The following is a 72,089-nucleotide window of genomic DNA, read 5'->3' as shown; positions in this document are numbered from 1 at the left end:
AGTGGATGGCAAAGTAATGGAAAAAAAAAAAGATTCCTTTAGATTCTCCCCAAAGAACATCGACAAGATCATAAGAAGCTAACTATGAATGTTGTGGAATCACAAAATTTATAACTTCACCATAACATCACTTGTGAAACAAATGTTACAAAATAATTATGACAATGAATCTCAGGAACTTTTGACGCTGATATCAAATTGGATGAGAACCCTGCTGAATTGAAGGTTACCAAAGCTTTAAAATGAATTATAAGATATCCTTTTATGTGGTTAAAACACTCAAGAAATTTGGCCTTGTGGATGGAGAAGAGGAGGCATAAAATGGCAATCTAACCAGGCTTGAACAACACCAACCCAAGAGCAAATTTTTTCAAGTTTGAGAATTTTGTTATGGGATCTATGTGTTGAACTTGTTGCTAAAAACTTTTGTAGTTGATAGAGGGGAATGTCTAAATAAAATTTGAAGTTTATAAGATTTTTAAGGACTTTTAAGTGGATAATAATAAGGAAAATCAAGACTTGATCACCCTTGGCCTAGTTTAGCCGATTTTGAAGCGAGTAATAATAAGCATATCTTCCTTTTCTTTCTAGTAAAAAGGATAACATTCTACCATGGAATGTTAATGAAGATGTATATGAATAGCTACACAACAAAAGAGGATTAGGTGTCTTTTTCAAACAATAAGCACTTTAAATTTTCATATAAAGCATCATCAATCCTCACAATATTCATAGATGTTTTATAATACTTGAATTTAAAAATAAGAAAAAAGAAGAATCTCCGACGAACGAAAGAGTTAGGGTCTAACAACTTGAGTTGAGTTGTGAAGAACTAATTATGCAACTTTTGTAAAAATGTTACTACCACTTTCAATGAAGAGTCCAATCATAAATAGTCAGAAATAAATTCTTATTTTATTTTTTAACTATCAATTCTATTTAAATTTTGTTTAACATTCCCTCCATATAATCTCTTCACAATTCAAATTTTAAAAATTCAAAATTGCAAACATTTGGATTTTAATTTTTCATATTTTAGTAATGTCTAAAATAGAAAAATTACTCACATGTGCCTTTTAAAATAATCATGATAAAATATATATATATATATATATATATATTATATATTATAAGTCTTCAATTGATACATTGCCCTAGGTTTTTATTCAGCTTCACTTTATTTATTCACTTGGGCTTCTATGACTGATACAATGTCATCACTTTGTGCTTCTCGTACTACATTAAGGCTTAGTTTGGAATGGCTTTTTTACTGCTTTTTAAAACGGAGTTTTAGTACAAATTTTTTTATTTTTATACTAAAACTCCGTTTTAGAAAGCAATAAAAAAACCGTCCCAAACGAAGCCTAAGTTTAATTACAACACTCAAATTCTCCTTTGATATGATCGAAGGGTTAACTTTAAGGCTTCGTTTAAGATTATTTTTTTACTGCTTCATAAAATAACTTTCTATAAAAAATTAAAATTTTTATGCTGAAAAACTGCTTTAAGAAGTCGAAAGAAAGTCGTCCCAAGTAATACCTAAGCTTGGAAAGTGAAGATATTATTATATATAATGTATGAAAATTTGTATTAAAAAATTTAACCAATTGAAGACACAATTATACATAATTGATGATTCGAGCTTTTTTTATAAAAATTTTTATTACTTTGTTTTTCATATAACATCATAATTTTTGTTTGATTATTATTCTTCAATATCAAGAAAATTGCCCTAAAAAGTTGCTTTCTATAACAGCTTTTAGAAAAATTACTTTCTTCACAATAATTTTACAGACACTTTGAGAAAAAACTGCAACATCCCAAACGGACCCTTATGCTTCATTTGGAATGGCTTTCTTATTACTTTGAGGTGCTATTGTGCTAATGATGGACAAGCAGTCAAGTTTCAATAAATTACACACAAACAAACAGAAACTAGCAAGTTTTTTTCAACAATCAACTTAGCAAAATTAACACCAGGAAGCCTTTAAAAAGCAAAATAACACTAGACAAATATTAGTTCCCACTTACAGAAAGACAAAATCAAAGCTTCACAGTAGATCAGAAAACAATTTTAACACCACTACCAGATCAAAAGTAGGTTAGAAGGACAAAACACACAGAGATGCCAGGTCGGTTGCCATCACTTAGCCAATGACCAGTTTAAGCAACGAAAACAATTAGCAACCTTCTCTTAAAAGAAAAAGAAAAATGATTTACAAGATTCAACTTAAATGTATCCTGGCTGTTCAAACCAAAGGGCAGCAAGAGAAATTGGATTCATCCACCTCGATTGAAGGCTTAAGCTTGTCCGAGTCAATACGAGATCTTCAGAAACAAGTCCATGATGATATATGTACACAATATTCCTGCGGCTCCTGTATTATGAAACAGGACAAAGCAAAGTGAGATGGCAACTGCAAGTGTTTGTCTTAGGTTTTGTATGGGACGGCTTTCTTATTGTTTTTTAGAGTAGATTTTTGGTATAAAAATTTCTTAAATTAAAAATTTGTATACTAAAAAGTTGTTTTAGAAAGCAGTGAGAAAGCTGTCACAAACGAAGCCTTAGCTTTACATGTTGATTCACCGCGTATTGATGAATCTCGGTCTCCATTCTGATCTTCTAATGATTGTGGGATTATCGTCATCAACATCATTACTCTTATCCAAATTATTTCAGTTGGCTTTATGCATACTAATTCTCATTCATGCATGTTTAGCGCAATGAGATGCTGAATTTATTCTTAGATGTTTGTCCCTCTTTTTTTTTTTTTTTTTCAAACTACTTGATATGTAAGGTTTGGTCTATTATTATTTTTTAATCCTGCTAAATTAATTTTAACTAGTTTTATTCTTGCATCTTCTTCCTTTTATTATAGAAGCCCAAGCTACCTAAATCTATTTTTCACCATCTTATATTCAATAAATTCTGCTCCCACCATATCTTTAGTATAGTCATATCTCAATTTATCATTCCTAGTTACCAGCTAATTGCTCTTTTTTTATATAACTAACTTTTATCTTCAAGTTCCTTGGCATTCTCTTATCCAAAGTATTACTGAAACATTTCTCTATTAATCACTCAGTCTTAACTCTAAAATTATATCTTGAGGAATATCATCATTATTCTACATAATAAAATCAAGAGACTGTTACGCCGGCCCAGGAGGGGCCGGCTGGACCGGTCCGGGTCTACACCCGGCGGAAGAAAACAAGGAGGGGGTGGGGGAGGGGGGAATCCTAGGGGGGCCACGTGGGCTGAACGCAAGGGTGGGAGGGAAAATTTTTGAATGCAAGGGTTGTTTAGGTATTTTGTATTTCTCCATTATTGTTAATTAGGGGATCAGGAGGGAAGAGGGGAGTATCTTGAATTTGAATGAGATTTGAGATCTAGGATTTGGGTTCTTGGGCTCTAGGCTTTGGCTAGAGATTTTGGAGAGATTCATTCCTCTCGAATTGAAGGAAAATTGTATCTTGCTTTGTGTTCGTGTTTGTCATTTGAATCGAAGCTTTCTTTGGTGTTTTCTTCCTCATCCTTATTGTTTAGTGCGTTGAGTTCTTGCTGAATTTTATTAAAGTCAGCCCTTTGCTCACTGTTTTTACTGATTCTTGGTAGGATTGCTTGCGAACTCAAGTATTACCCTTGTGGTTACTTGCGAACTCAAGTATTTCCTATAAAATTGGTATCAGAGCGTTGTCTTGGGACCATCCGCGGCTAAAATTCAGAAATTTCAGCAAGGAACCTTCTTCCGCAAGAGAACTTCTCGGCAACCTTGGGAGAAAAGATGGCCGGAAGAAAAGTAGAAGTTCTGGAGGATGAAATCGGCCAACTGAAGATCGATTTGGAAGAAAGAACTGCTGAATTTCAAAATCAATTTGCGTCCATCCATGAAAAGATGGATGGGAGGTTCACTGCATTAGAAGAAATGATGAAGAAGATGTTAGAGGGCAAACAAAATCCGACGACATCGAAAGCAAGGGAAGCCACCGGTGACATTGGGAGATGCGGGAACCAGAACCCATTGAGGGGGAGGGAGACTACGGAAGTGGAGATCCTTGATGGGAATGACGGAATGCCTCCGCTAGGACCGCTTTCTAGGAAGGAGATGAGCATGTGCTATGAGAGAAGGGGTGCTGAATTTTTTGGGAGAAGGGATGAGTTCTACCGGCGAGGTGCTGAGGAGGAGAGGAGAAGGGAAGAGTATGAGGAAGGGCATGGGTACGATCGGCGGAGGGAAGGTCGTGACCACTGGGGAGCTTTCCCCCCTCGAGGAATGGGAGGTTATGGAGGAGTTAGGGGAAACGGGGGAGATCCGAGGGTGAGGAAATTGAAGATGCTCATCTTTGAGGGCAAGGATGCACATGGTTGGATCTACAAGGTGGAGCGGTACTTTGCGATCAATGGGTTGACAGAGGAGGAGAAATTGACATTTGCAGGATTGTGTTTGGAAGGGAAAACATTAGCGTGGTACCAATGGCGGGACATGAGGAGGCCCATTCGAAGCTGGAGGGAGTTCGAGGACTGTCTACTGAAGCGTTTTCGAACCAATAAGGGAGGAGATTTCTAGCAATTCTTTGCCCTGACACAGGAGGGGACCGTAGCAGATTCTTGTGACAGGTTTGAGTACCTCGCGGGCAGATTGGATCATCTTTCTGAGACCGTGCTGGAGGGGAACTTCATGAAGGGACTTAAACCGGAGATCAAAGCAACCGTCAGGGTGATGAGACCACGCAACTTGGGGGAGGCCATGGAGTTGGCACAGCTGGTGGAGGACCAAAAGCACCTGGAGAGGGGAGCTCATGGCAGTAGCTCTGGGGTATCCTATAGGATGATGACTACCTTCCTAGTCCCCAAAGGAGCTGCACAGGGAGTACCACGAGAAGCACCAAAGGAGAGGGCAGAAGGAGGGGTGCCTGGAGGAATTTTAAGAAGCTGACGGAGAAGGAGATCCAGGAGAAACGGGTTAAGGGGTTGTGCTTCAGGTGCGACGAGAAGTACATGCCAAGGAATAGGTGTAAGGACCAAACTCTTCAGGTTCTCACCGTTTGTGATGACGAGAAAACTGAAGAGGGAGGTGAGAGCGGGATAGTGGAGGAAGAAGAAGAGAAGCTACATCTGAACATAGCTGAGGTTTCTCTAAACTCTGTGGTGGGATTCACATCAAATCACATCATTAAGGTGAGGGGAGAAATAGGGGATCAGGAGATGGTGGTGTCGATCAATAGTGTGGCCACACATAATTTCATCTCTAACAAGATTGTACATCTGTTAGGAGTGAAATTAGTGGACATGGGAGGATATGGAGTGATGATGGGCATGGGGTAGGTGGAGATGGGGAGAGAAATTTGCAGGGGAGTGGTACTATCCATTCAAGGGATCCGGGTGAGGGAGGATTTTCTTCCCTTAGAGTTGGGGAGTAGCGATGTCATCATGGGGATGAAATGACTTCAGACTTTGGGGAAGACCAAAGTTAATTGGGGCGCTCTGAGGATGGAACTGAAGGTGGAAGGACAGAAGATGATGATCCAGGGTGATGTGGGGCTATCTAGGACAGGAGTATCTCTCAAATTCATGATCAGATCCATACAGGAGGTGGTAGGTGGATATTTAGTGGAGCTGCAATGCTTGGAGAGGGTCAGTGTGGGGGAAGAGGGAGACATTCCACCGATGGTGCAACCACTCATACAGTAGTTCAAAGAGGTGTTCCAGCCACCACAAGGCTTGCCACCCCCAGAGAGCAGGAGCACACCATCCTTTTGAAGGACGGGGTGTCACCGATTAGTGTTCGACCTTACCGCTACCCCCAGATTCAGAAAGATGAAATTGAGAGGCTGATCAGGGAGATGTTGGAGGCGGGGTTTGTCAGACCCAGTGTGAGTCCTTTCTTCAGTTTTGTCTTACTCGTCAAAAAGAATGATGGGAGCTGGAGGTTTTGCATGGATTACAGGGCACTAAACAAGGAGACAGCACCAGATAAATTCCCCATTCTGGTGATCGATGAGTTACTAGATGAATTAAACGGAGCCGTAGTATTTTCCAAGATGGACCTGAAGTCTAGCTACCACCAAATCAAAATGAAGGAGGACGACATACAGAAGACGACATTCATAATGCATAAGGGGAACTACGAGTTTTGGTGATGCCGTTTGGGCTCACTAACGCTCCGGCTGCCCTTCAGTCCTTGATGAATAGAGCATTCCGTCAGCATCTGGGGAAGTTTGTGTCAGTCTTCTTTGATGACATCTTAGTGTACAGCCGGACGGAGGAGGAACACTTGGAGCACTTGAAGGAGGTTCTTAAGATCCTACAACCTAAAGAAGTGCAGTTTCGCCCAGTCCATGGTGGAATATTTGGGGCATGTGGTATCTAAAGAGGGAGTGGCGGCCGACCAGTCAAAGATTGAGTCAATGCAGAAATGGACTCTACCTAAGAACATAAGGGAATTGAGGGGTTTCCTATGATTGATTGGCTACTATAGGAGGTTTGTGAAGGGATACAGCACCATCGTCTAGCCCTTTACTGAAAAACCGAAGAAGGACAACCTTCTGTGGGGAGAGGCGGCAACAACCCAAGCTTTTGAGAGGTTGAAAAAAGCTATGACGACAGTCCTAATGTTAGCTCTTCCATATTTTAGTCAGATCTTCATAGTGGAGACCGACGCGTCAGGATATGGCTTAGGAGCAATGTTGATGCAGAATAATAGGCGGACAGGCCTATATCCTATTTCAATCAGGTGCTATCGGCCAGAGCTAGATTGAAGTCAATATATGAGAGAGAACTGATGGTCATAGTCTTGGCCATTCAGAAATGGCGCCCTTTCTATTGGGTAGGCATTTAATTGTTCGTACAGATTAGAGGAGTCTGAAATACTTGTTGGAGCAAAGGATGATGATCGAGGAACATTAGAGGTGGCTGTCAAAGCTATTAGGTTATGACTTTGAGATCCAGTATCATCCTAGGGTGGAAAACAAGGCAGCTGACGCCTTATCCAGGTGTGTAGAGGAACTTCAGGAGGTGGCAGTTTCAGTACCACTGATGGTTTACTGGGGGGCCATCAAGGAGGAGAGCATGCAGAACGAAGAGTTGAAGAAGATCAGGGAAAGTTTGAAGAAGGACAGTAGCAGCCATTCAACTATATGGAGGGAGAGAGGCTATTATACCATGGAAGGTTTGTAATGCCACAAACATCCGTACACATTCCTCACCTATTGCAGGAATTCCATGGCAGTGCAGTTGGAGGACATTTAGGAGTACACAAGACATATAGGAGGTTGGCATTGAAGCTCTACTGGAAGGGGATGTATAAGGATGTTGAGGAGATGGTGGCAAGGTGTGAGGTGTGCCAGAGAAATAAGTACATGGCAATGGCGTCAGGAGGGTTACTTCAACCATTAGCACTTTCAAACAGAGTATGGGAGGAAGTGTCTATGAACTTCATCGACGGCCTACCTCGCTTAGAAAGATTCACAGTCATCTTAGTCGTGATAGATCGACTCAGTAAGTATACACATTTCATCCTTCTACGACACGCTTACACGGCAGTATCAGTGGCGGCAGCATTTATCAGGGAAGTGGTTAGATTACACGGGATTCCAGAGTCGATTGTGTCAAATAGAGACAAAATGTTCCTCAGTCAGTTTTGGAGAGAACTTTTCAGAATTCATGGCACAATTCTCAAGAGAAGCACCACGTACCATCCACAAACATGCGGACAAACAGAAGTGGTTAATCGGAACTTGGAAACATATTTGAGGTGTTTTGCTTCTGAAACATCACGGAAGTGGGCTAAATGGTTGTCCTGGGCGGAGTACTGGTATAACACTTCGTATCATTCGGCGTCCCAAATGACTCCTTTCAAGGTGTGCTCTATGGAAGAGACCCCCACACTTAGTACATTATGGGAAGGGAAATACACCCGTCTCTTTAGTCGAACAGTACTTAGAGGAGAGGGACCGGGCGTTGGAAGAGTTAAAGAAACATCTAGAGAGGGCACAACAAATAATGAAGAAGCGAGCGGATACACACGGAAGAGACATACAATATGAAGTGGGGGAGAAAGTGTTCTTGAAGCTAAGGCCCTAAAGGCTGAAATCAATGGCTAGCAGGAGGAACGAGAAACTGGCCCCGAGGTACTTTGGTCCCTATGAGATCTTGGGGAAGATTGGAGAAGTGGTGTATCGTCTGAAGTTACCCCCCTCCGCTACTATACATCCGATGTTCCATGTGTCACAACTGAGGAGAGCTTTAGGCAAGCATGCAGTTAGCGCCGAGTTACCAGCATCAATGACGGAGGATTGGGAAGTGATTTTAGAACCCCTGGAGCTTATGGGGGTATAATCCGATCAAGAAGGCAATAAGGAAGTACTAATTCAATGGAAGGACCTCCCTGATTTCGACGCGACTTGGGATCCGTTTGAAAGAGTGAAAGAGCAATTTCCCTCCTTTCACCTTGAGGACAAGATGAGTTTTTGGGAGGGGAGTAATGTTATGCCGGCACAGGAGAGGCCGGCTGGACCGATCCAGCCTGGACCGGTTCGGGTCTACACCCAACGGAAGAAAACCTGAGCGGGGGGGGCAGAAATCCTAGGGGGCCCACGTGGGCTGAATGCAAGGGTGGGAGGAAAAATTTTTTAATGCAAGGGTTGTTTAGGTATTTTGTATTTCTCCATTATTGTTAATTAGGGGATTAGGAGGGAAGAGGGGAGTTGAATTTGAATGAGATTTGAGATCTAAGGTTTGGGTTCTTGGGCTCTAGGCTTTGGTTAGAGATTTTGGAGAGATTTCCTTCCTCTCGAATTGAAGGAAAATTGTATCTTGCTTTGTGTTCGTGTTTGTCATTTGAATCGAAGCTTTCTCTGGTGTTTTCTTCCTCATCCTTATTGATTCGTGCATTGAGTTCTTGCTGAATTTTATTGAAATCAGCCCTTTGCTCATTGTTTTTACCGATTCCTGGTAGGATTGCTTGTGAACTCAAGTATTACCCTTGTGGTTACTTGCGAACTCAAGTATTTCCTATCAGAGACTTAAACCTATCACATCAAAGTTTACCCAATCTTTCCATAATATTGACTGGTAAAATAACTCCCACTAAAATTACATATGAACTAGTCTAAGCCTCATCTTCTAAATGTTTCCTATTGTGCTCATCCAGCGAATACTTCTTCAGACTATAAACAAGAACTTGATAATATCAACGGTAATGTTTTGCTGGTTGCAAGATACATACTAGGGGTGTCTTACATATGAACTAGTCTAAGCCTCATCTTCTAAATGTTTCCTATTGTGCTCATCCAGCGAATACTTCTTCAGACTATAAACAAGAACTTGATAATATCAACGGTAATCCGAATTGACACCCCTAATACATACATGGGGTTGTCATTGGGGAAAAAGAGATCAGGAAGAAAAAACAAGAAGATGGTGGTGGGGATTGTTTTTAGCTGAGAAGAAAAATCAACAACAAATTAAAAGAATGCTCAAATACAAATAGCATGTCGAAAAAAATTTGAAAAAACAGAAATATGTGGCAAGATAATCAACGTAGGCTTCGTTTGGGATGACTTTCTCGCTGCTTCTTGACGCAGCTTTTTAGGAAAAAAAATTAATTTTTTATCAGAAAGCTGCTTTAAGAAGCATCAAGAAAGCCGTCCCAAACGAAGCCTTAATTCCATGGCTTATTTTAAAAGCAAGCTAAAACAGGAGGATTAGCAGGATCAATAAATTAATAATAAGAGTAGAGATTGAACACCCTCTTTTGTTGATCTCAAGAAAGCAACTAACCTTTTGTGGCAAGAATTATTCAGCAGTAAGAAATCCTCATGAATCATATATCCTGATGGAAGAATAGGCGGTTTGCCTACATACAGGGCATTTAGGTGACACACTGTGCTGCACATACATGGCACACTGGACACAACAGACAAGATGACCACAGGGGACGAAGGCAGATCTCTTTCGCCTCATTAAACAAACCACACAAAGTTGCCCTTCTGGCACATCCCCTTCATCTGATCCATTTTCTAATTCATCAGTAACAGCACTTTCGACATCAGTCATCCGATGTCGATCTCGGCTTCGACTTCTCCGTCTCCATTCTTTCCATCTTCTCCAGTTTCTGCGATGTCGTTTCTTGAGTCAGATAAATATCGACTAAGCTTATAAAAAGTGACCATGCAAGCAACTATGTTTCACTCTGGATAACAAATTCATCCCAATTGCTTGGCTTTTTGTCGGATAAAATTGAATCAGGAGTGCAAGACAAATATGAAAGCCATTTGATCTATGACCACGTAATTTTGTCATGCAACAAATAATGAATTTGAGTTTTATTGTCGTATTTATAAATATATAATGTTTTGGAACATCTAACTTATAATTTGGCTCATTCGTTTTGCACTTCAGTCTTAAAAATGAGTCAATAGCTCCTGACAATTTTTCTTCTTTTTCTTATCATTAATAAATCAATACGAAGGTGAAGAAGAGTCAACCACATAGTGGACCATGGTAAAGAGGCAATAAACAGGAATATTAAGATATATGTTGCATTAAAAAGCGATTGGAATAATATCAGCTTTCAACCATGTATTGGAAGAGTACCAGACTTCAAACAATGTAATAATCCAAAGCCGGCATATACATTTTTAGAAATTTGGTTCAAAATTATTTACTATGATCCACTGTTTAGGTACAAAAATAGATGGATTTTGGTGGTGTACCTTGGCTAAAGGATATACTAACCCTTTTTTTGCCTTCTTTCACTTTATCTACCCAAAAAGAGGCACAGTAGCAGCTTACTGCTTAGTAAGAATGAATGGGAAAAAAGAACTTGTATTTTTGTAGCAAAAACAAGAATAATTTGTATAAAACCACCTATGATTTGATATTTTTCCAATAAAAGGGTAATATGTTTAAAATTTTGTAAATGAAGGTAAAAGTTTATCCTATTTTATAAATAAGGACAGCTATACCTGACATATATGCCAAGGTTTTCTTGATACCATAGGATGCATGGGTAATTTCTTGAAACATTTATATTACAACTAAACTGTATAATGAACCTTTGCATTACTACAAAAGTATCATCCAATTTGCAAGTGAGGCATAGTCGAAATATTGCCAAGTATGCCAAGGTTAACTGTCCTAGTTTACAAAATAGGATAAATTATTATTTCTGCTAATAAAGTTCTAAACTATTATCCATTTCACAAAAGAACTAAACTATAGGGAGTTTTATGCAAATTTCTCTAAAAATAATAATGAAACTTCAAAAACATAGGAACGCTTAGACCCTTATCCACCCGGGCAAGTAACCATTTAAAACAGTAAATAGCAAGATGTCTCCTATATGGCTAGAATAAATAGGATTAATTATTATGTGCGGACGCCAAACACCACAGGAGACCAACCAGAATGCGCCACGTAACCCCTTCGCTCGGTACCGCGGCTCGGTACTGCTAGGTACCGCTGGGTACCACTGACATGGCTCATTCTGATTGGTCTCCGGACTGCATTCTGCGTTCGGCCTCCGCACAGAATAATTTCTCCAAGTCAGATCCGTAAGTTAGATATCATCTAAGAAATCAAATAAAACTGCTTAAGTTAAAAAAAAAATAAATAAAACTGCTTAAGTTCAGCATGATCCTTCTTTACACAACCTTAAGATATAAAATAGGTAATATATCATGAATTTCAATTCCAAAGCATTAAACAATAAACACTTAATGCCATGTTCAGTTTTGGTTATAGCAACTATGGCAACCACTGGTGTGGAATTCCTTGAGCCATCAGCTCTGGAATTAATAAAAGTATAATATGACCATTTTCATATCTTTTATGAAGTGAAATATTTGGAACAACTAACAGTAATAACTAAAAAATAAGATGTTTGCATTACGAATCAATAGGCCGAATTATCATCATTAGCCTTATTTGAACCATTTGGGGAATCAATAAGCTGAATCAAAATACAAAATATAGCACAACTGAGAAAATTTACCTAAAAATGGTAAAACTCAGTAAACCAATGGAAAATGCTCCAAGTATAACACCACTCCAAAACAAGATCCTGCTGTTTGCAGCAAGACGTGCTTCAATTTCATCCTTCGTCATATCAGACCTACAAAATAGAACCAATTACATTCATGGTTGCACTCGAGTTACTAGCAAATCACTAGGGAAAATAATTTGAATGGAGCCTTACAAAAAGTATGGAAGATCTGGACAGGATTTCAACTCAAGAGCTCCATTTTGTGATCTGCATTTGCCAATTGCAGTCATCTCCTTGCCTATTGCAAGAATCTTTTCTTCATCCAATAATGCCACCTTAAAATACCAAAAAATAAATTAAAAAAATAATCCACAAATAAAAAACATATCTTAAAAGGAAAATGCCAGTTTCCGCTGGCGAACTCAGAAGAACAACTTACTGGATAACCATTCCCAAACATGGCCTGGAAGAAGGTGTAAGGTGTAGGCTGAATAGGCCGCAACTGATGATAAACAGTTGTGAGAGGAAGTGGATGGGGTGAACCATCAAGATTAATATGAACATACCCAGAATTAGGCCATTGACCACCTTCCACAAGAATAAATGGAACCTAGTAGGACATGAAATAACAGTTCACTACTTTTATGCATGAGGAAATACGTCAAAGCAAGGCTGCAAAGAGACCAGTTGTGCTTTTTGCTTACCGATCTCAGAGAGCTTGACCGCTGCTCTCTCCAAGATTTTGCAAAAAGAGCATGGAGATCAATACTCCATCCAAAGATACCTTTCCACTCATTGTAGAGGCACTGAATAAAAACAAAACCACGGATTTTGCATCAATATACAGCAGGAACAGCAAAAGCAAGGTTTCAATCACTAATTCACCATAGAAACAAAATAAATAAAACAATTTTAGTTAAATTTAGTTTAAATGACTGCGGCAAATCCAAACTTCAAATTTTTTTCCTAATCAATTGCTTTGACGAAAATAAACCATAGGATTCTACAACAACAAAAAGCTTTTTTACCACTACGTGGGGTCAGCTAAATGAATATCATAGGATCCTAATGATGCTAAACTTAAGATGGTCACACACCATATTCCCATAGTTCCAATATACTATATACAAAAAATAAGTGAAAATTTAGTGAAAAGTTGCAACAATTGAGTATATGTTTAAAAGAAAATGCATAAGATTTATAGAGCAAAGATTAAGTATATGATATGCAATTTTAGTAAATATAGTATTACCAACAATCAGTCAATATTACTAGATAATGAAGCAATACCTACATGTGTTATGTTTATGTATTATGGATCTATAATACAAAAGAATGAGAATATAGACTCTAATGCTAAGGCTAAGTGATTGTAATGTAGTCTTTTCAGAGTATTATATTATAAGAGGATATTACTGAGACTTAAATGTGAACTTTTCAAAGTTACAATTAGCTCGGCTATGTTGTATGGCCTAAGTGTTGGTAACAAAAAAGTTATTGATAGTCATAATGAGGGGGAAAAAAAGCTGGAACAAATGAAGTTGTAAAGTTCCTAATGACCTAGAGAGAGAATTTAACTATCTCAGTGAATTTAGTCCTGCCACATCTAAATAGAATGCAAGCTTTAGCCCATACATAGATCATATACATAGAGACCACAAAAATATCCCCAAGTATCATAATTGTTTTTTTGAACTAGAACATCTGCAACTATGCAACAACTATTCGAAGCTATCCTGACAATGAAGGAGAACATCTCCTCCAACTCAACACCATCGCACCACATATTGAACAAAATCTTACTTCCATCTCCGAGACTAAAATCTGAGCCAACTCGAATAATATCAGTAGCTTGCAACATGCCTCTCTCTCCTATAGTACTTCTTGTAAAACCCAAAATTTTCCGGTAAATTTATAGAATTTTATTTAATTAAATTATGCTGAAATATAAATTTATATGAAAATTTTCAATAAGTTATATTTCCTTTAAAGTTTAAGTATAATTACTTTTAAAATTAATTTTAAAACAGTTAAATTTTGTTAAGTAAATAGTAACATTAATACTAAAGTAATAGATTAAATAAAATTAAGTATTTTCTATTCCCTGAATAGTTGCTTGCAACGGCCGTGAGGTTGGGAGTTCAGCTATCCGGTGGGCCCTTTTTTTCTATCATTTGATGTTCACGCAAGCAGGAAACAAGGAAAGGGAAACAAATATTTTTCCACCCCAATTGATTTAAATTGAGGAGTTGAGGATCTTATTTTCATTATGATATTTCCTATTTTTCAAATATTTTTCTTCTACTTAATTTTCCTTTTAATAAGGCTTTCTTTTGCATTGTTTTGAAAGGATTGTCATTAGTTTCTTTCAGCTCTAGGACACAATGGAGAAAAAGGATTCATGTAGCCGACCCCACGTAGTGGGATAAAAGCTTGTTGTTGTTGTTGTTGGTGTTGTTGTAGCTCTAGTTTGTATTTGTTTTTATCTTTTAATGCAAATTGCATCTTCTCAAAAAAAAAGAAGGAAAGGGAATCAAGGGGCATTGTGTGCGGGTCTAGTGCGGAGCAGAAAGCTTCTAGAGCGGAAGTTTGAGTCTGGAATTGCTAGGAGCAGCAGGTGTTGGAGCGGGTAATGAATAGAGCAGAGGTTTTGGTTTTGCCATGTGATGGAGTTGGTTGATATTGAAGTGAGTTTTTGCCTTAAGTGTAGGGACTATATTCGGTAGAGGAAATAGCATAGGAAGGTAGAAGAAAATAAAAAGATAAATTGAAGGAAGAAGGAAATACAAAAGGCAAGAATGTTGAATGTAATATAGATTTTCATTTTGATGTAGAACGGGTAGGAGGCTTTGCTAGGGAGAGGATCTCTTCTCCAAAATCTGACAGCAAGTTCTGATTTCTTTGCCCAAAACCTGAGAAGAATCTCAGATTTTCTCTTGAGAGAGGAGGGGAAGTGAAAAGAAAAGCTGAGAAGAATGGTGGACAGCAGTTCCAGCACTTGGAAATTCTGGGCAGCAACTTGTAATGCTTGGGACGTTCTGGACAGCAGCTACCATGGATTCCAACCTTAGGATTGTGGGTGGGATCAATCCAAAAATCTGGCCAGCATGCAGGAGGCGGAATTTCCAGGGATTTCTCCCTAATGAGCGCCTGAGATATTGGAGGATGGAGTGGAGAATCTCGTGGACAGCTGTGGGGAACCTCAGGAGTTGATTTCAAATGCTTAGGTGGCAAATTGAATCAAAATCAAATTAAGGGGAGAGAGGAGAACTAGGGGGCAGCGGGTAAGAGAAAAGGGAAAGAAGGGAATTGATTTCCTAAGTCAACGATTTGATTTAAGAAATAATTGAATGCATTGGGGAATTTGGGAGATTCGGCCCGGTGGGAGTTACGGGAATGAAGAGGTGAATTACAGAATTAATTCCTAATTCCCATCTACAGAATTTGGAAAGTGAATAAAGGCTTAGAATTTTCGGTCAAACAAAATTCTCAGATTTTGAAATATTTCCAAAGAGAATAAATGGGTTTTAAAGAAGATTTTTAAATCCTAATCAAATAGAAATTGATTTGAATGAGGTGTTAAGACTTTCCTAAAATAGACTTTGTATATTAGGCAATATTTTGAATTTCGAATAATTTGAATTTGAATTCAAATATACTCCTAAATATATTAAGCCATATTAGGAAATAAATAAAAGAGGGGGAAATCAAAAAGGGGGGAAAAGGGGGAAGGTGGCCGACGGCTATGGGGAAAATTTGTGGAGCTTGGTATGGAGGTTTGGCCGAGGGGTTGAGAGGGGAGGAGGAAGAAAATGACTATTAGGAGCAATAAGAAGGAACAAAACAAAAACAAAAGATAGAAAATAAAAACCGCGAGCCTTAGACTCTTCCGAAGACTGACGGGTGATGCTTTGCCCTTCTCCAATGGACTTCAAGTCACGAGCCCGGACCCATCATGCGGCTGGTGAAAACTCTGATTCCTTCCCATAGGAATCTCGCTATCGTCCTCTCAAAAGAACACAAGTGTTGAACACAAATTTTAATATCAATAATCCATCCCTATTACAATAGCTTAAGACCCTATATATAGGCCACAACATAAGAAAACTCAAAATACAAAATTGCCCCTTGGGCCACAATCTCACATAAACCAACCTAGGGGTAAAACATGAAATACATCAAATAAGAACTAAAATTCCGAAAAATAACTCATAATTGAAGATTTAAATTATAGCCGTCGATTTACGACGCCTCTTGTGAAAGATGCGCCAAATCTTCGTACCGATGTCCGCATCACATTTATTGGTAAAAGTTTCTAAAGAAGATTATACTCAATTGTGTTAGGATTCAACTAGTATATGCAGAGGGAAGGTTTCGAAGTAATTTACAAAAGAAAAAGGGTGTGGAGGTGTCGGAATTAAGGATACAACTCATCAAAGAGATAAGAAATACACTTTTAAATTGAAAAAAACAAATGTTATTACTTTTAGATACGTATAATTATATTTGACTTAATTGAAGGGATAAAAGTATTAAGCTTATTAAATTTATTGAATATGAGTATACATTTAAGTATTCATGTATGAGCAACCACATGCACATTTGAATAATTGGAATTTAAAATAAGATGTAGTATGATTGTTTAATTTTTTTCTTAGATTGTAATATTTGGAAAGAAACTCATTATATTATGGGTTGCATACACATTCTTTTTATGCAAGAAGTATAGTAGATATATTTCTTTTTATGAAAGCATGAAACATAACAAAGCAAGTATGAGATCATAATTTTGAACTCTAATGAATATCAAATTAGGAAATATTGGCTATAAAAAGAGATAATATCTGCATCGCAGGTGGAGCAAAAGGGGTCAGAAAGAGGCAAAATGGACTTCTATGTAGTTCAATAATGATAACATCATGTTTATTTGGGCTCCATTAAACATTATTATCAAAGTTAACCATATGAAAAATGATATTCAAAACCTTAAACGGCTAATTATGATATCCTGTATAGGCTTCAAATAAAATAAAAGATGATCTTGAATATATTTTAAGGTGTTTAACAATTACCTTGTGAATTAATTTAGCATGATTTCATTTACATTATTCGCTATAATGTTTCATAATTTTTTTATTTGAATTGCATAACTTTATGAGCTTCATAGCTCATCATTTTTTATAATGGCTGTTGTTCCATAAAAAGACAAGGAAAAAGTGGAAGCAGATTAGGCTCAGGTTAATGAATCTTTAGGTTTTAATATTTCTTAATGTATGTGAGTCTACATTTGAGGTATGTAGATTAGTAAATTGTTGTGATGTTTTAGATTTTCTTAGTGGCTTTGTAATTATTTTTGTAATGCAATTGAAACTAGATGCTTCTGTTTATTTATAAAATGTGTTGTACTGTGGATGGAATATATATATGAAAATGATTAAAAACATTAGATGCTGAGAATTACAAATGTTATGCTTTCTCTGTTACACTCTACGTTGCTGATGAGGGTATCATGGGGTGTTACACTTATGCTTCATAACATGTGTCCATAGTCCTTTCTCTTGAGCATCAAGCTTCTATAGTAACTTCAAGTTGAAATCACTTCAATTTTCTTAGTGTAGGGTGGTGACAATGAGAATTTTTAAGCGGATGTGTGGAAAAATTAGGAAGGATAGATTGATGTATTGTCATTGAGAGTAGCACAACTTGAAGATAAGTTAGTCAAAAAGAGTTTTATGTGGTTTGGATATATACAACAAAGGATAGAAAATGTGATTATGAGCTATATTGATAACATTTATAATTGAAGGATTAAGGAGAGGTGTGGATCACAGTGTAACCTCGATAGAAATTATGCAAAAATATTTGCATTGAATATATTTACCGGAAAGACTAAGCAATATTATGCAATTAATTAAGAAATATTAATATTAATATTTTTCATTAATTTATAATAATGGGTTAATTGTTCAAAATAGAAAAGATATTGTTTCATTTATGTTAACAATAAAAATTTTATCGAAAATTTATTTGGTCGAAAATTTAATTGGAAAGAGATAGCACAACTAAAAATAGAAATTGAACTGAGATAATGTCGGTTCAATTGAACAGACATTAATAGATCGTTATGCCTTTAAGAAGGCAAAGGGGGAGGAGGCGTGCCAACAAAAGTGTGAAAGCATGTAGGGAAGGCAAGATCGGGATAGATAGAAAATGCGAGCATAAAAGAGAGGGGGGGGGGAGCGCAAGCAAGGGAGGGAGAGAGATGGAGTCTGATTGAGCAAAGGAGATCGAGAAACCACAAGGGCAAAGCTGCATGTGGGCTCGGCAGCCAAAAATGTTTGAAGACTTGAACTCGTGTGAGGAATAGGGTTAAGGAGAAGTTGAAACAAGCACAGGGTTGATTTTGGAAGGAGGGAGAAATTCCTAAAGCTTTTCTTTCTTCTTCTTCTATTGAAAGGCAAACCCTAACCTTAAATATTCTATGGTATGATTGAAATGAAATTAGATTGAGTTAGACTTCCCCTTACTGGATCAATGCATGTTAACTTATAAGGAACTATTTAGCTGATAAATTTTTTCTTTCCAGTTTTCAATCGAATGTATGCAAGCTAGATGTGCAAGTCTTTTAAGTGTGGTATAAGTATGACTTACTAATTATGGGGAAGTAATCTCCTTGTATTGGTATGCGATTTATTTTTTCTCATTTTGATACTTTCATTCCTTGTTTTTATTTCTTCTATATAATTTGATATCAGCCTGTTAACTCTTTTTTTTTTCAAATTTGGCACAAATGAAATTCTATTTATAGGAATTACATTATAATTGGTCATAACCTTTATGTGGTTCTAAATATCTTGATTTACATGATGCATATTAAACGCTAAATTTGTTGGATCCATATTTGTTTATGCTAAAAATTTGACGGACATATTTATGTTTAATCGCATCAAGCAGTAATATGAGCATAATTTATTGTTGTCCTTTTATTATGACCGTTTAATTTAATTTATAATTGCTATAACTAACAACATGCTTATTCATATGGTTTAGCATGGTTTCAAATTAGATTACAAATGTTTATTGATTTTACTTTATTGTAAAATCTTATTGATTTCTTTGAATTACTACAATCATTCCATTGCCATTTGAAATCTAATTCTAGCATTGAATGTTTACACTTTTTGAGAAAAAAAAAGTAGTTAAATTATTTGGTGGCCTGTGAGTTATGAATCCCTAAAATTTTTTGCAAGAATTCAGATCATACATCATATTAGTTTTATGAAGTAATCCTAATCGAAAGTTGTCCAACATCAATATCTCACCACAAATGATGCAACGAACAATGATATTAATTGGTTCATTGACAGCTTAGGGAAATGTCATCTTGATAACAAATTCCAAATGTTCGGTTCACTAACTACCAAAGTTTCCAGTTGTTAACATTTCAATTTACTCCAATATAGTCACTAATTAAACGACGGCTCATTATCCCATGATAGACACATCTACTCTTTAGCTATCTTCATGGACAAAATAAATAAGAGAAAGAAGAAAGTGACAACAATCTCAAATGATCATTCTGGATAATTATATGATCTTCAAATAGATAATGCTAAACAAATAAAATTTGATAAAATGCAATGTCCTTCAAATAACATTACAATCTAGATAAAATTCTATTTTAAATAGCAGTGAACCAGGAAAAAGTCTTTTTAAGGCTTACTTGGACGCTTGTACATAGCAACTATACTTTTGAAAATAATAATTTCAGTTTCACTCCTTTTGTGTATAAAAAAAAAAAAAAAAAACATCACTTTTGAGCGATTTTAAGGATGCTTTTAGAGCTAAAAAGCAAAATATTGATTACGAAAATAGGCAACAACATGGCAGAAACGAATAACTTTATTGTCTTCCAAAGCATACTTTCTACCTTCAAGCAGCTAAACGAGCATTTCCACTAAAACATAAATTTTACTACCTAAGCCCTTCCTTTTCGATGATGCTTAATTTGATTTATCCGGAATGCAAATAAACAACAATGTGTGCTGTCCAAGTTCTCGAATCTTTCACTAACTTATACACTTCCAGGCTCTAGCCTTAAGGAACTTCATCAACCGAAATTCCCCTAGCTATTCTTTAAGTCTTATCTAGTTTCTACCTTATCATTCTTCAGGTTAACCAATAGTGCAGAATCAAAGAGTACCGTTTGCGTCTGCTGTACGATGACAGCCCGCTCCCCAGATCCCTGAGAAATAAGTGCGCTTTGGTTTTTCGAGTTCATCCAGTTAGAATCAGCGGTAGGCTTCAGATGAACCTGGCCGCGAACAACGACCAGCTTGCCCTCGCCCTCGCATTCTCCGTCAGATGCGGCAAGAAGTGCCCGGAGATCCGATATTCGAGGCGAGGGTGCAGAGCGGATTCGGTCCAGGGAGGAGGATGATGTGAGATACTTGACCCAGGAGGTCGCTGCACAGATAGCAAGGCCTACTCCAAGGATTGCGCCGTCACCGGCCACCGCCACTCGCGCTACGGCAGCTGCTGCGGCGTGGTCGCGAGATGACATCGCCGACGACGAGCAAGATCGGATTGCGACCACCGGTGGCTACGAAGTTTGAGATAAATGGATCGGATTTACCGCGCTGCGCTGGCCGCAGCAGGTTTAGGTGTCTCGACTGTTTACTGGGTTTCCAAGCTAAGCGGGAGCATATTTCCCCATTTTCTGTCCTTTGATAGAAAGTAATTTTGTTTAGGTCACAAGCTGCCCATTTATGCATTTATCAAAACATCATTATTATTTATTCAAATAAAGTGAATTAGAATTTTTAATTTTATATAGCACACAATATACATATTTGGACAAATATATCCTTTATTTTTTATTTAATGAAATATATCATATTAGTTTTAATGAAAATGTTTTTTTTTAATTAAAATGTGAGGGATTCTTGGAACAATAGAATAATTAGAATTGTTTTCTTCGAAACATCTTTTTTCAAATAATTTTGGTGCTTGAGACGATCTGCCCTTTTTCTCATCGATCATCTCTAATTCAAAGCTTTCAGCAAGCTCTCTCAATGACCAGTGTCAACACTTATAAATAAGATTAGGGTTAATATATCTTTTTATTAAGATTAGTATATATTCACAATCCTGTCCAATGCTGTCAGTTAGGGAAGGAACTAAAAAGGGTCATTCACCCTGAATTTTTTTCCCTCAAAAAATAAAGATTTTAACTATTTTGTTCACATTCAATAAATGCAACTGTCCAAATGGTAGGAAAATTTTTATTTTTTTATTTTATACATAAGATTATGAATTTAACTATTTTAATTTGACCACCCTCAAAAGAAAAACTGATTCCACCCCTCATGTTAGTTCTCCTAAATTATAACAATAATGAAAAGAAGTAGATATGTTTGTAGATACCTTTACGTATAAAAATTGGGTTAATCAATCTCCGAAAGAGAAAAGTTCATTGAGATCATTTAATCATGATGATAGTTAATCCAGTTCAACCGTAATATGCTCTGATAGTAATTATGAATTATGTCGTATACAATAAGTCTTGTTATATCAAATTAAGAAAAAAAAAACACAAATTCTTAAATAAATGAAGTCTATCGTGGCTCTAAAAGGATGAGGAATTTATAATCCTAAGAGGAAATATTAACGCCTACAAAAAAATAGGTGAATATAATAGCCCAGATCATATGCACAACCAAGACTGTTTATTTAGACTTACAATATTATCTATATCAGTACCACCATTAACCTATCGTAATAGACCTCCAAATTTGTTTATTCATTCAAACCATGCCATTAAGAAAGCTATAAAATCCTAGAGGACATTAAATTGATGCAAAGCTATATATCATTAATGTAGGGGCTTTTTTAACAATATGTATTTTGTTATGTCATGATACCCATGCACATTAGCAATAGGGTCTATTACTTAGAAGTTATACTCCATGCCTCCTTAATGAGATACAATAAGAATAAATTTCAATTAAAATATTAGCCATGAGGCAATGTAATTTTAATTTTCAATTAAAAAAATACTTTGACCTAATGAAGAAGTTCAATACTAGTAGCAAATAAAGTAGCATGGCACTTTGTTGTGCCAACTGCCAACCAATAGTTATGCCTATGTTTGACATTTTAAATATTTTCGCAAGACCCCTATCAAGTGAAATAGCATATGGCCATGGGATGAGCACCTACAAAGGAAAATATTACTATCATAATTAAGAAAATTAGCCACTCCATTACATGTCAAGCAGTCTTAACTAACACATAAAAAGTTGTGTTAAAAGGAGTATATATTAAAATGACCTAATTTCATTGTAGCCCTAAAGTAATTAACAAAATTTTTGCTTATCACAAACCTAATGTGTGAAGAAGTAAAGTTATGGTTAAGGTTTAAGTCATATGACTATAATGGACTACCAAGCTAGTTAGTCTCATGGATCTAATAAACTCGAGCATATCATCTTAATCTTATTAGATTTAAAAATAAATATATATATATATATAGGAATTCAAAAGTTTTAAAAATATTGGCATTTTATATAGCTTACATTGTGAATTCAATTCTGAAAATTAATAAAAATATATATAGGAATTTAGAAGTATTAATAATATTGGCCTTCTATATAACTTAAATAGTGAATTCAATTTTGGAATTTGATTAAAGTGGCATGCCTCATGTTAATTATGGCACAATGAAATCAACATGCTGAGAGAATTCAATCTCAAGGTAAGAGTTGAATGTTATCTCATTGAAACATTTGTAACATAATAAGATTAGGACAACAAACTTAAAAAAAAAAGACCTATTAGTGGCTAGTAATTTCATTAAGCTGGATCTTAATAATAATATTAGGAAGGGGCCTCAAAGAGACTTGATTCAACTTAGATTTATCAATCTAATGTTGGTTTATTGAATCAATTGTGCTATAATGGAACCATCAAGACAAGTTGAATTAAATCTCAAGTTAATAGATGACTATTAGCGTATTGAATCAACCGTGGCACAATTAATTCAAGCAAATTAAGCTCAAAGGGTTCAATGGATCTATGGACATCTAACATTAACTCAAACTAGATTTAAAGGTTATACTAGGACAGGGTCTAAGAGATTTTATCCAACTTAGATAGTCGAGGTGTTGGACTATTGAATTATCATGATACAATATAACCAACAAAAAATTTAAGCGCGTAAACTATCATGAGGTGTTGGACTATTGAATCTATCGTGATACAATATAAAGTCTTTGACTCTGAAGGCTCTGGAGCGTACTAACTTATAAGCTTGATATATACGAGATTTATATAGCTTGAGATTATGTTGAGCTTGCAAACCCTTCTTCTTAAGAGAATCAAGTTCAACTATTGTACATCCAAAGAGATAATGACATTAACACCTCTTTTGTAGAGTGGATAGATTTGGGTCCTATATATAGTCTGGTGAGTTTGCAAGGCTTCAGTCAACTTCTCATGCCACTTTTATTTATTCTTATTCAAAATTTTATTTAAGAGTTGTAAAATTAACTTTGAACTTCTATAGCAGTAGAGTTCTCATCAATTAGCATTTTTGTACAAGCTTTTTTTGTGCACTCCTCAACTTAAAATACATAAAAAAGTCTTATAAACACCATTGGATTTTATTTTAAATCAACTTAAATCCTTGTTATTTTTCATCACCACCATGATCGCCGCGACTATCGTCGCCGTCGTAGTCATCCACCAACGTGACCACTGCCATCAACATTATTTAGAGCCGCCTCTATCCGCCACTATCATCAGTGTCATTCTCCTCATAGTTGTTACACTTTACAAAAAAATATTTTACTTTAAATTAAACATAAAAATAATAATATTTTGTATTTATTTTACACCAATAAATAGCCTATTTTATATTACATTTATTTTTTTTTTCACTTGGTTCATTGTATTTTATTTTAGGTTCTTTTTTCAACAAATTAGAAGTCTCATAAACCCTACTTTGAGTCAAAAACCTCCTCGCAACCAAACAACCCAAAGAGTCTGTTGACTGGTCGTTTAATCATCACAATTTGTTGCCCTAGGGGTGTTAACGACTTTCCTATGTACATAAATTTAAAAACTCGAAAGTGGTTATGCCGGTTTTTTTGGAACATTTAGGCTAATTAATGCAAACTCACACACACATCATTAGGGGTGTCAATTTCGGGTCACGAGTCAGGTTCAGGACGAACCCGGAACTAACCCAACACTTTTCAGGTCAATCCGAACCCGACACGTTTTTGCAAACATGTCGATTTTTTGGAACTCAAATCCGACCCACTTCGGGTTCATTTTCAACCCGATCTAACCTGTAAGTCAAATCCCGTAACTCCGCTTCGGGTTCGGCAACAACAGAAATCGTGTAACTTCAGCAGCCGGCAATGGCTGCAACAGCGGCAGGCGATGTGACGAGGCAATCGCATCGCAGGTAGTGGCGATGCATGACAGACAGATAGTGGCAGCGAGATCGTGGGTAGATGCGACGTGATATGCAAGGCAACAGGACAAGCTACACTGGCAGATGTGTCATTTCCAGGTCAACTCAAAACCTAATTCAATTTTTGAAATAGGTTGAAAGTCCTAACCCGAACATAAAATTTTCAGATCGAGCCACAGTTTGGGATCTTTTCACATATCGACACCTTACACATCTCATACACAGTAAAACCTAAAAGCTCGTTGGTAGCTCTCTCAACCAACACGGTAAGCTGTGTGTTATGCAGCTTCACTAGGAGAAATTATTGCGTGTGGAATCCGATCACAACGATGTGTTCGGTCTGTAACAGTAGTCAATAAAAATAAAACGCGTGGCGTGCTTACGTGGAAAGTTAAGGCCCGACTAGTTTGTAGGCCCGCCCAGTATATACAATGAAAAAGGCGGAAAATTTTAACATTTTCCAAATTCGACATTTCGGCCATTCGCTCCATTACTCCCGAGCTTCCAGCAAAAAACTCTCGCTGAATTCTTCCAGCAATCTCTTCTTCTCATCATGGACGTGGAAAAGGATTCACCTGCAAAGAGAAAGGTGCGAAAATTCTTACATTGACATAAAATGAACTACGGATATCTTTGGTATTCAACGCGTATTTGAAAAAAGAAGCGCCAACCTAAATCTCCCGGGTCGGGCTGGAAGACGGATCGAATTTACGAGGTTTACGCAAGTCAATTGACTGTTTAACCCTTTCCACGTAAGCAACCGAACACATAGTTGTGATCGGATTCCACACGCAATAATTTCTCCTTCACTAGAGTCTTATACTAGTATCCTCACTCCCGCCGTTTTTCCCCAGTCCGCTCGCCGCCAGCCGCCGCCATGCCGGATCATTCTAAGATAACCGCTTTCGATGATTTCGCAAAGGTGCACGCCATCCTACTCGCTGCCTCCGGCATTCCGCCGGCGCTTCACCGGCAACTCTTTCACAAACTGTCCTTCGAGATATTCGACGGCGGCAACTTCTTCACCATCGAGCAGTGCGAGGGAGGGCGCCAACGCCGCCTCATATTCTCCTCACAATTTCTCCCAATGGAGTCTGATATCTTTCTCATCGACCATGCCTGGACCTTCCGCCTATCTGATGCCCTCAAACAGGTCTCTACTTTTCCCTTGAAGCTTATAGAGAGCAAGGGCTTCTTTGTATTTATGACATTGTTTGGTTCTTTTTGGTTTGGATTTTGGGTGAGATCAGCTGAAGGAAGTGCCGGGGTTGGTCGAGAGAATGGCGGCTCTAATGTGCGTTGATCTGGATTTGGAATCCAATTCTATTGATGTAAGAGAGGTTGAATTTGGAGAAAATCAAAAGAACGAAATCATGAAGAACGTTTTGAAAGTCCTGGAGAGGGAAATGGAGAGGGGTAGTCATTCTTCTACTTGGTTAGAGCTAGAGGAGCTCGGAATCAATGATGATATACTGTCCTCTCTCGACCTGCCTTCTAGATTTCCGGTTAGTGCTGCCTCTGCATTATTGTATAATCAAGCTTGGTTTGGACGCTCTGGTTTGAACTTTCATCTCGCTTTAGTGAAGTTTCATTTATATGTTATATTATGGCGTATATTTTTCGAACAGGGAAATAGAACCCTGCGTATAATTTGTTGAAGGGAAGTTTAGGTACCAGTTTCGGATAAAATTGATACAACCTGCGGCCATTTGTACCCCTAGATGCCTAGTCATATTCTGCCTTCAATAGTTTATTGTCTACATCTAATTTGTTTGAGCATTTTTGTTTGACTGAAAGGGAAGAGTGAATGAGATGGAAAAGAATCTGGCAGCACATATAAAAATAAATTCATATTCATTATGCAATTGTAATAAACGTGAAAACAATTGAGCTACTTAATATGAAAATGCATTTTTATATAAGTGCTATGAACCGGTTTAAAACAAATTGACATAGTTGGTGTTGTGTGTCATTAGAGCAAGGTAAAATAGTTTACAAGCAACATATACTAAAAGAGTAAATAATCAAAATGATTTCTATGCTTTTGAGGTGTGCCGGTTTTAGTTCTATATTTTTTTAGATGTTCAATTTAGTTCCTTAAGTCATGAAATTTGAACCAATTTGGTTCTATTATCAATATTGTTATTTATTTATATAAAAATTAGTGGAGGCAAGGTTTCCATGTGGGGATTTTGAACTCTTTAAGGTTAATTTATAGCTGGTATTAAGTAATGGGATTTTATGCTCTTCTTTTATAGATTTATCTGAAGCAAGCTTTACATTAAAATTTATAACAGCTTAAAAGGACATTTTATCGAAATGAATTGTGTTCTTCCATGTAATATAGTTTTAGTTAGTAATTGACTCTCCGATTGATGATCAATGCATTCATGTGTGAACCTGTAAACAAAACAAAATGAATATACTTGATTAAATGCTGTTAAATTAATGGGATTAAACTAAAAAATCCAAATTTCCCACATAAAAAAGCTTCCTTCTACTAATTTTTATGCATTGAAACAACAAAAAGTTAATAGTATGACCAAATTAGTTCAAGTTTTATGAGTTGAGAGGCAAAATTGAGTACTTAGAAAAAAATAGGGCCAAAATAAATGGACTTAAAAAGTCTAGGGACAATTTTGATCATTTACTCAATAATATAGTTGTTGCGGGCTATAATATACGCGACGATAGAGTTTTAATTCTACGACTTAGCGTTGCATGGATATCCAGCTTACACACAAAGAACACAAGATTTTTTACGTTGAAAATCCTTAAAAGGAGAAAAACCACGGGGCCTAGCCCAGTTGAAAAGATTTCACTAGAGTTTGAGTTGAGTACAGTGGGCTGACTTGTCCTTGAGGGTGATCAGATTACAAATATCAATAATACGGTTGAAGTCTAATGTCATATCTGACGTCACTTGGAAGTTAGGGCGTCAATTAGTAATTCGGCAGTGACTTGGCGGAACTTTGGCGGAGTTCAGGGTCTCAAGTGGTGGTCCATCGAAGGTGAGGGCCTCAAGTGGTGATTCGGAGAGAGTGAGGGCCTGAAGTGGTGGTCCGGCGAAGGTGAGGGCCTCATGTGCTGGTCCGGCGAAGGTGAGGGCCTCAAGTGGTGGTCCGGCAGAGCAACGGCGTCAGACGGTGGTCCGTTGGTGGTCGAGGATGAGCAAGAAGGCAAGAGCGATCTCCGATCTCTCTCTTGAATTCTTTAGTTTGGGGTCCCCTTTCAAGAGAAATGTGGGGTCTATTTATAGATAGGTGAGAGATCAAGGGTAAATGGGGAAGTGGTTGGATGGACGGCCGATATTGAATCCCTTGATCATGGACCGTTTGATGGACATTTGAATGTCTTAGTGAAGTTGGAATTCGGTGATCTTGGGCTCGTTGGATTCGTCTTGTCGAGCCGCTCGATTTGACTATAAGCATGTTATGTTTGGAAACCGTTTGGTAATCCGAATTGTGGTTTGAACCTTCCAACAGCGCTTCTAACCCTTGATTTGGACCTATTTGGGCTCGGATTGGGTTGGATTTGGTGTCGTTGGGTTCGAATACTCGAGAGATTCAGTTTGACTGTAAGTTTGCTGAAATCGGAGTTCGGATGGTCCCAATTTTAATTTTGGAAGTTTCCAACTTGATTTTGCATCGAGATTCGTGCATGATCAAGATAATTGTTTTGATGACATATCAGTAGTGATTTTAATGCGCATATGACAGACAAGCAATACCCAATACACAAACAAAATGGACCAAGGATCATAAGTAGTAATTAGCTTCTCTCTCTCTGATGAATCATCATCTAGCATTGTTGACATCTTTTCAGGCATGAAATTTTTTGTCAAACATCTTTTAGAGAAGTTTTCACTTTCATCTGCTATTTTATTGATGAGATATATTCTAGCGACTTTATGCAGAAGATAATGTTTGAATTTTTGTTGGTCCAACAGAAATGTTTGATCCACCTGCACTTTTCAACAAGTAAAAAACTCTTCGAATGAACCTGTGCACTTTACTGACAGTTCAGTTAAATTCAAGGCAACTGACATTAAGTTTTCCTATGGCTATTCATCAAGTTTAAACATCATTCTTTTCAATGGGAACGGTTACATTTATTGACTTGATTTTTTTAACTTTGTGCTCGTGGTGCATCTGATGATAATTCTTTATACTTCTAGTCTCCTTGTTTTGGTATTATTTTTTGGATTAATATGCTTTGTTCTCTTTCCTCGTAGAATCTGGTTGCTCTTAACCTTTGGGGAAACAGGCTTCAAAATGCAGATACAGTTGTCCAGGAAGTCACAAAATGCAAAAACTTAAGAGCTTTATGGTTAAATGATAACCCTGTTTTGGAGAATTGGTAATTTTGCTGGCTACGGGCATAGCTATTTGGATTTTATTCTGTTCATCCTAACCTTATATATTATGCCATCCTTTTAGCAGACCACTCCTGGTTCCTTGTCTGGTAGTTTATTTTGGAGCCATTTTCAAGCAAATTCTTTTATCTATCTCAGCTATTAAGAAATTATTATGGCCTTTCGTTTTAAAACACTGGTTTTTGATTAGGACTGTCTTATTAAGAAAAGCTTTAAACGGTAAATCTGCAATTTCTTGTTATGAAGAAAAAATAAAAAAAGGAAAAGAAAAAGAAACATTTTAACATCTAAAACCTAAAATCCTAAATCCATGTCATACTTTACAGTTTTTTGTTTCTTTTTCCTATTATGTAATTGATTCTCAGTATAATGAGTAGCTCGAGGAAAAATTGCTTTAGAAGTAATTGAAGGCACTTTTGATTTGTGGTTTCTTTTACACTCAAATTTTAGTGATTTTTATATGGAGTCTAACTAACTTTCAAAATTGCAACTTTAGTGGCAGTTTTGTTGCAAATGCAATTCGTGAAGGCATCTCTAGTCTTGAAATTTATAATTCGTGCTTCACTAATAATTCTTCAGAGTGGGCATTGGGTTTTTGCCAAGGCATTATAGGAATGGATAATCCCAACTTTAGTACCGAAACTGCAAACGCATTGGAAGCCATCACTTCGCTTGATTTGTCAGATAGATGTATCAACAATCTTCCCAAGGTATGGCTTTACTTTTAACCATGATGACATTTCTGCCCTTTTTATGATGTCTAGTCTGCAACGAAGGTGCTGCTTCTTCTATTATATTAGGAGTATCTTAGTATTTTTCTTCCCCTTTTTTTTCATAAGAATACCTTGCCTCGCTTCCTATTCTACTTATATTTAAATTGAACCACTTATGTGGCTGTTAACATTTTTTTTCCAAATTTTTTCTTGATTATGTTTGCCAATGGGCATTTCTAGGATTCTGCATATATAAAGAACAGATGAGTTAACTTCCTATCTAGCACATAGCTTTAGAACGCCTGAAACTAATACTGTAGAAGACCTTAACAGGGTTAACGACACATTTACATAAATACAACAAAACAATTTTTTTATTTTTTATTTTTAAATACTAAATGCTTTCAATTTGACTTTATATGTCCCATAACTATGAAAATTAGCGAAATATACCCACTATTTATTTTCATAGAGAAACATGCCCATAAGTCTATTTCAAATCAAAATACCCTCACTTTTGATTATAAACTACTTATTTAAAGTCCATTGGGATGGACTTGATTCATACAAGGTTGGAACATTATTCTACGAAAATTCAAAACTTTGTTCAAACCCATTTGAACAGGGTTTCAACAACACTTAAACCATGCTCAAATAGGATTATAATAAAATTTGTGTAAAACATGAAAATGCCATTTTAGACCTCGCACACTTTTTGATGCGTCACAACGAGATTTAAGTGAAAATTTCAAAGTTGTCGGATTTTGACGAAATTAATTTTAGAAAAATTTCAACGCAAAATTCTAAGAAATTTGATATATATAACTTATATTTAGTTTTGCTTATTTTGGGAGATAAAAAATTTGAAGTTAAAATATACCCAATCTACCCCTAATCATTATTGAAGCATGGATTGTTTAAGTGAGGGAAAATAGTCTTTTAGCCAACTAAGGGGAATTAAAGGGACCGAATACCTTCGGGCTCTCATTCAATCGAGCGGCCAAACCGAGCGGAACCGAAGGAGCGCGCACGAATGGAAGAGGGGGCGGACGCTCGGGTAGGCTTCGGCGGCAGCTTTTGGGGGCAATTTCCGGCGGCCAAAGTTGGAAATCGTAAGAGAAGACAAAGGGAGAGTCAAGGTATGATTAGAATGAAGAATTTATCTCTTTTACCTTAGATTTTTGAAAGAGAAATTTTCTAGGGTTTGACAAAAACCTAGTTTTTCTTTACAAAATGAATAAGGAATATGTTTTAATTGTAGAAATGAAATTTCCTCAAATTATTTTTGAGATTTAAAAGTTAAGGTTTTGCAAATTTTTGATTTCTATGAACATTTCTTAATGTATAATATTTCTATTGGTCTTAAGGAAGTTTTTAAGGACAGGAATTAGGAGTTTTCATGAAATATTATTGTTCCTAATTTTTAATTAATTTAAATCCAAAAATTTGTTTTCCAAAAATATTAATTTGATGAATGGGAAGTTTAAGCATGCAAAAATAAGAATATCAATAAAAATGGGTTTTCCAAATTTAGGGTTTTAGGTTAAAACCGAAAATAGAAATTAATTTAAATTATTTTGGTTAGGGTATAGGAATTTTGGCAAGTGTAATAACAAAAATATAATTTTGATAAATGATTAGGCAAATTAAATTCATATGTTTGTAATTATGAAAATTAGAGAGAGAGAGTGAGAGAAAGAGAGAACTTAGAGTGGTTTAAAACAACATTTTAAAAGGCGAAATCGGGAATCGAGGCGTAAGCCTCGAGGTGTAAGCCTCGGTACCGAGCATATACCGCTCGGTACTGAGTGGTACTGGCTCTATTTAAATTATATTAATTAAGTTAATCAATAATAACTTAGCTGCGTCTAGGGTTTGCCTTTCATCTTCTCTTTTCGTCCTTGTTGTTCGGCTTCGTTGCTTCATAGGAGGTGTAGAGATTACACGCGTCGCTTCTTTGGCTCCTTTGTGGCTGTTCGACTGCGCTCCTTCGACGACTTTCCCTTCCTATTTGCTGGCTTTGAAGGTAACTTTCTCCCTTTCGAGGCACTGCCTCGATGCGCCTCGGCGCCTCAGGTATTGTGGCGTACGCCTCCGCGGAAAAAGGCGTAAGCCTCGCCCGGACGTTTGAGGCTTAAGCCTCAGTTCGTCCGACCTCCGCCTCGAGGCGTCCGCCTCGAACGCCTTTTTAATCGTGGGTTTAAAATGAGAAGAAGAATTTTTAATTTAGATTTATTTATAGATTTTTAAGGAGAAATTAATGCTTATAGGTGATAATCGTGGTGATCTTGAAGGAAGGACTAGCAAAGAGAATCAATTTTCGTAATTTTTGTAAATACTCATGGTTCTTTATTTCAGTGATATATTTTGTTTCTCTCAAGTTATATGTTTTGAAAGATTAAGCATGTTTATGAAATCTTTATGGTTACTTTAGATCATGATTCTATTACTCCTGTCCAATAATTGATCATGTAATTCATATGTTACATCTTATGGCATTATATTATAAATTTCATATGTTATAGAAATGAGAAGAAATGAGATGATATAATTGTTATTGAATGCTTGTATGTGCATGCTGAATTGATGGAGCTCACCGCCTTATAGTACTAGCTGGGGACGTTGTACTCATGCACGTTAAAATTGTAAATGTTATGAAAAATGAAATGATAAAGGAGTACCTTTATGGTACTATGATGACCCCTGTGACGGTTGTAATATATACCAAATGAGAAAGATACGAATATTAATATGATGAATGAAAATGAATATGAATGATATGAGTTTATGGATTAAGCATATGTTCAAATGATATGTTATTAGAAAATAATTTTATTTTATGTTCAAATGAAATGTGGCATCTAGCATATTGTTCATTTTGTCTTGATTATTATAGTTTAGAATCATGTTTTACTTACTAAACATTAACTTAATATTAGTTGTTAATATTTTTCAGGTGTAATTACTTTAAATAAAAAATGAGTAGAATGGATAAAAATATTTACTGTAGGAGAGGAGCGCCTGAAGAAAGGTAATTATATGAATATGTTTGAGGTTATGTTTATTTGTTTTTAATTTTATTGTTTTAGTGGCTCTTTCAAATATTATGGAAATAGATTTAGAGATTTGATAATTTTGTTTACCGTCCAACCTCCTTTTCCGCCTCGCCTATGCGAGCTCACTGGGCCGGGTCGTGACAATTTGAATAGAATTTGAACAACTTTTGCCAACAACATATACAAAAAATTACGTATTAGTAGCTATAATGATGATTGATACAATAAATTGCAATCAAACAATTATAACATAACATATTATAAGATAGGTACAACAACGTAATATACAAAATATGGTATATCAAAGATCTATCATAATAAGTATGATACAATAGTTTATAAAGTAGATTCAACATAATAATGTAAGAATTGTCGCATGTTAGAGAACTATCACAACATGTGTAACATATTATAAGATGACAATCATTATTTTAAAATTAAGCTATAACACATCACAATGATAAGCATTATATCATTTATGTTATTATACTAACATTAAATTAAATTTGAGGAGTTATAATGGTCTTACTATAACAATTAGAGTAAAACTTAACCTTTTTAAGATGATAATGCTGTTAATTTCAAAGAGTTGTAAAGATCTTTGTTGACCTATATACAAAAAAATATGCTCAATACACTATATGCATGTAGTTCAATGCCGTTCACACGTTCTTTGTACGTTGAAATCCTATGAAATCACGCAAATATCGAATTCGGACGTCCGACCACTAACACTGCACATCAATGCCTCTCCTCTTCGCACGTTGTTCCGCGATCCACTCTTCCTACAGACCGTGAATCCCACGATCATGTTCGATTGATAAAAGGGAAGGCGAGCGGGAGGCTTTAGGTGTCTTCCGAGTTTCGGCACACGAGCAAGCTCCCATTTCTTCCCTCTTTCCTTCTGACCTCTCCACTCACTTCTTCTTCCTCTCTCATGCGTGAAATCCGTACCACCGACCCACTGCTCTGATTCAGACCACCTGAGCTCCAATCCATATGTTCGAACACCTCCCTACCTTCCTAATCCCGTCTCCAGTACTCGACGCCGACCCCTGCTACCGCCTGTATCGACTTCCCTCTGACCCAGCTGATTACCATCTTCTACCCATCGATCTTCCTTATGCCTCTAGGCCACATACACCTTCGGCCATCAACCTCCCCCATACCCTCTACTTCGATCTCTATTTCCCAGTAACCCCTAGGCCACATACACCCACCTGATTAAGCCCACCTCAGAACTGTAATCCTCCTTGCCGAGTAACCTCACGATATTGCCTCCTCTATGTAGTCAAAGCTGCCCTTTCGATCTCAATATGATCCACTCGACCGAACCTCCTACATTAGGTAAAATTTTCTAATTTATTTTAATATTAAATTATAATTAATTATAATAATTAATTAATTATAAAATAAGTTTAAATGATAGTCTTCACAAATATATAATCTTATATATGGTCTACCTAATTTTAATTTTATTGTGGAGTTAAGATGATATCCCCGGGATCATTTGACTATCTATTATATGAATGTACCAAAAGCCTATCTATATATATATATGACATTTCCAAAGAATTAATGAGTAGTAATGAAAATGAAAATAGTGTAAGTAAATTTTAACTAAAGTGTATTTTATGATTTATAATGTGATAAAAGCATTTCATGTTCTTATATGTATGCATGTTGTTTGTTTAAAATTCTATCTTTTATTCTTTTAAATGTCAAAAGTAATCAGCTGTAAAAGTTATCATTAACATTATATTGAGTTAACATTGTCTATAATCAGAAATGCTCATGTTAGAAACTAAGACCAATATGCATATTATTTCTTTCTTGTATGTTTGAACTTTATATTAAATTTTTTTTCTCAAACACAAACTGAAGCTTATATGTATATATGTATGTACGTATATATATGTATGGATGCATGCATGTATGTATGTATGTATGTATATGTATGCATGCATGTATGTATGTATGTATATGTATGCATATGTGTATATATATATATATATATATATATAATTTAATCGATACAAATCTTAGGAAAATTTATATTCAAATAATTTAATTACACCGTAGCATTCATAGCCTTTTCCACCAACTTGTGCATGCAACAACTATCCACTCGGGCTTTAATCGCACGACTGAGAGTGGAAATGCATTAGTGTTTATTATATTATTATATAATTAAGTTCATTAAAGCCTTTTCCATTCCTTTCCCACATTTTATTTATCTTTGGAGTTTGAAGAAGGCTTCTGCCAAGTAAGAGGAAGTGGGGGAAGACCGTGAGGGTTGCTATGCTAGAAATAGCAGAAATCGGTAAGGAAGGAAATGAAGGGAAGAAGAGGAAGAGACTAGGGTGAGATAAGAGAATTGGGTTGAATGAGGACTTTAATTGAGGTAACATTTTATATTTTTCTCATAACTTGATTTTTAGATTAGAATTCGTGTATGAATGATAAAGTTTATTCTTTAGCTTATTTACAAAAGAAAATGAGGTTTGGGTCTAAGAGAACAAATTCATCTTATTATCCTAGAAAATGAGGTGAGATACCCAATCTTTAGTATAAGTAACACAAATAGTTAGCAAAATTTTAATATAATTTTAGTAGCATTATTTCTTATATTAACCAAATTATCAGTATATGATCACTTATTCAATCAAGTTTATTTGATATATATTTAGCATTAGTAACATGATAATTTGGATGTATGCTATGCTAGTCTGAAGTTTAAGGAGAAAAGTCATTTTGTGGGGATAAGCCGACACAAGTAAAAAGTGAATGACCTTATAGGTAAGTCTTAGTAGGGATTGTTCATGAGGTACCCGACTTTCTCTCTCTTTGTCTTCTAAAAAGTTGGAGATTTAGATCCAACCTTGAAGGGAGGAGCCATAAGTGTGCTAAAGCCTATAACCATCATATGACTTGACTAAATTAGTGTAAAATATATAGAATAAGAAACATGGAGAAAGCTGGAAGAGTTCATATAGTGAATTGCATAGTTATATGCATTGATTATTTACACTGCTTATGATTTCTATAATAATTCAAATATTAGTATGTAGATTATTTGCTTCTTGTTCTTGTACTAGGATTATATATTTCATTGAGCATTCAACTCACCAGTGGATGTATTGCAGGAAAAAAGGCAAGGAGCTAGAGGGGCTCTAGGTAGGAGTGTGACTGCATTATGTACATAAGTTTTGAGTATATATAGAAGACAAAACAATAAGATGTACATTAAAAACTTTTGGCTATGTAAATTTTATTTGAAAGTTTTGAAAATCTCTGTACTTTATTTTGATGTATAATAAATATGCTTCCGAATATGAAATATTTAGATAAAATTTCAAGACTGAAAAATTATATGGAAGGAAAAATTCATACAAATACATTTCTCACTAACATCCATTATGAACTTCTTCAGCTCACAAAGAGCAGATGCCTTGTTGAATGTATAACTACAATCCATTATCAATTGATTTCTCGCTAGTAGGGATGTGACACATGCCTTATGACTAGATGTTTTTGCTGCAAAAATGACACCACTATATTACGATCACTGTAAAAGCCTGTATATTCCCTAATGGTTAAAGGCCCCATTAAATAATGAATTATAATGTGTACTCGATAAGATATAAAGCTCTTTATTAGTTAAGCTTGACTCGAATTTATCCTCTTAGACAAACATCCAACCCGGGTCTACAAGGTATCCTTTGACGAAGCAACTCATAGTTGCTGACAAGGATCATTCGGCCAGGTTGGGTTGACTACATTATCTGATTAAGTGAACTAGAGACCATGACAACCCGGGATAAATAAATCATAGGATCTAAATCGAGTTTGTCATCATTCCCCCATCACCCGCTTTAAGTATATGATGATAAATTCTAAATCATTAACTCCAAAAATCAAATTCAAACTCTAAAAATCATTGTTATTATATGCTAGGTAATTATTACGACCTATATAATAACTAGACTTAATTGAAAGTGCTATCTCATTATCAGGAGGGGTAACTAACCAAAGGGGCTTGGGCCTATGCAAAACCATATCCCGGATCATAAAGTCCTCATAAAATGAGCTTGAAATCTTTAGGTAGTGTCTTATCTAAAAATCCAATATACCTTCTGAAAGTTTACCTTGGAACTTAAACTTGTTAAAACTCTTATCATCAACGAAAAGAAATGGAATAGGTTTAGACGCAAATTTTCGGAGCCCACAGTATTGCCATCAAGGATGGACTTGTGGGGAGGAAACACTCATTTTGGATTTAAGGACACCTTTAAGCTGTAGATGAAGATCAACTTTAGCCTCAACAAAATCTCAAAAATTATAGGGCTAGGATGACCAAATCCCATGATCATATGGTTCACCTTAGTAGTTTTAAGGCGGGTGTTGTATGGTTCCTATAATATATTTTTTTATCTTATTTACTAATTATATTTTTTTGAAAATTTTAATTATGACCAACTTAAATTTATGTTATCAAAATAACTTCAAAAAATATGAAATTCTTGAGCTCTAATGTGATCTAGATTTCTTGTGATGAATGGCTTCATTATGGATATATCTTTTTTGAGATGAATGTCTTACCTGTCTTGATATAAATCTTGAGCTTTCTTTCCCACCATGTAAATCACAAATGCCACTTCAAAACAATTGAAACCAAAATTCTTTAATTAAGTTTGGAGCTGACTCGAAATATAGATTTTTAAAGCTTTGTCTAAAGTTCTATTAATATATTTCCCGTTTCATTGGCAGGCTTTTTCTCCAGCTATTATGCCCTCACTATCACATATAAATCTCAAAGGAAACCATCTGGATGGTGTTGCACTTGATGATCTACTAAATCTTCTAAGGGGATTCACTTGTTTACAAGAATTGGAGGTATCGCTTGTATCTGTTTGTAGTCGTGCATGTACATACATGAATATGCACATCATTTGTAGGCTTTCCTCCACATAAATTCAAAATTTATCTTGAGCAGCAGATGCTGACATGGACCTGCTAATATTCATAACTCTTCGATATGTAAATACTTGATACATCCGTTACACACATAAGTATGTTTAACTTTGTAGGTGGACATTCCAGGCCCCCTTGGCAACAATGCGGTGTGGATTCTTGAATCTCTTCCTAGATTATCTTCATTAAATGGAATCAATGCATCAAACATCCTAGACATTGGAAAACATGTTGTTGATTCTGCTCTTAAACCACGTCTTCCCGATTTTACTTTGGCTCAAACTCTAGTGGATAGGGTTATTGGTGCAATGTGGTTATATTTGATGACATATAGACTTGCTGATGAAGAAAAGATAGATGAAACTTCTGTTTGGTATCTTCCCTAGTCTTTGCTTGAATTTTAGCAGCTATTTTGTTTTTCTAGTTCTATTGAAAATCATTTACTGATGAACTTTGATGATATGGATTTTATGACTGAATTTTGCAATATCATTTCCTTTCTTCAAAACATGTGGAGCAATTGTACGAGTTCTCTACATTGATGAATGATTAGAAGACAAGTTCTCATTGACTGTTTGAAAGTGAATCATGGCAACTGAATATCATCGCTGCATTGTCCTTTCCTCATAAAATAAATCAGCTAACATTAGCCTTGTCCAAATATTTTGCTTTTCTTTCTGAAAAAATTTTCCATTTATTTTTATTAAGTATTAAGCGTCTTCTTAACTTTAGTTTATCTTTATCTTTCTGCACTTTTAATATTACTTTTATCTAACCCTTTAATTCCCATTCTGGTTGCATTAACTTGATCGGGGTATTAGATAGGTTTCTTGTCGGAAAATGATTATATTAGGTTGATATGATTTGTTATCCTGATGAATAAGGGCATTATCTCCTTTATCTGTTTCCAATTTTTATCCTCTAGATTGCATGTTTATATGCTCAACATGTGTAGTTAATAATAGACTTATATTATCTTCCTCTCAACAAGGCATTAGGGCAAGAAAATCCTAACCACACTCTCAATTGATCCTACTAACCGCACATTCCCATTGTTCGCACGATACCTCATCCGCTTGCTTGCTCACGCATTGCTGCATTAGTACCTTATTTTTGTCCCACATGTTGTTGCTAGCTTGGTTGCCCACATGTGCTTATATACATGCAACAAATTGTCTTCTCTTGTGCCCCCTGTTCTTGCATGCACTTGCATTTCATGTTGTGCTACTCACTGCTCTTTCTTCTTTCACTTCTACTCCTCAATGAGCTGTATTCAATGGTCTGACATTTTTTTCCCTCTTATTTAGCTCTACATACGTGATCTTATGCCCTTTCATCTCCTTTGCATGATGTGAACCTTCCTGGACCATTGTTATTTCCATTAAGTTCAATGGTACCAATTACCTTCTATAGTTGAGGGCTTTTTATTTTCTTGTTGGTTCTTATAACAAATTCTCTCCTCCATGCATCACATTTGTCAAATAATGATACCTTCAAGTTCTTCATACGACAAATATTTGTTTATGTTGTTCTTATTTGGCTATTGAATAGTGTTGAACCAACTATTGCTTTCACTATCATGTTTCATGTGAGATTTGGTTTACTCAACTTATTGGAAAATATATATTTATGCTATAACATATTTTCTCAACATCTGAAAATTTTGTTTATCCAAGATTACTATAGGCAGGGGTAAATGGGATGAATTACTTTACTTTTTTCTATTGATTCTAATATACGACAACAAAAAATGAAGCATTCTTAGTTGCTAAACTTTTTTTTTTTAAATCTTTATCCATCCCATCAGCATTTATTATCCTAGATGATGACATATTTTACAATTCCCATTGTTGCATTTTCTCTCTTCCCTAGTTGTTGGGTCACTAAGCTATTATCTCACTTTCCACCAACATTTAATCAACTTGCCTCCGACTCAGGTTGACAGAGAATTTTTCATCAACAAATTTTAAAATATTATTTTATGATCGAGTTTGACATAGAAAAAAATAACACATTATCTTGAAAGAGAAAATATTAATTCATTATAGACTCAATAACAAAATTTCATTTTATTTTTACATATCTTGTGATTTTTTCCTACTCAACATGTTAGATTGAATAAGGTTTATTTTTCTGGGCTATAATTTCTCCATAGGTGTAAGCCCATGTAATTAATTACATCCTAAGAGTGTTTGAACTTTAATAAACTCTGATTAAAATAATTATTTTCATTTTTTATATCAAAATATTGACCAACATTTTTATATGATTTCAATTATTCTATTTCAAATTTTGATCTTGAAATTTCATGAATGACTGGATCTACTTATTGTTGATTTCATAAAGAGGTCAATGTAGAAAGATGAGTATTTGATTATGAAAAATTCAGAGATAGTCATACTATTCTATAATGGGTTTGACATTTTAAAAATTAATCTCATATTAAAGTTGACCAATTTTATTTAGAAGGTTAAGACTTACATTTTAACAATACAAAATTGAGAAAATACCTTGAAAGGTGATGACTTATGATATAACTGATAATAATGTCAGTCTTGGATTATAGATCTAAAATGAGAACACCTAATAAGGTAGTAATCCAGATCTAAATCTAATAGAATCACGTGACTTATAAACTAGAAACTTTATCAAAGGTTAAGTTAATCTCATGTTTGATCTTATAATCTTGCTTAGAAAGAACAACCAACTAAATCCTCTTGAGCACTTCTAAAATAATGTATTCTTTGTCTCAATTCATATGCAAGATAGACTAGACTTTTTTTTATTTTTAAAATAGTATTTATTATTTAAACACAAGCTAAGATGCCTGACCATGAGGGATATGTATGTTTACTCACCAATACAAGTTTTCTTAAATCATTTAGCCTTAATGTGAGAGCTTTACTTTTATATATAACTCACAAGATTATGCATATGATGTTCATTAGTTAAGAAAATAGATTTGATGTGGATTCTAATTATCATACTTTTCTGGATAAATAATCTAAATACTAGATTGCATATTGAGATCCATAAAGAAGCTTTCCATTTAATTTGATTTTAAAATCTCAGCTTATTTTAGATAAGCCATATAGTTGATTTTAATATTGTTTATATTTTATTAGTAAAATTTACTCCTAAGAGCCTATAGCACATGCCCATATCACCTTCAAACAAATTATATAAAGAAACTTAAAAAAGCTTATATAATTTTAATGTGCACCCAAAGTAGGTACAATCGAATCATGTAAATCAGCCAAATAATAATAAGAAAGGTTGATTGTGGCTGGGTTCACAATATAATCATAGAAAAAAAAAAAAGCAGCTGAGCTTTCTGCCATATACAATCCAATGTAGATCTATGGATTTAGCCTATAGGTCTGCAAGCTGGGGCTTCTGATCCATTCAGGGCTTCAATTTAAGAAAATTATATTTCTGCAGAGAAAATTGACACCCTTTCTTCACAAAGTTAAAGTTATTGAGCTTGTAAATATAAAATAAGTTGGTTGCCATACACATCAGATATTCACCTAATGCTTGAAATTGATGGTGCCAAACTGATTTCAGCTTTTATTTGTCATGCCTAATGGCTAAGTATTTGTAGCAACATATGCTGGTAAGAGTTGATAGATAATGGTTTTTAATTTGTTTGCTCCTTTTGAGCATGACTATCTTTATGGAAATATATATATATATATATATATCCCTATTCAAGCACCGCAAGTGCCCACAACAAATAATCAACAAACTACATTTAACTAAATAATTATTATCACATCACAACTGCATGCGAAAAAACAAATTCTAATCCTAGGATGCTTAAAGGGTTGTATATCTATCGTGTGCTGGTTGATGCATCCGCCACGCTATTATTTGATGTATTATTTTATTTTGGAATTGGAATATATTTTTTTTTATTTCTAGGGTGATTTTACTTTTAAGTTATTTGTGACTTAAAGTTTTAACTTTTAATTTAACTTTTAGAAAGTTTCATGTTTTCAAAATGAAGAAGCTATTTGATGACTAATGCTTGCTTTGTGGCAAGCCTACCATCCATTGTATCTTAAGATATAATGACATAGGCATATCATATTTTTCAATGGAATAATACATTATTATATCAAAAAAGGAATCTATGTAGTTTTTATGGATTTTAATGATTCTCTTGATGTTCGATTTGGAGGAGAAGAGTTTGCTTAAATTGGCTCATACAAACATGTGTAATGATTTCATTTAGGACTTGTTGAAATTCACCTGATTGGGCTATAGACAAGTTTGAGGATGAAAGTCTCCTAAAAAGATCTACAAGCTTGATTTAATTTTGATTGAGTTCACTTATTTTGCTAAGTGATAAATCTAGAGTTTGGGTCTAAATAAGAGTTCATTTACTTGATTGGGCAAAGTAATTGTTTTTTCTTTGAGGCCAACAAGGAAGGATGACACTTGCTTGATTGGGTTAGGCAAGTGAGCTTATGATTGAATCAAATAGGAAATACTACTAAGATTTGGTCATAGCCTATAGGGTTTATTACTTAATTTTGGGTTCAATCAAATGAAAACAAATATTTCAACAGCTTTGAGGCGATTGAAGCATGAGATATCTTAAAACTTTGAGGCAAAGTTATGTGATATGGTTTCACATAACAACTTTGGGTTGTTGGCTTGAATTAGGTTCAACCAAATGCAAAGAATTAGAAGCTTTGGTCTTTAATTTGAGAGTTTGAAACCAAGAGAATCTCCTAAAACTTAAGGATTTTAAGTATTAATGTCATTTGTTTAGCATGAAATAAATGAGGAATGTTAGACTTTGAGTCCTATGTAAAAGATTTGGTGTTCTTTGTTGACTGAAATGCCAACTAAAATGAAGATGAATATAGATTTTGGCTCTAAAAAAGACAAATGCTATTTCATAACCCTTTTAAGGTTCATTTGAGAATCATGTTGGATTTAGAAAGACATTAGGCCAAAGAACCTAAATGAGAGAGTTTTGGATTGAGTTTGTTTCATTCTAAACCAAGACAAAAGGATTATCTAAAGTTGTTTGGCTCTTTGGAGAATCCTAAACAAATGCTAAGATTCTTTTTGAAACTCATTAAAAGGATTTATGAAACCTTTAAATGGAGTAATACAGGGCACTAAACAAGGTGAATTTATTTGGAGAAGCCAAATTTTAGTTTTACCTTCATACAGCTCAAGGTACTTTAAAATTTGTTTAAAATCAAAATAAGGTTCCAAATGGATTCAAGAAGATGGAATGTTAATTGAGTCAATTAAGTAAGAAAGCTAGGCTTGGGTCCTACGCATAATTGAAGCTATTTTTTTTTTTTTTTTGGGTCAAACAAATAAGCTAAAGAAGCCTAGGATTTGTTACTAAGAATTATCAACTTTTTTTTACCACTTTAAGGGATTTTTTGGATACCTCTATGTGAGTTTAGGAAAGATTAAACAGAAGGACTATAGACAAGATAAATTTTAAATTGAGATTGGCTTACTTTGAATTAATCCTAAGGTTTATATAAGGGTGAGCTAACTCCAGGATGGATTTAAGATTCATGAGATGAATTATTTAAAGCCTTGGAAGCTTTAAAACAGTATCCTTGTTGAGAGAAATTTTTTAAGAATTTTCCTATTTATTAAAATGATTTGGACTCATTAAAATAAGGACGCACATATATGACTTGGGAAATTAAACGAGATTAATTTTATGTAACCTACTAATTTTTAGTAGATAAAAGGTGGTTTTGCATTTTTAGCAAATTTTCATATTTAATTATGAATTTTTCAAATTTTATCAATTATTTATTCCATTTAATTGGTTTAGGTTTTGAAAAAGAACAAAGATGAGTTTAATTAATTCCAAACCATGGACCTTTGAGGGTCTATATAACATTTCACATAAATTTTAGAAATTTTGGGATTAAATAACTTCATAAATCATTTCAAAATTTAAAAAATAAATCAAAACTCTATCAAATAACGAAGTCATATATTTCAATCTAATTTTAGATTAATTAAGTTTCATTAGGAATTTAAAGCAATTTATTTTGCATTTTTTATTTTTTGTATTTAGTTATGAATTTTGGAAGCTTTATAAGATTTTTTAAATTCCTTTTAGATTATTTAAATAGTTGACAGCTGACTGTGCAACTTTTCCACGTAGCATCTTGTGATTGGATTCATCGTCTTGGAGTAGGAAAACTGGCATCCACGATGCATGTAGGCATTAAATGGCTTAGATAAGACTTAGGTTGGTAGATTTGGGTTGAGTGAATGTGAGTTTAATGCAATAGTGGATATCATATCCATACTCGATAATCTAATGTCTCCTTGATCGTCTTCTTCATTGAGCGAGTAATCACAATTATCTATGAGGATTGCCATGGACTTTGTTGGTGTCTTTGAAGGAAGCGGATAGATTTTGATCTCAATCTCCTCATGAGTTCCCTTGCTCCTGCCAATCAAGAGATATAGGGTTTTTTGCCCAAACAACCATTGACAAGAGAGCCTAGGACTTTCTAGGTTTTCAAGGGGTGTATCTCACCGGAGCAAATATCTATTGGTGAGACTATAGTAGTACCTTTTGTTTAGCAAACACATATACCATTGAGAAAGAAATGATGTTTGCAACTACTTGGACTGCACCAGATGTTGACATGGTCATAGGTTTGGTGGAGCTCCTTGCTTTTTGATGCCAAAATACGGCCACAAAAGGGGAAGGAATTAGGATTTCTTTCAATCCCTAAGCTCTCGAAATTTGACCTCATGTCTCAACTCTATCCTCTCTCTTTTGAAAATGAAAAGCCCAATTCCTTTTAGATGAGGGTTCAAAATGGGGTCATTTTGTAGAAAGTCATTCATTCCCCCAAGTCATTATCAATCAACGACTAAAACCTTTTACCTTCCCGATAATGGCTTTGACTTCCTAGAAGGAGCAAAGGATCGTGGGAGAAGGGAGCTAAGGCCATTGAGCTCAGCAGTTGCTTCTCTTTTGCTTGCTCTAGCCGTTGGATCGAATGGCTTTATTGGAAAGGCTTGAGAAGACCAACAACAACAACAACAAGCCTTTATCCCACTACGTGGGGTCGGCTACATGAATACTTTTTCTCCATTGTGTCCTATTAAAAGTCAAATTCTCGTTTAAATCTAATAAAGAAAGGTCGTTCCTAATATTTTCTAACCAAGTCTTTTTAGGTCTACCCCTACCTTTCTTAACATAAGTCAAATCTAATACCTCTACTCTCCTAACCGGGTCATCGGAAGGCCGTCGTTTTATGTGACCAAACCATCTAAGGCTTGAGAAGACCAAGGAAAAATATTTGAAAGCTCAATTGGGTAATGGCTAAGCCAAATGGTCTACTTGAGCACCCATTTAGGTAAGGGTTGACCTAGTTTAGATATTGTCGGCTCAATTCACATGAATTAAGCCGATTTGGATTGGATTGAGTAAATGATTGAGTCAACACAGGGCATTGTGGTGCTCATATAGGTCTGATTGATAGCGAGCATGGCCGTCTATTGGGGCGTGGGAGGGGTGAGGGTAGGTTAGGATTGGTGGGGTAGGGGGTGTGATTTCTTTCCTATGACACTCTCACTTTGGTTGCACCAATCATCATTTTAAGTTATTTTGGGCAAAATTTGGTTATCATCTTTCTGACCAACAAACTTTTGGGCCATCTATTGTTATTGAGTATTCTCTTATTACCACTATTTATTTATTTTATATCATACTCTTGCAAGAGGACTATAATCATTTGATTCGTATCTCTCAGACCTTTGTATTTGCTTCTCATGTTGTTTCTCCTAGTCCTACGACAACTATCTCCTTAGATATGCTACAAATTTTTATGCTCTTTTCACATGAACTTTCTTCTTCTCGTGCTTGTGATTGATTGGTCCCTTGTCATTAGAAAAAGGTTTGGTAGCTCTTTAAAAATTCTCTCTCTAATGTTTTATTTCTATTTTTTTGTGTAAATTTATTAACTTTCACTCTCTCACTAAGTTTCATAATTTTTTGGTAATCTTATGTTCCACCCTTCTGTGCCTTTTAGGATCTCAACTTGACAAAGATTTTGTGAAGCAGTTGACATTGGTTTGGTCTACTACTTGACTACATTTGTTCCTCACAACCTTTCCTCCATTCTTATCTCTTTTCATTAACATTGTTGGCTAGGTCATCGTCTTCTTGAGCGAGTTCAGTATTTTGTTTTGATTCTTCATTTGTATTCAAATTTGAGATGGATCAACACCATCATGTGTCATGTCCTTTTTTAACTACAAGTGTTCGTCTTCCTTTATTGAGTTAATTCACTCAAATATTTGAGGTCTTTATCCTATCTGTAATCATGTTGGTTTTTGTTATTTTGTTACCTTTATTACTGATTTTTCTTATGTTACTTGGGTTTACTTAAATGTCACTCGAAGGTCCTTCATCTATTTTAAAATTTTTATCAAAAAGTAAAATTAGTTTCCTTACTAATGAAAACCTTACATATCAATTGCACTTTGGAATTCATTCTTTTTCAATCTTGCATCTTCTGCCATGCTGATGGTATTTTCATCAAATTTCATGCATTTTATCTTTCAATATAATGCTATTATTGAACCCAACAATTGTCACCTCCTTGTTGTTGCCAAGAGATTGATGTTTTGCTTGAATACACATTGTTAGATTCGGGGAATGTTTTCTTGACCGTTTGTTATCTCATCAATCAAATCTATTCTCCATTTCTCAACCACATATCCTTCTCTTCACTCTTATCCTAGTTAATTTGTTTCTCCTTACACCATAAATCTTTAGCTATAGCTACTTTGTTCATGCATTTCAGACACAAGATAAACTCTCTCCCCATTCTATTTAGTGTATTTTCTATGTACTTTTGCACTTAGGGAGGTCACAGTTTTTATTATCGCCTTAAATGACTTCTATACATGTCCATTTATATAACATTTATGAGACTATACCTTTCTTTTCTCCCTCCACCACTCTTGGGTCATCCTTATCACTGTTTTCTGTTCCTCCAAAAGCTCCTCTTCCCACCTCTACACCTCTATATAGGTATACATCCAATGAACTCAACCTCCATCTAGCCAACATCTCCAACCACTTTTTTTTATTCAATTGAGCATTCACTAATTGATCAACCATTTAACTTATATTTATCTATTGCCCTCTAGTGAGGTAAAATGTAACATATTTCTAATCTTATTCATTATTATATTTCATTTGATCATTTTTTCACTAAGTTTCATAACTTTGCCTTGTCTCTGTCATCTGTATCCATTCCTGGAACATCAAGATGCTGTCCAAAATTCCTTTATAGAAACATGCTTTGGATGTTAATATGGATACTCTTTTTAGTTGTTATACATGGGATTTGATTTTAATTGCTCGGATGTTCATTGTTGAATTTCATGGTGATGTATTTATTGATCGCTACAAAATACGGTTAGTTATTAGAGGGTTCACTTAGGTCTATGAGATAAACTATTTTCACATTTTTTCCCCTATTGCATGACTAAACTCTGTCTGCATTTTTTTGTTGACAGCCACCATTCAAGTTTGAATTATGCTACATATGGATACAAGTATGTTTTCTTTTATGGTGACTTGCATGAGGCAATTTATATGAAATAATCTCCTCGATATGTTGCTCAGGGGAAGAATTATTTATGTACTAAGGAAGGCTATTAATAGCCTTGAACAAAGTTCACAAGCTTGATTTGACTAACCTTGTAAAGTCCTGATTGATATTGATCTTCAGTGCACTACAAATAATTTTATAAGAAAGTACATTCACACAATGCATGGAGACAAAATTTCCTAATAAATTTTTAATATTATGGGTTATATAACTGTTTTAATATTTATTATATGGTTTTTTTTTTCAAATGATGAAATTGATAAATTATTATGTTATTTTGATAAGTTAAAATTATTAATATTTATAACACATTTCATAAATGTTTAGTTTAACCGATTAATACAGCATATTTGAATTATATCAATAATTAAATTTCTTTATTTTGATGAAAAATTAGTTAAATTTAGTTTTAGGACTAATTTAAGCCTTCTAATAAATCTGTAAATATAATATTTTTTAACTTTTAGCATTTTAATTAATTAACTGTAGCATGAATTACTTCATTAACTATAAATCATATAATATATTAAAGAGTTCCAATTTGAAAATAATTTTTCATCATATGTAAAACTTCAATGATAGAGGCCATCTTTTTTTCTTTTAAATTTGTAAAATTAAATTAAATCTTTTAATATTCAATGAAAATAAATTGATCGTTGAAGTAATTATTTATATTAATTAATTAAGAGAGACTGCTATACTTAGAAGAGTTTATACGATATAAGATTATATTATATATTAAATAAATTTGATAGATGTTATTTGACATTTTTCTTCATGATAATTTTAGATATTTTTTCCCCATCAAAGGAATTGCAAATTTAAAGTTTTAGGAGGGCTACAGTTTGAAATGAAACTCTCTTTCTGTTCTAGAGTTTTGGAAGAAACTTTTCAATTAATAATATGTAAATAGTTTGATTAATAATTGTTAGTTCTATATTCTTTAAAATTGCAGACATTTCTTATCATTTTCGATGAATCTGATGCCTCTTCTCTCCAAGTTCTTTCTCCATTTTTGTAATTGTAGATCTTTGTTTAGAATTTATGGGATAGGACTAACCAGTTTTTACTATGCCAATCTTGTCTTAGGAAAGTGCAGTAATTTGTGATGCTACACTAGTCTCGCTTGTCCAGTTCCTAAACTTTTAAGCTAACAGTAAGAAATTGATTCCTTTAAATAATCACTTGTCTAAGCTTTGAACTACATTGTCCATATAGGTATGTTATGGATGAATTAGGTTCAGCTTTACGACACAGCGAGAAGGCAAACTTCAGAGTTGCACCTTTTCTATTCATGCCTGAAGGAAAGCTTCAATCAGCTGTGAGGTATTTCTCTTCTGTATTTGTGCTATTCCACTTGGTTTTTTGGCTTATTTTCTGGTAGTTTTTTCGCCGCTTTTTGTTACTTTCTGTTTAACCTTGTCATAATCTTATCTATGTAGATTCCTATATTGCACTTATTTTGAATTTCGGTGGAGACTTGTGAATTCCTTGCAAAACTTTTATAATTCGTGATGTTTTACTTTTTTTTTTTTCTGGCTGATGCTAGTTCCTAGAGCTTCAATAACATATGAAGATTTCTTGAGTTTCAAAACATGTAATATGCATTTTTTAAAAATTTCTATAGGACTGCATATAAGCACCACGATTCATCTTCAACATAACATGTATAGGTTTTTGGAAGATCCAGATTTAAAAAGGGTCATCTTTTAGGCAAGCATGTTAGCTCGGCTTGTTGTGGTAGTATTTACTTCTAGTGCATGGTGCCATATTTACCATGGAGTCAGTAGTTAGGAAGGCAATATTAGTTCCTACGTTAATCTGATTTCATTTGATGAAATAAGTCAGAAGTTAGTATAATGAATAAAAAAAAATTAAACGATAGATTGCATTAGTAGAACAAAGACCAGTTAAATGATATATAAATTTGATGGGTGTTATACTAACAATTATCATACAATGTTATTTGGAGACTGTTGATCTTGGTGCTTGGATTTGTTATAAAAAATATGATATTGATGAGAATATTACCTCTAGAGTTTAGGTTGAGTGGTTAAAATTGGGAAGTGCTTCAAGAGTATAATGTGATAAGAAGAAATCACAAAATTGAATAAATTTCAATTAGTTCAACAATGTTATATGGGTTTGAGTATTGGGCAGTAAAAAAATCGTTAAGAACTTAAGTTCATTGTGATGGAATTGAGAATGTTAAGATGGAAATGTGAAAAAATAAGAAGGGTAAATTATAGAATGTATATATAGTAGATGAATAATTGGAGTCTCAATCATTAAAGATAATATATTTAAAAATAGACACATGATTTGGAGAGGTATGACAAAAGGTAAAAAATACTAAATTAGATGGGTTAATAAAACCAGTTAGAGAGTTAGGAAGGAGAGAGTAGATCTATGGTAACATGGACATAAGCTTATCAAAATGCTTTGTCTCGAATAGGTTTAATTTTTTCAGGAAACACTTAACGAGAGCAAATGGAAAATGAGGATTCATGAAGTGACCCTAAATGTTTGGGATATGGCTAATAATGATGATGAATTTTATCTGATAAATAAATGAGTCCATTCTATATGTGTTAAACATGATTCTAAAACGTCACCCAGGCCATTGGGTCTATTTACACATCAATACGCTCCATTACTTTGGAGTTAAATGTAACAATCGATGGGAGTCAGTGAGTGGCGATTCTATGCATTTTTATATATCGTATTCTTAGGAAGTACTATAATGCAAAAGATGTTTTCTAGCTTCATTTAATATGTTAGATGCAAACCAAAGACTGTTAATATTTTCCTTTTGTTGATTTAGCTGAGCTTGGTTTTTACTAAAAAGTTGCGATGGAGGATTTTAATGAGTAATGATCTTACTTTGCACCTATGTTGTTGCTAGCCAAAGAATTAAACTCTTATGTTCCTTCTAATTGTTGTAAATCCTTTTTTCCCTTATACCATATCTTGAGCAATTGTGTCTTTAATTCCTTGGAATCTAATATATTGAAGAGGGATGATTTTTGTGGCTTGTCTAAATCACAGCAGAATTGAAATGTAGTCTTAATGTAGAAGATTGCTTTTTTGTTTTCTTATTTTTTTGCCCCTTTTCCATGAATATGTAGTAATTTCTGCATTCTTACTATCTCTAATATCTTGCATAAGATACTGTTCTTGAGCTTGGAAAGTCAACAAAGACTAATGTTTTTGTTGCTGTGGTTGTTTGTCTTCTTGATATACTTTCATGCATGGTTGAAGCGTGCTATTTGCAGCTACTCGGTGTTGTGGCCAACTCTAGATGTCAATTATGGGGATGAATGTACTCGTGATTTTTTGTTTGGCATTGGAGAGGAAAAGCAACGTTCAGCTAGGCTTACGGCATGGTTTCATACACCTGAAAATTATTTTACTCAGGTGCTCGTTTATCAATCTTTCCCCGTAATTCCATAATTCAGTAGGTGTTGCTGGAACTTCTTTTCATTGTGCTTTCATTTTTTAACAGGAGTTCAAATATTACAAGCGCCAACTTGAATCAAAAGGTCTTTGTCCTACTAATAAAAAGCCTCCTATAACCAAAGGTATACTTCCAAGTAACGGGCACCCTCTCTATGTATATACCGACATACCACAAGTAGAGGAATTTTTAAGCCGCCCAGAGTTTGTTCTGAGTAAGTGTTTCTAGATACTCTTCATGCTCATACAAATTTATTTATTTCGATGATATTTGACATGCTTTTTGTGTTCTTTTTTTCCTTATTTCTTATTGGTGAATGCGTATTTCTAGAAGTGTTCCAAAAAAATTATGTAGATTCTATCTTGCAGAGGTCTAATGCTATTGCTATGAATCTTTGGTTATTTGATAGAGACATACTTCATGGAAAGTTGCATTGAAGTATTTTTCCATTTTTAATGATTCTGTATGTTAGTGATAGTCATGCATTTTTTTGTCTAGGATCTGCTGAATTTTCATCTTCTTCATTGTTGATCATATTATTTTGTTTTCAGCAACGGATCCGAAGGATGCTGACATCATATGGGCTAGTATGCAAGTTGATGAGGAAGTAAGAAAGGCGGTTGGGATTAAAGATAACCAATATATAAATCAATTCCCTTTTGAAGCTTGTTTGGTCATGAAACATCATCTAGCTGAGACTATTCATGAGGTCTGTAAATTCCGTGATTAAATGCCAGCCTTAATCTTTATTATTGATTTGAAACTAATTTTCTTTGCTACTAATAATTCTAATATTTGAAACTTAACCTCTTGAAACTAATTTCATCATGAATTAATTCCAAATAATGGTGAATTAGATTTTGACTTTGTTTCTGAGTAAAATCTTTGTAGTTTGGTTTTTGAACATCGAGGACTAATCTTTTTTAAAAGGATGTGAATTGGGAGACACCATGGTTGGCAATTATGTCTGAAATTTGAAATTCGCATGAGAGGCTCAAAATCAAAATTAATGTGCTTTGACTTGATTAAAATGCATATATATATATATATATATATATATATATATATATATATATGTGTGTGTGTGTGTGTTTGTTTGTTTGTATTTACTGAAGATAGGAGTTGTAAGCTTTTGACAGCATCTTGAAGGCATGTGGTAATTGGTTTCAAGTTACTTGGGATTTTCAGTCTTAATCATTTGAAATGCTTCAATGATGCATTGAATAGCTTATTTAGCTTTTTTCATTTGCTTTATTATTTCAGAATCGTCTTTACATACAATCAATATATAGTCTGCCTGCTCCCAGATCTCTATTTGCAATACTTTCGCTGGTGTCAACAATGAAACGTTTATTGCTTCCATAACCTTTGACTTAATGGACATGCGTGATTACCAGTGACAAATAAGATGTCATTTATTTTCTTCAGTCAGTACAAGTATGGCATTTATCTGTTTAAGCCATTGACACGATGTGTCAGTTTTCTGTTTCTGTATGATTCACTTTTTTTGCTTGTTTCTTTCTTTCCCCTTCGTATCCAAACAGGCCCATGGTTCTCCTGAATGGCTTCAGCCTACATATAACTTAGAGACGCATCTTTCTCAACTCATAGGAGATTACATTACGAGGAAACGGGTTGGCTTTGACAACTTATGGATTTTAAAACCATGGAATATGGCAAGGACGATTGACACTACTGTTACAGATGACATATCCGCAATCATCCGTCTCATGGAGACTGGCCCTAAAATATGCCAAAAGTATATTGAACGCCCAGCGTTATTCAAGGGAAGAAAATTTGACCTTCGCTACATAGTCTTGGTTCGCAGCATGAAACCTGTAGAAATTTTTCTTGCTGATGTTTTCTGGGTAAGCCTTTTGTTTTAATGAGCCCAAAGTAATTATGCTCCATTTAATCATTGTTATATTGATGCTTTTGAGATTTTTTCATCCTAAATATGGCATTTGTTAATCTTCAATCTTCCCTGTCACAGGTTAGGTTGGCTAATAATCAATTCACCCTGGAAAAGAGCAGTCTTTTTGAGTATGAAACTCATTTTACAGTGATGGTGAGTTTTTTCTTGGAGAGAAAGGTCAAGATTATCCCTGAACTATTTGTGGGGGGCTATTTTAGTTCCAAACTATTTAAATTATTCAATTTAAGCTTTATTTGGAATAGCTTTCTTACTAGTTAGCTTTTCAAACCCCAACTGCAGTTTTTGTTTGGTCACTATTTTTAACTTCTTTCAATAAATTTTTGTGCTAGGAAGCTGCTTTCAACAACAGCATTCAAAAAAACTGCTTTCTCCATTGTAACTTTACAACTATTTTTATAAAATTTGCAGCTGTCTCAAGCAGAATCTTAGTCATTTAACTCATCAAACATGATTCAACCTGGTCCCATAGTTATAATTGATGCTTACTTTAATAGAAAATTCAAGCAAAGTTCGTAATTGAGGTGTAAATGAGGTGGCGGGATAAGGGAATATAACCTAAAAGAAGATCTGTAAAACTTCAATTTTCAAAATAATCTTATTCCCCGTCTTATTCATGAACTGTGTGAGATTTCAATCAAATTAAATAGTGATTTTAACTGTAGGATTATTATTTGAGGACTCTAAGTGTTTAAATTAGACATTTAAATAATATGTGACTATAATGATCTTCCACAGATAGTCTGGGGATCATTTTAATGATCTTTCTCTTTTTTTGTTGACTTTGGAATATTAATTGATCTTTTCTTCGCTAGGCTTTTTGCTTTTAATTTGTTGTCAAGGCATTAATAGGGCTAATGATAGTACATATACTGAATATACCTTGAGCATAGCCAAGCAGCCAGTTAAATTAGGATAACAATTTCATTTTTTTTTCTTTTAAAGATACAATTTTTACGATATTCACTAAAATTTTTTTCTTACTTATCATCTTTCAAAATATTTTTTAGTTTTTGTTTTTTTTGAAAAAATTTGTGTTTGAGTAAACCAAGCTGTCTGAAATTGGTTTATTCCTTTATACAGAATTACATAGGAAGACTAAATCACATGAACACGCCAGAATTTGTGCAGGAGTTTGAAGAGGAACATGAAGGTCATTGTCCGCTTTTTTTCTACTCTGATTCCTGAAAACTCTGGTAGTTATGGCATTAGTTGGATTTTGCATACTATCATTTGATTATGCATTCTGCACTGCAGTGAAATGGTTTGACATACATAAAAGAGTAAGGACTATGATCAGATCTGTGTTTGATTCAGCAGCCACAGTGCATCCTGAGATGCATTCACCTTTTTCAAGGGCTATGTATGGGGTGGATGTTATGTTGGACCATTTGTTCATGCCAAAGATTTTGGAGGTAAGAATCGCTTTTGTTATTTTGTTTTTGGTAGGCTGATTTTACTGCAGCAAAGAAAGTATTTATAAGATTAATTTTCACTAGTTATTTAATACAGTTTTTTTTAAAAAAATGAAAACATCAAGCTGCCTTTATACTTTATGCTCATGGTGTATGCTTCATTTCTAATTGGTAAAATTGTGAAAGTAAAGTGCCATGTTGGACCAAATGGGATGAAAGATTGGTTGGATGCACCAATGATAACATTTGTTTACAATCCAAAAGCTTAATCCTATGAATAATTGTCTACATCTTGGTATTTCTACATCAAAATATTTTTCAACTATCTGATGTTAGATTAAAACTAATTGTTAGTTATGTGTGGAATCTAATAGTGTCGATCAATCGTGTTGTACTATTGACATAGATTTTAATTTTTTCGATCGAGCTCGTCGAGGCCTGTCACCTAAATTTTTTTCCCGTACAATTATATAATGCCGCAATGCTATATACTCTAGTTAGGATTGTCAATATTTGACCCCATTTGAAACCTGACCTAGATCTGACCCAAAAAATTTTGGGTTCAGGTCAACATGTTTGCCATACAGGCCTGCTTCATGTTCGAGATTCTGACCCATTTTTAAAATCGAGTCGGGTTCAGGTTGACCCGGAAACTTGAAGGTGACCCAAATTAACTTGGATCCCTGGTTGCGATCTCCTGCTACCTTGCTCGTGACAACTTTCATGCGTTCGCGACCTCACAGGCTGTTGGCTGCGCTCTCCCTCTCGTAGTCTCGCGCTCGCATCCAGATCCGCTCCCGTGCCCACTATGCGTGACTTGTCTGCACCTGGACGGTCGGATCTGCACCCGCATTGAGCCTACTCCCTCGTGCCCGCTCTCCCTCTTCGCACCCTTGATCACTCGCTCGCGACCCCTTCGCTCTTATGCGCCTGTGCGTCCTCACTCGAGTATGAAGTTTTCAGCCGTTTACAAAATCGGGTCGGGTTTAGGGTCAACCTATTTGGACCCGAGTAAATTCCTGGTTTGATTCGAACTCGACCCGAATACCCATGTTGACACCCCTAACTCTAGTGTTGCGGCATTTTATACTCAAGCTGGTTGAAGACAGGGAGTGGAACGTCATGGCGCTCTAAACCCTAGTGCCGCAGCATTGCGATTTATGCTAAGAGAGTGGAGCGCTGTGGAGCGCTGCGGCGTTCCAAACCCAGCATTGCAACACTATGAGTTGGTCTTAACAGTTTTTTTTTCTCGTTTTTTCATATTTAACTTGAAGGGTTGCATTCCTTGGGGTGGTTTTATGAGTGTTTCTTTATCAGTTTTGTGAATAGAATAAAAGTGAAGTGAAGAGAGATGCGAAGAGAGTGTGAGAGAAAGAGATTTGTACAAATTCATCAAAATTATCATAGTAGATTTCTTGGTGTGATGTGGCTCCATGGATTTTTCCTGATTTCAGGTTTTTCCACGTTAAATCCTAATGTTCTTTCTTTTCGCTACATTTCTCTTTTTTTTTTTGTGTTCGTTACATGATTTATTCCCAACACTAATACTCTGATGTAAGCACACTAGATAGAAAAATCAAACAAGGAGAACAAAGGGCGAAACTAGACCAAACTTGATTCAAATAGTAGCAATCATCTATAACATCCAAAATCCGACGAAGAAAACTAGAAGAGAATTCAAAGAAACAAAGAAAAAAAACAACGCTATCCTCAGACAACCGTCAGAGCGGGTTCCTCACATGCATTGAAATGTAGGTTAAGTAAAATAAGTGCTTAGGGCTAGCAAATCGATGGTCCACCACTGCAAGATAGTCCAACCGTCCAATCCAAACTCCAGCAAATGTTCCCAAATCAGCCAACAAATACCACCAAAGCTCAAGAAGAAGGATCCAAAAAGAAAATACATAAGTTAGCAAAGCCCTACATGGGGTCCTGGTTTGGTACCCATTGGGTACCCATGCTTTACTCAGACGAGCTTCGCCCACCCACGCCCACCGATGGTGACTTTCGGGATGTCGTACCCACCTATACCCACCCACTTTCCATGCTTTTTGAACGCAGTTTGCCACATATTGATGTCATTGAGGCTTGTTGTCCTTTGCTCTGATTGCAAACTTTCAAGCCGCAAATCAGAATTTACCGTAGCCGCAGCGTGGTTTAGTGCTGCACACTGCATAGTGAGGATTGTGGTAATATAAGATATACGGTGATTAGCAATGTAAATCGATTTATCCTGCGATATTGAGTACCCATCCATAAGGCCATGGGCGTACCCATACCATTGGGTGTGGGTATGTGTACCCAATGCAGGGCTCTGTTGTGCAGTATTTCATTAGAAATGAAGGTAGGGAAGTAAAAGCTTGAAAAATATAATCCCTTTGTCTTAGTGGCCATTTGTAGCACCTGTATGTTTACTTTAAGATCTCCAAATGATCCATACTTGTAGAAATAATGCCATTATGGAACCCTATAGAATGTACTAACTAAATTCATGATTATTTATCTAATCTACTGTATTTATTGCTCCAAATTTCAGGTAACATATTGTCCTGATTGCAGTAGAGCATGCAAGTATGATACCAAAGCTATTGTTGGAGATAGGGCTGTTATGAAGGGTCATGAGTTCTTCAATATTGTGTTTGGCTGCCTCTTCCTTGATGAAATGAATCATGTAACGCCATTGTAACTATGTGGATATCAAAGGTTTTTGATGTTTTATACTTCACTTTGTTGAATCAAGAGCATCTCTGTTACCTCACTGGTTTTTTCCAGTCATTTATGAATTTGAGTTTTTGGCGACTGAGACCTCGTTTGGGATGGATTTTCTATTGCTTTTTGAAGCAGCTTTTTAGTGCAAAAAATTAATTTTTATACTAAAAAGCTGATTTAAGAAGAAGTAAAAAAATCGTCCCAAATGAAACTTGAGTTGCACAAAGAGAAATGCTGCCATTGAATAACTGTATGGGCTGTTAATAGTTTGTCAAAATGGTCATGTATGAATTGGTTGTCAAAATGCGTTTTAGTTTGTTGGGTCTTTGATTCTCCAACATGCTGTTGATCTGGTGGATTAAAACCTTAAATCAGAGGTATTAAAATGAGTTAACAGATTGGGTTTGAATTTGACTCGAAATTTAACTTAATTTGAATATAATTGACTCGAATTTAACCTGTGTAACAAACAAGTTAGAAAGGTAGATACGATCGGAAATTATATTTTGATTAAATTTTTTGATAATTTGTTAACTATAGAGCATATGTTAATTGATTAAAAATAAGAAGAATATATCAACATATAAAAGAATTTTAGGAAAAAATTTAAATGGGTCACTATTGTGTCGAAATCAAGTTTCGTATCAACATGAATCTCTCTCACCCTATTGAAAAGTTTTAGATCCGAACACAACACGTTTATCAAAATAGTACAATTTAAATTCGAATTTTTTAAATTTGATTGTTGGATTGGATAATTTATTGACAACTTTAATGCTCTTATTGTAACATATTCTATCAAAAAAATGTCCTCTCAAGTGGTGAACTTCAAAACCCAATGTCTAACGTTCCTTACTACATTTCGAAATATTTGAATTGTCTCTTTTATTTCCATCAAAATATTCGCATTTGCGGCTTTCCTTTATATACATCAAATAGCTTTGAAACAAACTATATCAAAATCCCTCAAATTCATATCCCACATATCATAACATTAATTTGAAAGTGTTACTCACATATTAGGGCATTTACAATCGAGAAACTCATTTTTCACTCCAAAATACAGTAATATTTCAAAATGCAATAACTGATCTCCAATCAAACTTCGCTTCCTTACACAAAAAAAAAAAAAAAATTCTATATATGTATTCTTTCTCAAATTTTTATATTTATTTCTTAACACAAAAAAGTGATGTCGGTGATAAGATATTTTGTTCATTGTCCGTTGCAACTTCCCTTGTGAACTCCCTTCACCTTAGCATTCCGCTAGTCCCGCCAATACCTCCCAATGTGCTCCTCCAACATCTTTCGCTTTTCTTCGATAGTTTTTTGATGTTAGCGAGGAGCTGGAGGAGAGGATAGAAGACAAGGGCACATCATAAAATATGCAATTGCCAAGGTAATTGAATCCCTTTCATTAAAATGTTCGAATCATGTTTATAGATTCATAAGTATTTCATTAAAATGTTCGAATCATGTTTATAGATTCATAAGTATTTCAAAAGCAGGTTCTTTGTTTGAAACATACTATTTGTTAGAGATTAAGGTTTCGTACTGTTTTATAAAACAACTTTTTAGTATAAAAATTTTTTGTACTAGAAATTTTTGTGCTAAAAACTTGTTTTAGAAAACATTAAGAAAGCTGTCCCAAACGAAGCCTAAGGCTTGTTTGGTTTAAATGAATTGAAATATTTGAAATAAACAGAAATAGAAATAAAAAACCACAAAAAATTTTCTCTTTTTTATTTAAATAAATCTTCACCTATAAGTTAGGTTGAGGATGAATTGAGTAAAAATACATATTTTTATTTTATTGAAAGGGAATAGTCTGCTTGTTTCCAATTAAGAGGATATGCAAGCCACAATAATAATACAAAATTGTCTTTATCTAATTTTTATTAGATTTTGATAGTGAATTATGAACAAGAAGCAACTAAAATGTTAGTGCCTTCACATGTGGTCATGGCAAGGAAGAGAAAAATACAACAAGACTAAGACACTATTAGATAGAATGTACATCACAACTCCATGGTAGACATATGAAGCTATCGCTGAAAATAAAAACATGATACTAATGTATATTTACGCAAGTGTGTACCATATTCATTTATATATATATCTATGCTTGTCCAATGGCAAGTGGAACAATATCGGCCGAATTGAAGGCATCCCCACGTCACCATTCATCGCCGAAAACCGGCACACTTGACATGTTGCTTGCCGCTATAACCACGGATCCACACATGTCAGTGAAATAAATGTCTGCACTCCGGCAATAGTCTTAAGACCTCATCACCATCCTCCTCCTCATAGTTGACAAGGCAGATCGAGAAGCAGCTGAAGGCGATCACCCATGGATCTTGATGCTTGGCTTCAGCATAGGCGAGCTTTGGCCAAGTCCTCAGCGCATCGTTGAGCCCAATCACATTCCTGTCTGGCTGGTGGAGGGGTGGGGAAGGGGAGGCGGCGGAGCGATAGCAGAATAAGTAAATGATGAGGATGATGGTGGTGACAACGAAGAGGATGGCAATGGAGATGTCAATGGAGGGGCCTAACTTAGGAATTGTTTTGGAGGTGATGGTGGTGATGGAAGAGCCCACATTACTCATTGTGGAGGTGGGCGGGGTGAGGGGAAAGGAAGCCAGGAGCGGGGAGGAGGGTTTTATAGTGAAAACTTTAGGATTAATATCAACTTTTAATTAAATTTTTTTTTTAAAAAAGAACTATTTTCAGCCACAAATTTTTAGTCTCTGAAAAGCAAGCCATTCTAAATCGAGAGACTTAGATATGTACTAAACTTTGTTAGGTGAGATTTAAACATTTTTACTTCAAATATATAGTTTACTGTAAATCTATAATTCTTTATATAGTTTACATATTTGTAAGAAAAAATGTTTAAATCTCACATAACAAAGTTTAGTACATATCTAAGTCTCTCGATTTGGAATGACTTGCTTTTCAGAGATTAAAAGTTTGTGCAGCTTCGTAGACCATTGGAAGCCAATGTTACGAATAATTATTACATCCAGAAAAAAATCAAAAATCCAGACGTATACCGAGCTCCAGGTGACGTGGTGCGTGATTATTGGTCTCTGGACGTGTCTGGTGACCTGACGTAATAATTGCTCCAATGTTACAGGCGCCTTGAAGTGGCTTGAGGAATGGTAAATATTTATCCCTAGAATGAGCCAAAAAATGAGACAAACCTCATATCCATCCATTAAGGTGTTGCTCCTTTTTTATATTTATAGGTGGTGTTATATTTTGAAGTGCATGGATCTTCTTGTGTTTTGCTTCAATTCCTTTTAATGGGTGATCATGAATATAAAAAATTACTTGAAGTAACCCTAAAAGCACACTTATTTAGATTGAGACACATACTATAATGTTAGAGGAGGTGAAAACATTGCTTAAAGTAAAAAAGGTGTTGCGCTTTTGCAAAACTTCTAACCAATCTATCATCTACATAGACGGAGTCGGCATGCGACGGTGGTCGGAGGGATCGTAGTCGGTGGGCGACGATGGACAGAGGGATCGTAGTTAGCATGTGACAATTATCGAAGGGACTATAGTAGGCGGGAAACGATGGTCGAAGGGACCGTAGTTGGCTGGCATCCGAGTTCGGAGGGACCGTATTCTATGGGCAACGGAGGTCAGAGGGATCGTAGTCAAAAGGCAACGGAGGTTGGAGGTGCCGTAGTCGATAGGTGACGGAGGTCGGAGGGACCATAGTGGGTGGCCAATGATGGTCGGAGGAGCCATAGTCGGTGGGCGACGGTGGGCGACGGTGGTTTGAGGGGGCAACGGTGGTCAAAAGGAGGCCCAATGGTGGTGGTCGGACGGAGGTCTGACAATGATGGTTGGGTGGAGATTTAACAGAGATGGCCAGGCAACGAGGGTTCGTCGGCGGTGGTATCGAGGTCGAGCTCTGAGATTCTTCAAGTCTTATAGCTTTCTTGATATCTAGTCTAATGTCCAAGCTTCAAAAGTCCAAACCCCCCTTTCATGTTGGAAGTAGGGGTTTATTTATAGATTTTTTAGAGTTGCATGATATGTAAATATAGAGAAGATCAAGGGCAAACTCGGAATGTTCCATTGGACAGCCCATCGATTTCTTCAACCATAGAGTGTTCATGCAACATTTAAGTGTTTATGATATCAGAATTAAAAGATCTAGGCCTCGTTGGATTCGTCTAGTCGAGCCGCTTGATTTGACTATTTGCACGTCATATTTAGATATCATCATCATTTTTTTCTTTAAATCCTACAAGTATGCTTCAATCCCTTGATTTGGGCACATCTAAGTTTGAATTAGATCAATTTTGGTGTCGTTGTGTTTGTCTCACTGAGACATTCAAATTGATTATAAGTTTCCTTAAATTGGAGTTCAGGCAGTACCACATTTAATTTCATAAGTTCCTATTTAAATACACTTAAAGATTTGTGCTTGATAAAGACGATTTTTTGGTGATGCATCACTAACATTATAATTAAAAAAAAAGCCTAAACTTGTTCGTGGAAAATTAGAAAATATCACTTCAAAATAAAAGTTGTAGGAAAAAGATAAAGTGATGTACCTTCATATTAAAAAAAAAATCAAGCAAATTGAGCCAAAATAGAGATTCAAGAAACTATGGATAGAGGAAGTCCAATGGAAAATTTAGCAACTTTGGTCTGTCGATTTCTATCATAAGAGATATCTATTTTTATTTTTTTTTTTGTATTAGAAATTAAAAAAAAAAAAAGTTTTATTTGATTTGATTGATTTCTTGATAATAAAAATATGCCTATATAAAGACAAGAGAAGAGAGCAATAAAGGAAATATAATAAATTAAAACACACTTAATAATTGTTATATATATTTTGTTAATAAATAATATTGATTTCTACTATAAATATTAGACATGTTCTAATATGTATATGGCAATGAATAAATGCAACAACTCTAAGGGCTATTTGTTTTGGAGGAATTTGAAATTTGGGAGAGTTTTAATTATGATGTGTGGTTGTTTGTTAAAGAAATTTGGGAATTAACATTTTAAATTTAATTTCTTACAAGGTAAAATGAGTATTTAAAATAGGTGTGCTACCCTCAGATGTGCAATATTGAAGCCCTCTTATATTATTTGCGTTGAGTGTCACAAGTTAGTTAGGTCTCTATTAGAGCGCCTAGATGCAACTCAACTCCCTATGCACTATTTTAAACCCCTTTGTGGTATCGCTTTTCGGAGTGGTTGTTAGTTCTTTTTGTTGGTCCCCAGTGCTAATACATGAAGATCTCATCTTGCTAGCCAAGGGGTTATTGCTTTTCTCACTTTTTGTTGTACTTTGTTTAAGTATGAACCTACACAAAACATGGGCGGATCCCCATTGTGGTGCGGGGGGGAATGCCCACCCTAATAACAAAAAGAAATTAGAGGGGATATTTCTGAATATTTTGTATATTTTGGGTATTTTGCCCCGTCTTAAAAAAATTTTTTGTCCTAATTTTATCAATCGTAAGCGTCTTTGCCCATCCCCCACCAAAAAAAATTTTTTGCCCACCCTGAAAAAAGAAGCTGGATCCGCCCCTGACACAAAATATATATAGTAGTCTTCCCTCTTTTTACTTTATTTTGCTGAGGTTGATATCATGTAGGGGGTCCATATTAGTTTGTACTATCTTATATATTAAAGATGAACTAGGTGATGAGTTACAAATAGTCAAATACATCAAAATCAAAAGATTAATTGCATTTGCTTTCTTCCAACTAAACATCTGAAAATTCAAATCTCTTATTGTTGTTGTTTTTTTTTTTTTTCATTGCATTGTATATGCTAGTAGCCTGATGGCCCCTAAATAATTATAATAGTTTTAATGAAATAATGCCCCCCTAAAGAAATATGTAAGTAACCCTTCTTTTTATACATTCGGTGGGATCGCAACATAAATTTTGGTGGAAAGAATTCTAGCAATTAGAAAATTGTAAGCACTTATGGTTTGTAATCATATTGGCCATGGACCATTGACAATGTTTGTCATCAACCAATATCTATGCCTAAAGTCGGTCGACTATCAGCAATATGTAATAACCACTTATATACTATTTTGATCTACTTATGGTAACATGATTTGAATATGATAAAACTTGTATGTTTGTTTAGCATATGCTTTTTTTTTTTCTGTGAATTTTTAGAGATATTTCTATGCCTCATTTAATCGCCAAATTCCATGATTCTATTTGAAGGGAATTTCAATATGTTAAAAATAAAGCTTAGAGCATTCAGTTAATTTTTTTGAATGTATTTATGTCCAATCTATAAGCTGACTTCACATATTATAGGACACTTAACACTTTATTTTATATATATTTTTTATATTTTTATGAGTATCGTACGGGTGAAAATATAATATTTTCTTTTAAATTTGACTTATTTAAATAATTAGCACACATTTGTAAAAGCATATTTTCTGAAATCATCTGTGTATTTTGCAAATTGTTTTTCATCAAAGTATTCTAAACATGTTGTAGTATTTATTTAATATTTCTCATAATTTTGGATCTCTATTAATTTATAAAATGATTTATATAAATTTAATAATTAAAACTAAACAAATACCATATTTACAAATATATCCTAATATTATTTTCTTATATACATCCAAAAACTTAGTTCATTTTTTAGATTATTCTCATTATGTGGTTGTGAGGGAAATAAGAGAGAAAGCAATAGATAGAATAGAGAAAGATTGGGAATGAAAGTCTTAGAGTTGATTTCATTAACAAGAGATTTAGAAAATTTATTTGCTTGAGATAGGCTATAATATCGTACTTCAAATATTAATTTTATCACTCATGTGAACATTCTGATACTTTATTTTATCATATTCTATACAAACTTAGAGCAACGGATATTTATAACTTTTCAACTCATAAACTTCAATATGTTGTGGACTGAATTATTCTGATTATCAAGCATGTAAGATTTAAATTTTTATAGGATATTTTATGTGATATGATATTTTAGGCATTTTAGTGAGCATATTAAGACATAGAAATTCTCATAAAATAATAAATACTTCAGAATGATGTTGTAAAAATGGCATATGAATAATTTTATGATTTATACTATTAATACATGGATACAAATTTATCCTTTAAATCCTATTATTTTGTCATAAATATCAAATTTTATGTATTTTTGTAACATGCTAGACAATATTCATAAATGTTGAAAGTGTTAATAGATTCATGTTTATATATTTAAAAATGTGTGGAAATGCAGGGAAAAGAAAAAAATTCATGTTGATTGTTTTTGATAAGTGTCTGTGTGTCTAAATGATTATCCATTTGTATGTATTGATACTCCTGAATAGATATTAATGAATGTAGTTATAACTAAAAATGGAGTTATAAAGAGCAAAGACGAAATATGAATAAGTGGAGATATAAGTGGAAGTGTAGATATAAGAGGTGTAGAGAAAACCCTAAAATATTCCAAAATAAAATTAAAAAAAAAAAGATGTTAATACTTCCACATAATATTTATTTGATAATATAAAAAAGGTTCTGTATTTATAATTACTTTATTTCAACTTTAATATTTAAATATTAGTTATATAAAGAAAAAAAATTAATACATAAATGTACATATAACTATATAAGATTAGATTTAGGCTTCTTTTGAGACAATTTTCTTATACTTCTATAAACATAGCGTTTTTAGTATTAAATTTTTTAATTTTTTTGTAACTAGAATAATTATGTTAAGAGAGACAGACTAGGCCTGTCCAAAATGAATCTTAAATTAATAATAAATAAAATTTGAAATAGCTCAAGTGAATGGAACAAAACAATTAAATGTGTAGACTTAGTTTAGGTCGTTAATTTATCTAAAGTCAGAGAACTGTGTTCTGCTGGTTATGTATGGCCAGTGTGGCTTTCTACTATTTATGTTGTGGGCTTTTACTATAAGTTAAAGGGCAAGTGGAATGAGAATTTGATTGGTGGCCTTTCTGCTCTTTTTGTTATGGGCCATTTGGTAGTGGGGCTATGCTACAATAAAAGGTCAGTGGGCATGCCCTATGGGGATGATAAAACTTAAATAATAAATTAATAAAAAATTAATAATTAATTTATGACATGTTATCACAATATATTAAATTTTTTTATCATTTATTTAACATGATGGAAAAATTTTAAAACAACTTATGTGTAACATAAGGGTTTATAATTAATTGATTATTAACATAGCATCATCAGATACTAAATGAGTAAATTATCCCAATGAAACCTAAATGCAAAAATTTGAATGCAGGATAAAGAGCGTGGTGGAGAACAGTGTGTTTATTTTAGATTTAGGGGTGAATATTGTGAATTGAGAAACAAGTGGCTTTGGTTTTTTCTTTCTAAACTTCTGTGCTTTTACTGTCTTTATTCTCATTGGTACGCCTTAGTTAGTGCCAAGCTTTGTTTACTGCATGACTGCATCCTTCATACTTCGTTGATCCCTTTCAGCTAGCGTAGGTGCGTGTCAATTCTTGACACGACCCGAAAATCTGATCCGCGCCTAATCTCAAAATCCAATTTGCACAAAATAAGTTGGGTCCAAGTTCGAATTTCTCACCGTTAAAAAACAGGTATTCTTCGCGTTGACCTGGAAACCCACGGCAACCTGAATAGACCCGGATGTCGGACTCCTCGTCTTATCACATTGTAGTGCGTCTCGAGTCAAGTCGGTTTGCCTCTCGTTTCGGCCCGCAGTCGACTTCAGTCTCGCATCATCGTTGCAGGACTGTCGCCATCCTGTGCAGCCTGTCGTTGTCGTTGGGTCTCTCTCTCGTGTTTCTTATTGCTGTATGTTTTCTTTTTTTTCTCCATATTAGTGTGCTTGGAGTTGCACAGCCGGACTCCCGCCGTCGCGCACAGGGGCGGCAGCTACCTCCATTGTCCACGTGCGCACGGCTGCAACGTTGCCGCTGGCCCGCCTTGGGGCGTTCCTGCCACTTGCCGTCTGAAGCAGACTCACGCACGGATGGATGGGTATGAGAGCACGCTTCAGACTCAGCCCATGAATTCAGGTTCACGAGTCGGGTCGTATCTTCAGGTCTACTATATTTAACTTCGGACGGATGAGTCAGGTATCGGGTGGAAAATCTAACCTCGCTTACAAAAAAATAAAGATCAGATTCAAACAACTCGCCAAAGTTGTTAGGAGCATGAACTCAACATGTGTTGACTTCGATTACTATTATCTTTTGACATCCTCGGCTCCGACATCGCATCCAGGAGTGTGTCAATATTTTGACACGACACAGAAATCCACCGGATAAATTCTGGTCGTTGGGAAGCAATTCCCGTTTTGATAATGGGGTCGGGCTCTCCAGAAGTTTCGCAGGATTCGACCCGCTTGAAAAAATGAGGACTTCAGTTCGGGTTGATGCTTCCGGTGGAGTTTTGCGAGTTCAACCAATAACTCATTCTTATTTTAAAAAAAATTTGAATTCCGCCCGTTGCCCGCTGCCCGCGCCCCGCGGTCTGCCCGCTGCAAACCCTGCCCGCTGGGCCTCTTCTGGCGAGGCAATGGCGGCGGCTTCCAGCGGGGTGCACAAGTCGTTCTTCGATGCGCCGGTTGCCCGTTGCTTTGGCAATCGCGACCAGAGTGCGATGCGTGCTCGCGCCAGGGCCCACCGCCGGCCCAGTGTCTCTGACGCTCGCGCGACACGTAGCTTTTTGCCAGTACCCGTTGCTTTGTCATATACGGGCTGAGTCACCGAACGGCGAATGTGAGGACGTGGCCCGCACTGCCTAGTTCTCGCGCCGTTCCGCCGCTTTGCCTAGGCGTTTAGGAGCTCGCCTATCTGACTAGCGAGCCCGGATTGCTCCAGTCGACTCGAACTTGTGCTCGACCTTACATCTCGCCGCTCTTTAGCTCTGCCTCGGGTACGACGGAACGAGGCAGAATCGTGGGTGGCGGTGGGTCAGGTCGTGTCAACCTGGCAACCCGTTGGGGGTCCGGGTCTGGGCTTTGAGCTGGGGTGTCGAACGCACAAGCAGGTTCTGCAATAACTGAGTCGCGTGTGTCAGGGAATATGTGATGCTCCATTTAGATCCGGTCAGGTCGCGGCTTGGTTCGGACCCGAACCCGATGATATGAACCGAGCAGTATGTATTCATTGACTACCCTAATCTAAGGTCCACACAATGTCGGCTGCCAAGAGCGGTTGAAGTGTGTCCCCTACGACCCACCGTGAGGGGGGGGGGGGGCGGAGATCTATCCGTGTGTATGTAAGATATTAAATGGATACATATTGTAGCATCTGATCATGAGGTATAGAACTCCATATTTTATCATTACTCTTTAAAAATTTTTTTTATTAAGACTTTTCTGCACCAGTTTTATTAGTATACTTACAAGAAGTGTGAAAATTGTGTGTTGGTCGTAAATCACGCGCGGTGTGGCAGGCTCATGGGTGTTCGTCTGTGCGATATAGGAGAATAACGGCTTTTCCTAGGATGTATGCGTCGGTTCGACAAAGCGCGGTGGGTCAGCGGGGATTCAAGCTGCCACCCCCACTCAAACCATCGAATTATTTAATGAAGCTTATGGGCATTGAGTTTAATAGAGCCTATTTTGGGGCCGTGGTAATGTACGGAGGGGTTATTTTTAATAAAATCGTTTAGTATATACTAAAATTGCATCATTGATGAAAAATATTCCTTAACACATTCTGAGTAATTCACGAAGCGCTATTTTAATTGGCCTAAATAATAAATACATATATATTGAAATATATTTGATGTTTTTTTTTTTTAATATAAGTGTAAAAAGACATATATGAAATATTATTTTATGAATTAATGTAAATAAATGTAATGTTAAGGTATCGAAAGAGAGAGTATGTGCGTCCAATATTGGGGGGTGTGGAAGCTCAGCTTATGGTGTTGAGATCAATGGCGATCCTTGTGTCGCGTTAGGTGTCGAGCTTTGTGATAGGGCGATTGGCAGGCGGTACGTGTGTCAGATACGAGCAGCTCGTGAAATAGTCTCCAATTGGCTGTTTTAGGCGGCTGGTGGAGCGGCCGACAATGGTGGTGGTGCAGCGCTTGGCTGCGAAGCGTGGCTCTATAACAAATCAGAGTGGCAAGGCGGCAATGGTGGTTGACAATGAAGGGCCTAGCAATAGGCCGAGTGCTTTGCCAATAGTGGAGAGCAATCGGCGAGTGCCGTGGTGTGTTGTGTAGATGGCATCTATGTATAGACACATGTGTGTGTCGAGTGCCCACGACGGCTGGCACTATCGTGGCTAATAATTTCAAAGCTGTCTTTGAAGACTCGTCTAAATATGAGAATTCGAAATACAACATTCATTAAAACTAGTAATAGCGAATTCACATGCCATCAATAAATTTTTATATCTGATATTTATTTTATTTTCAATTCAAAACTAATATCTCAAACTCCGTACTTCAAACAAAATAATTTCTTAAAGCAACGCAGAAGAGAACGAGGGGGGGCTGACAAAGTATACCAAACTAAATTGTGATTGTTAATTGTTATCTAGAAAATTAAAAATGAGAAAGAAAAAAAACTTATATCAGAATAGATTATAAGTACTTTTTAATAAGCCATTTTTAAATATATTTAAAACCTTTAATATTTTCCTATGCTCTCTATAGATATCTTGCATTCAGCTATCGGCAACTATGTGCCGCTCGTTGCGCTATTATCCCACGCCAAAGCGCAGCTGCCTGTTCTTATCTATTCTATACAATTGCTAATAAATTGATTTTATATGATATTCCAACTAAAAATTAAATGATTAAAATATTAAAATATCTATTTATATTTTAATAACATAATAATATTATCAAATAACATAGCATAATTCTACCAGTGGCACCTAGTGCAGCAAGATGTTCAAATAATTGCAAGTAGAAATTTATTAATTTTATTTATTAAATTGTGTATTAATATATTCAGATAATGTGATTTTTTGCCTACACTGAATTTAAAAAAAACCCAAGGATAAATTTTATTTTAAGCTCCATAAAAGGGGACTCGGGACAAGTTTAAAACCATGGGCTCTTAGGTTTTTTTTTTTTTCTATTTTTGTGAAGAAAAAAATAGTTTTTGGGCAACTGTACTTTATGAAGGTAGGGGGTTGTAAAGCGTATGTCGAGTCGAGCCTTCAACTCTCAGATATCTGAGTTCGAGCTCGAGCTCGACGCGGTCACTCGTTTTCTAGCCCGTTAGGTCCTGATTGGCGGTGACCTCGTCGGCTCATTCGAGCTCAAAATGTCGTCGCGTACTCTCGTTTGCTGCCGTGCAGACGTTCGTCGTCGTCGCGTACTCGCAGTTTGTCGTCAAGTTCGATGTCAAGGTCGCATCCAACGACGACGTCGTCCATCATCACGTCGTTCGCTTTGGGGTTCATCGTCGTCGCGTTCGGGTTCGTCGTCGCCGTCCCTCATCACGTCATAAGCATCCGGCCGGCGTCGTTTAGAATTTCCGCCTCTTCCACCGCCAGCGTCCGCTTCCGCCGCCAGCGTCCGTGTAACAGGAAGCCTAGCTCGGGTTCGTTGTCGTCCGCCGCAATCGTCATGTCGTAAGCGTCCCGTCGGCGTCAGTTGCCTTCAATGTTTTGAACGAAACTGCGTCGCCGTCGTCGTTTAGAATTTTCGATTTCCCGCTCGCGAGCTCCGTCCATTAGGATTTCCCACTCACGATTTCGATTTTCCCCTGCTAGCTCCGTAATCGAGCGGCTCGACGAGCCATCTAGTCGATCAATCGGCTGTTCGAGCTCAAGCTCGAAATTGTGTTCGAGCTCGACTCGCGAGCTCGATAAGCTCGGCTTATCGAGCCTATTATCGAGTCGAGCTCGAGCCGGCTCGCGAGCCGGCTTGACTCGGTTACACCCCTAATTGAAGGTAAACAAAATAATTAAAATATTTATTTTTCTAATAAATAAAAAAGATTTCAAAGTGGGCAATTATTCATCTTGAGCTCGTTATGACTTCACCCTGCTCAAAGATGAACAATAAATGGTTTATTAAGAAAATTCATGAAAGCAAAGTAAAGAATGTTAATGTATGTACCTAGAATATTTAACTATGCAATTAATTATAAAGTTTACCCGAAAATATCTCAAGGATCGCAAACACTTAGGAAAACTTTGTTCAATTTACGTTTTTATATAATTTAATATTTATCTATGAATATTGTAAATTTATTTGGATTTATTTTCTATCTACTAATGACATGCTAATTATATTAAATAATGTTAATTCAATATAGTTTGCTAATATCTTACTATTTATTAGATGGACTTAGACTCTTTTTTTTTTTTCTTGAAATTATTATTGTGGAAGCTTGCTTGTTGACCTCCTTTTTGGCTTTGATCGCTTGCATGTGTTGACAGTAACGAAATATAAGCGTTAAGGGAAATAGAGACTTCTTTATTATTATCATTTATAAGTTTACATCAGCTATTTATAGACTTCTTACAAGAAGTTAGTTTATACAGTAGACCAATGACAACCCGACATGTGGCAAATTGTAGTTACAGAGCATACTGCTTACATCCCCCCTCAAATTGATGATGACTGGTCATCCAGCAATTTGTTTGAAAGCTGCTTAAATCTGAAATTGGACAAAGGTTTGGTAAATATATCTGCTAGCTGATCATCAGTACATATGTGATGCACAGAAATTTGTTTGGTACGAATACAATCTCTTATGAAATGACAATCAACCTCGATATGTTTGGTACGAGCATGAAACATTGGATTATTAGCTAAAGCAATAGCTGAAGTGTTATCACAAAAAACTGTAGTAGGTTCTTTTTGAGAAATGTGAAAATCTTCTAATAAGCGTCGTAACCATATAATTTTTGAAGCCTTAGTAGCTAGTGCACGATACTCAGCTTCCATAGATGATCGGGCTACTGTGGTCTGCTTTTTGACTTGCCAAGATATGATCGATTTACCCAAAATATTACAATAGCCAGAAATAGATTTCTGGTCTTTATGATTACTAGCCCAGTCGGAGTCAACATACCCTCTTAGTGTGAGATCATCACTGTGTAAAGCTATTCCTTTGTCCGAAGAACCTTTGATATAACTCAGTAAGCGTTTAAGATTTTCAAAATGTATATCGAGATGTTTATGCATTTGTTGACTAAGCTGAAGTACTGCAAATTGAATATCTGGACGAGTGAGTGTTAGATATTGCAATGAGCCAATCAATGTCCTGTATAACTACGGATGTGCAGATTCTATATTGGATATAGTGGTAAGCACCGTTTTGATTGGTGCTGGAGTTGAAACAGGTTTTGCATTTTTCATACCTGCTTGTTCTATTATCCTGTTTGCATATGATTGCTGATTGAGTAAAATTTCATATGGTTTTGATACAGCTTGTATACCCAAAAATTGGTTCAAAGACCCAAGATTTCTCATCTGAAATCGCTGTTGTAAATTACTGAGAATTCTAGTAATTTATGTTTGTGAATTACCAGTTAAAAGGATATCATCCACATAAATCAACATGTACATCCGTATTGATTCAACTTTGTATACTAGAAGTGATGAATCTGCTGCACTCATTTGAAAACCAAATTCGTGTAAATGATTTGATAATGTTGCATACTACTCTCTTGGAGACTTTTTAAGACCATACAAGGCCTTCTTTAGCTTGCAAACATAATGAGGATGAATAGTATCTTGAAAGCCTTGAGGTTGTTGCATAAAAATAGTTTCAGTTAAAGCACCATGCAGGAATGCATTAGAAACATCTAATTGATGTATTTCCCACTTGTAAAATAGTGCAATGAGGATGAAAACATGAATGGTAGGCATTTTAGCTACCGGACTAAACGTCTCGGTATAATCAATGCCTTGTTCTTGATTAAAACCTTTAGCCACTAATCTGGCTTTATATCTTGCTATGGACCCATCCGAATTTAATTTGGTTCTAAACATCCATTTACATCCAAGAAAATTTTGATTTGGGGATGGTGGAACTAAATCCCATGTTCCTTGAGCTTGTAGAGCTTGATACTCTTGTGACATTGCAGCACGCCAATGCTGACTCTTAATTGCTTGAGTGTAGGTAGTTGGCTCAACTGGTTGCAAAATGTGTGATAAATAAAATACAAGTTTTGGTTTAATACAGCCACTTTTAAATCTTGTAATCATGGGATGAGACACCAGTGGTTGCTGAGGAGAAATGGGTGCAGAACTATTTGTAGATGACACATAATTCATGAAATTGTTTGTATGTGAATCATGAATGAGATGAGAATTTGTAGTAGGTAGAATGTCTGGATTGTTTTGAGCTGGCAAGATATTGTTAATTTGATTTGG

At 35.4% G+C, this 72,089-nt stretch overlaps 3 protein-coding genes across 3 annotated transcripts; 1 reads left to right on the top strand and 2 right to left on the bottom strand.

Moving 5' to 3' along the window:
- Nucleotides 1-1,964: 1,964 nt before the first annotated feature.
- Nucleotides 1,965-20,718, bottom strand: LOC110111408 (E3 ubiquitin-protein ligase SPL2). Its single transcript, XM_020843269.2, has 7 exons — nt 20,191-20,718; nt 12,692-12,793; nt 12,427-12,597; nt 12,201-12,322; nt 11,997-12,116; nt 9,782-10,115; nt 1,965-2,378 (listed from the first exon to the last, which is right to left on the bottom strand). The coding sequence occupies exons 1-6, from the start codon at nt 20,548-20,550 to the stop codon at nt 9,818-9,820; spliced, it is 1,173 nt and encodes a 390-aa protein (XP_020698928.1). The 5' UTR covers nt 20,551-20,718; the 3' UTR covers nt 1,965-2,378; nt 9,782-9,817.
- A 4,536-nt stretch (nt 20,719-25,254) lies between these two features.
- LOC110111403 (tubulin--tyrosine ligase-like protein 12) lies at nt 25,255-56,989 on the top strand. The gene is made up of 15 exons (XM_020843261.2): nt 25,255-25,621; nt 25,719-25,973; nt 28,703-28,827; nt 29,340-29,553; nt 37,383-37,508; nt 37,703-37,959; nt 48,446-48,553; nt 50,503-50,644; nt 50,733-50,898; nt 51,236-51,393; nt 52,229-52,552; nt 52,678-52,752; nt 53,701-53,770; nt 53,875-54,032; nt 56,569-56,989. The coding sequence occupies exons 1-15, from the start codon at nt 25,346-25,348 to the stop codon at nt 56,716-56,718; spliced, it is 2,604 nt and encodes an 867-aa protein (XP_020698920.1). The 5' UTR covers nt 25,255-25,345; the 3' UTR covers nt 56,719-56,989.
- Nucleotides 56,990-58,987: 1,998 nt separating this feature from the next.
- LOC110111391 (RING-H2 finger protein ATL39-like) lies at nt 58,988-59,350 on the bottom strand. The gene has a single exon (XM_020843241.1). The coding sequence runs from the start codon at nt 59,348-59,350 to the stop codon at nt 58,988-58,990; it is 363 nt and encodes a 120-aa protein (XP_020698900.1).
- Between the last annotated feature and the right edge of the window lie 12,739 nt (nt 59,351-72,089).

Source organism: Dendrobium catenatum, unplaced genomic scaffold (genome assembly GCF_001605985.2).
Source record: "Dendrobium catenatum unplaced genomic scaffold, ASM160598v2 fragScaff_scaffold_134, whole genome shotgun sequence".
In the NCBI taxonomy this organism is placed as follows: domain Eukaryota; kingdom Viridiplantae; phylum Streptophyta; class Magnoliopsida; order Asparagales; family Orchidaceae; genus Dendrobium; species Dendrobium catenatum.
This window is presented reverse-complemented; position numbering and strand designations above follow the sequence as displayed.

Excerpts from the sequence above, each read along its gene's own strand:
- LOC110111408 (XM_020843269.2), bottom strand. The coding sequence starts at position 20,550 with ATGTCATCTCGCGACCACGCCGCAGCAGCTGCCGTAGCGCGAGTGGCG. Across the intron at positions 12,794-20,190 it reads TCGTACAGCAGACGCAAACG|TGCCTCTACAATGAGTGGAA; the intron begins GTACTCTTTGAT and ends GTTTTTATTCAG. Across the intron at positions 10,116-11,996 it reads CTGAGTTTTACCATTTTTAG|AAACTGGAGAAGATGGAAAG; the intron begins GTAAATTTTCTC and ends ACGACATCGCAG.
- LOC110111403 (XM_020843261.2), top strand. The coding sequence starts at position 25,346 with ATGCCGGATCATTCTAAGATAACCGCTTTCGATGATTTCGCAAAGGTG. Across the intron at positions 28,828-29,339 it reads AACCCTGTTTTGGAGAATTG|TGGCAGTTTTGTTGCAAATG; the intron begins GTAATTTTGCTG and ends TTGCAACTTTAG. Across the intron at positions 50,645-50,732 it reads CTGAAAATTATTTTACTCAG|GAGTTCAAATATTACAAGCG; the intron begins GTGCTCGTTTAT and ends ATTTTTTAACAG.
- LOC110111391 (XM_020843241.1), bottom strand. The coding sequence starts at position 59,350 with ATGAGTAATGTGGGCTCTTCCATCACCACCATCACCTCCAAAACAATT.